The sequence below is a fragment of the Lathyrus oleraceus genome, chromosome 4 (genome assembly GCF_024323335.1).
Source record: "Lathyrus oleraceus cultivar Zhongwan6 chromosome 4, CAAS_Psat_ZW6_1.0, whole genome shotgun sequence".
Classification (NCBI taxonomy): domain Eukaryota; kingdom Viridiplantae; phylum Streptophyta; class Magnoliopsida; order Fabales; family Fabaceae; genus Lathyrus; species Lathyrus oleraceus.
In genome coordinates, this window is record NC_066582.1 from 490,641,129 (window position 1) to 490,713,217 (window position 72,089).

The 72,089-nt window shown below is 36.0% G+C and overlaps 1 protein-coding gene and 1 pseudogene across 1 annotated transcript; both read left to right on the forward strand.

Annotated features, from left to right (window-relative positions):
• Window positions 1-18,983: 18,983 nt before the first annotated feature.
• Window positions 18,984-21,184, forward strand: LOC127138158 (oligopeptide transporter 3-like; annotated as a pseudogene).
• Window positions 21,185-48,346: 27,162 nt separating this feature from the next.
• Window positions 48,347-53,923, forward strand: LOC127076555 (disease resistance protein RUN1). The gene is made up of 6 exons (XM_051018237.1): window positions 48,347-48,888; window positions 49,269-49,349; window positions 49,567-50,665; window positions 51,110-51,385; window positions 51,566-52,345; window positions 53,068-53,923. The coding sequence occupies exons 1-6, from the start codon at window positions 48,440-48,442 to the stop codon at window positions 53,776-53,778; spliced, it is 3,396 nt and encodes a 1,131-aa protein (XP_050874194.1). The 5' UTR covers window positions 48,347-48,439; the 3' UTR covers window positions 53,779-53,923.
• Window positions 53,924-72,089: the final 18,166 nt, after the last annotated feature.

Sequence of the window (72,089 nt, forward strand, 5' to 3'; positions counted from 1 at the left end):
TTATCTTAGGTAAACCAATGACAAGATCATACTTGTTGTTTTAATGTTCCATATGTATATCAGAAAATCTTTTATGTCATAGCCATGAGTCATTGTTGTTTACCATGAGAGATTTTACTTTCAAAGATAAATCATCTAAGAAAATCATAAAAATATGATTAAATCTTTTACCTTTGAGTTTTACCTCATGAGTGGCTTCATCTTGAATCAAGCATTCATCCTTGATGAACTTGATCTTGAAGTCTTTGTCACAAAGTTGTCTAATACTTAGAAGATTGTGTTTTAGTCCTTCAACATAAAGAACATCTTCAACGGATGTGAAAGGTGGTGCTCCAACTTTGTGTATGCCAAAAAAGTTTCCTTTGTTGTTGTCTCCATTAGTGACATATTCCTTGGTCTTAAGCAATAAATTTGAAAATTTGTTGATATCTTCTGTCATATGCTTAGAACAACCACTATTGAGATATCATATATTTGTAGTGGTTTTCAAGCATTCCTACAAAATAAATGAGGTTTTGTTAGTTACCCAAATTGCCTTGGGTCCTTCATAATTAGTTCCTTTCTTGACCCATACATAATGCCCACTTGCCACACTAAAATTCCTTATATAGTAAGCGTTAGGTGTGTGACCACTTATACCACAATAGAAACAAGTAGAAACAAAATTACTTATATATCTAGGAACATAAGATTTCTTCTTGACAAATCATTTTCTTTTAGGATAATAATTATCATTGTTTGCTTTGTTCATTTTTTCTTTATTGGGTTGATCATGGCCTTAGCAAAGATGTTTTTACTATAACTTGACTTATTAACTTTAGAATAACCAAGTTCACTTTTATCATTCAAATGTTTTTGCTTACTAAGGACATCATCCAATCCAATTTGTCCTTTCTCATATCTTTCAAGAACTCTTTTCAATTGGAAAATTTGGAAAGAAAGTGATTCACACTCTTTGCATACAAAATTATGTTTTTATTCATTTACAAATGCTTTCAATTTCAAAATCTTTTTCCATGGTGCAATCTTTTATTCAAGAGATAAAATTTGTTTCTTTTGATTAGAAACCACTTTATACCAAATTTTGTATTCATTTAGAAGTTCATCTATGGCACCTTGTGCACCATTATCATAAAAGGAAAAACCATTACTAACCTCTTAATCTTCATCATTAGAATGGTGTGAAGCCATAAAAGCAAGATTTGCACTTTCATCACTTTCCGAGTCGGATGATGAACTTATTTAATTATCTTCCCATGCAATGTAGGCTCTTTTAGATTTTCTCTCTTTTCTACTTTTGAAGTTGCCCTTCTTGGTGAGTTTTAGACAATCCGTCTTTATGTGTCATTGCTTTCCACGTTCATAGCAAGTGACAATTGGTGTTGAAGTGGAAGCATCCTTTTTCCTGAAAAATTTCTTTCTTTTTCCATAATTCAAGGATTTTTCATTATTACCAAAAAACTTACAGTCTTTTCACGGGTAGCATGACGTTTTCATCTTCTTTTAAGGCATTATCCTTTCGTTCTTCTTTTGTGTAAACTTTCAAAACAATGTCTTTGGATTTCTACTCTTGATTCTCATGCTTTTCAAGTCTTCCAAGTTCAAGTTCATGATCTTGAAGTTTTCTAAACAAGGATGCGGAAGTCATGGTAGAAAGACTTTTCTTTTTCGATACTTCCGTCACTTTTGGTTGTCATTCCCTGAATAAAGACCTAAACACTTTAAGATTAAGATCATCGTTAGTAAAAGTATTACCGAGAGCAATCAAGTGATTTGTCAAGTGTACAAATCTATTTTGTAACGCGATGATAGATTCTTCAGGCTGCATTTTGAACATCTCGTACTCTTGAATTAAAGTATTCAATCTAGATCTCTTCACTTCAATGGTTCCTTTATGAGTTTCTACCACTGTATCCCATATTTCCTTTACGGTTGCATATTGAGAAACATGAAAGAATTCATCCATGCTAAGTGTACTTTGAAGTATGTTGATTGCTTTCTTATTGTAAAAGACTTTTTTCTTATCATCTTCATCCCATGAACTCTTAATCTTCGGTGTTCCAACCCCATTGACAACACTTATAAGAACAAACATAGCATTTTCCACAACATCCCATATTTCTTCTCCTTGCGTTTCCAAATGAGCCTTCGTGCAAATTTTCCAAAAATCAAAGTATTCACCAGAAAATAGTGGAGGTTTATTGTTGTTGCCACCATCTTTGAAAACTGGATTTGCACTCGCGGAAGCTATTCTAGATCTCTAGGAACATGTTACCTATAACCTGCCCTAATGCCAATTGTAAGTAGTGATTGCACCTAAGAGGGAGGTGAATTAGGTACTTTGATCAATTTTCGGTTTATTGAAATTATGCTTTTAACTTTCTGAATTGGTGATGATTAGAAAGCAGTAAAGTGAAGAAAGATAAAGAACACGACAATGTATCATGGTTCCCCTCACAATCCAAGAGTACTTCAATCCCCTTACGCAATAAGAGATTTTACCATCTGTTTAGAATATTGTGCAAGCCTATCCTACCCATTATACAAAAGTTCATAAACAAATCAATAATGACAACCCCCTTATGATATCTACAAAGTGAAACAAGAGAACAACCCTCTCTCATTCACTCTCTTACTTCCAACAATCCTGGACAACAAGGTATTCCACAATAATCTGAATTTTTACAAGAGTTTGAAGTTTGATAACAATGCATATCAATTACTAGAATTAATCTTCTTTATCAAGTAGGAAATTCACAATATGTTATACAAGTGCTCAATGATTTATAGTGTTGAAAATTTCAGAAATGTAACGAAAATGTATGCAGTAAGTTTCAACAAAAGTTTGTATGGCAAGACACTTGATTTGAAAATGAAGAAGTAATGAGTATGAATTTCTATGAGAGAGATGAGAATTCAAAATTTGATATGAAGTTTATTTATGGTACCTACAAACATTTATGAATGTGTATGAATGTATGAAAAGATTTCATGCTTGAGGGATGCAAAGGTTAAAATCGGTTACACCACAAGTGGTGTAATTTTTTTTTTAAATTTAGCATGTGTAACCGGTTACCAGAAATGGTGTAACCGGTTACACCTGCCATTGGCAACCAAAGAACTTAAAATCATGTATGTTTAACTGGTTACTAGGAAAGGTGTAACTGGTTAGACCTGTTATGAAATAGAAAATTAGTTTAAAAAATGAGTTCAAATAAGTTTCAAAGTGGTTTAAAGTGAATGCTGCATATGTAAATGATTAACAATATTTTTCTTGAGCACTTAATAATTAACCTTAAGAATATTGATCAATCAAAAAGATCTAAAGCGGGTCTTCATAAGTTGAATAAAATTGGAAATGTGATGCTTTAGCTTTAACATGAGGCTTTTTCCATTCTTTTGCTACGAGCAATTTCTTCTAACTTGTCTTCATCAAAACTAATAGTTGAAGAAACTTATTTTCACATTCATATTGTCGTCGCAAAGTCTACAATTTGACAACTTTGTCTTTCTCACCTCCTTCATAGTATTTGAAAAGAATATATCATGCCTCATTCATTGATTTAGCATGAGGGGTCTTGTCAAAATTTACTGAATATACCGCCGATTGAAAGCAATATGTAGCCTTACAATCTTTCTTCTTCGCTTCCTTGTGTGCGACTCTATGAGTATCGGTTGTATTCTCAACAAGCTCAAGGATGCTATTAGTAACCAGTTCTTGGATTTCATGAAAACCAAATAGAGATTGCATTTGTTTTTTCCATCGGATCCAATTCTTACTGTCAAGAATTGGAAGAGAATTCAGAACTTCATTAGTATCATTCATCTATGCAATAATTTATTAACAATCCACAATCCCAGGAACACGATCGCTGACGTGTGATTCTCGAAAACACGATTAAGAACCTAACCGGAGCTCTAGATATCAATTTGTTAGTGCGTGAGGCACTTTTAGAGAGGAGAGAAAAGAGAGAATATGAAAATAAGGATTACATAATTTAAAGAATGATTGTGTTCAAACTGATTTGCATTGCAAATATTCTAGTTTTTTCTACCAATGGGATTTGAATTCGGTACCTAAACTTATTAAGTGAGATTCTTAACCATTGTACTAATGTTTCTTTTGTTTATAATATTTTCATATTAAATATATAATACATAGTAACTTATTTTTTTTACATTTATTTTTACTTTTCATTCTCTCAAAATTCTAGCTACCTCTACCAAAACACAACAAAAGAACATTAGTATCAATTAACTCAAATCCAAATACCGATATCTAGTTTCCTATAAGAAAAGATAATTAATAGAATAAATCAAAATATTATCAGTACATAAAATGATAAAAATTATATTTTGATAGAAAGAAAATCGAAGATAATCCAAAAGAAAACTTTCATGTCAGCATCTAAAGATATATTTAACAAAACATATATATTATACATAACAGAAAAGTGCTAGAGAAATTTCACTTTATCTTTTAATATATGAAAACTTAACAAAAAAAATAAAAATGCAAGCTTCAGAGTTGCAATATAGTGCATCATTGAATATTTATATAGGCACATACCAAAGTTATTTGATATCAATTAGCACTTAAATCAACAATTTGATTCACTTTACTTCGGGTATAAATATGTTTGTTTGTTTGAGCTGAAATCAATTTTACAAACAAGTTTTTGTTTTAATTACCAAGTATGAGAACTGTGTGCTTATGTAATAATTTTCATTTTGGCAAGGTTGTTAGAAAGTTGTACGCAGAAATCAATTTAATTAATTCACTTAATTATCATTAAGTACACCTCATAACTGTCAAGTTGCAATTACATAAATTCATAGAGTTGAACGATAAAAAAATAGAAATTAAATTAAATAAGCTATTATGTATTATATATTTAACATGTAAATATTATAAACACAAGGGAGAATAAAAAAAATTAATTTACAAGGGTGTAAACCAAATATCGCTTACATTGTAGGGATTGTCGTATATTTAACCCATATTTTTATTATAAATTTTATAAAATGTTTTGACATTTAATGTTAAAAGAACAAAGTTAATAGGACTAAACTAATCTTCGAGAAAAAAATAGTTTGGGTGTTTTTAAAAGAAGAATATGACATGTCGTTTTGTAATTATATAAGAAAAAAAGGGAAAAAAATAATTGGGTTACCCACTACCCGACTCAATCCAACCCATAAGTTAACGATTTTACCCAAGTCGATCCAATAATGTTATGAGTGGTTATTTTACTTCACCCAAACCAATATACTCTACGTCGTTTAAGTTTTGGTTAAACTCAATCCAAATTTACCCATATACACTCCTAATTAAGAGTAACATATCCAAATCTATTAAACCATTGATTCCTAACAAATTTCTTTTTAGTTCAAACATATACCTCACACGAGAAATTAAGAATTCTTTGTCGTTGGACATCTTTAGTCTACTTTAACATTTATCATTACATAATTTATTATTTCTTGGTTGCACTTCTCAAGATAAAATTTTCATGGAAACATATAAAAGAGATATTAAATTATTGAGAAATTATATTAATGTATGTCTTGTTAGAACAAGCAACCACAAGATTGGTGAAACAATGGTGAAATAATTTTTTATGTGGAGAGGGAAATAGGAGAATTGTAAGAGAGAGAGAGACAGAGAGATAGAGAATTGAGGGTGAGATACTATATTTTTATTAACCAGGGTGAAAGTGCATCCTAAACACTTATCTACATGTTACAAAATGATTGTAATGCTATTTGACCAAGTACAATAACAGAAAATACAAAAACTTTGGCTTGTAACCTGTTACCCCAAAATGTGTAACCGGTTACACCTGACACCTAAAATAAAATAAATTAGTTCAGTTTCAATGATAACCGATTACACCATTTCTGGTAACTGGTTACACCTTTAAAAAATCCAATTCTCTACTACTTTAAAGCATATCAGCATCAGCTGTAACCAGTTACCAACTTGTGGTAACCGGTTACAACACTTGAATTACTACATAAATTGCAACACACCGCCTTAATTTAAGTGTTGCAAGTCTACCATACACAAGTTCATCTTCAACCTCTTGAATACATTATTTTTGACCCATTTTGTTAGCAAATCAGCAACTTGGTCCTCACTTCTGCAATATCTTAATCGTAACCTTCCATCACCAACAAGTTCCCTCAAATAGTCACTACAACAAATACCATTTTTCATGACGAAGCTTTCACCTCGAACAATAGAAAACCGAAGTATAAAGTCAATGCGCGTTATTTTTTATTATTTAAAAAAACATATATTCCCTCAATTTTTCATAACATTGAGGTGAAAAACCAACTCAATGAAAACTTCGATTCCCAGATATTGCAGTTTATGATTTTATTTGTTTATAAGTGTAAACAAAATATATTCGATTTTCTATTTAAGCGAGACATAAAATAATACGATTTACTATAAAAGCACTCGTCAAACAGATTTTACCCTAATTCTTACTTATATGAAGCCGCCTCAAACTCGCAAGCATCATTCTTTTGGATGGATTGCAAGACAGAAAATATTTTCAATGTTCTTCTATCTTGAACAAAACATTTTTCCCTTGCAATCTATCTCACATAATGGTGTTGATATTGTCGTTTTTGTATTTTTGGAATAACCCTCAGTTAAAAAAGGGAGTTTAACCTTTGAAGAGTACTCATTTGATAAATTGCAAGTACAGAAAATCATTCTTGTTTTAAAAAAAGTTGTTTTAAAGGGTATTCAACAAAATTTGGATATTACCGAAGATTTGTTATAAATAATGTATTCTAATATTTTGTGTAAAAAATGTAATTTAAAAAATATATATATTCACATCAGTTTTATGATAAAACTGATGTGTTTAATTATCATATTTTACTATAAAAACAATCGTTAAACTGATTTTACCATAAGACTAGCTTATATGTAGCCGTCCTGAAGAGATATTCATCAAAACATCATTTTATCCTAGAGATCTGTTGGAAGCATTTTTTTGAATATTTGTTGGAAGAGATATTCACCACAGTCTATTTGATCATGAGTTGCTACTACAAATCTATGGGATGGATTACAAGTGAAGAAAACGAAAATTCTCATTGGAAAACAGATCTCTAACATCTTGCATGGGACCTAGGGCATGGAAAATAAAAATTCTCATTGGAAAACAGATTTTACAATGTAATTTTAATATTTTGTGTAAACAATGTAATTAAAAAAATCAGCTTATTCACATCGGTTTTCTTCGTGACCGAGGGGATAGTTAAATGTTTTTTTACTATATTCAACGCCTTTAACAAATCTTTGTCGTTCGTTTAATGTTTATCAATGCTCAAAATCTGCCACTAGTGATCCGCGTGAAACCTAAGGGACATTCATTATAAAAGCATGTTAAATATTGAAAATCTAACCTATATCAAACATGAAGCTCTTGAAACATAAAGACATTTGGAAAAGTTCTCTAAGATGGATTGCAATAGCAGAAAATCACTAGGGTTTAAGGTTTGTTTTCTTAAATATTTATTTGAGCACAAAATCATATATTTAATTATTGATTTTATTTATCTAACTCTTATTTTATTTTGCTTCAGAATCAAATGCGTGCAAGATCCATAGAGAATAATCTTGCATCCAACATTTAATTTTTCCCAAGATTCAATAATTCGAAGATATAAAATCTAGATCTTTAGTGAATTTGATTTTTATCCAGATTCCTAAGAAATTTGATTTTTATCTATATTTTTAGGGAGTTTGATTTTTATTTTAATATTTTGTGTAACCAATATAATATTTTAGACAAACAATATAACAATTAAAGAAAAAAGAAATAATCATATCCCTCAGTTTTCAAGACAAACCGAGATATAAGATACGCTAGTTTTGAAAATAAAAAAAGTGTTGTTGGTTGGGTTCGAACCCATGTGTATATAACGTTTCCCCTCAGTTTTTAAATCGCAGAGGTGATAAGTGACGACTTTTCATGACGCCCTTCATTACCTCGCTACTACAGCCGAGGTAAAATGCATTTCACGTTTGACGTTAAAAACACTTTTTGTAGTAGTGAGTGAAACCTCATCTCAATGTGTTTGCTCCTCCCATGTGCAATTAATTAGGTTCTTAAAAATGTTAATCACGAAAACATTATCAACTAAGAGTGTGACAATCTCACCCTCATTGTTGCTTAGCTCCTCCAATAGATTCATAAGTCATACGGCTTGACACGCACATAACAAAGCGGAAACCATCAATTTTTCTATTTCAAGATCTTAGAGCTTGCTTTAAACCATATAACGCTTTCTTCAACTTGTAGAACTTCAGCTCTTGGTCTTTCTCAACAAAATCAGGGGGGGTTGTCCTACATATACCTCCTATTCAAGTGATCCATTCAAAAACGCGGATTTGACATCCATTTGGTAAATAGGTCAATTATGGTTATTTGTGATACCAACGACAAGCCTAATGGTTTCAATCCTAGCAACTAGTGCAAATACCTCCTTAAAGTCTATACCTTATCTTTTCAAAAATTCATTAGCCATTAATCAAGCCTTATGTTTGATTATCTCACCTTTGAGATTTGCCTTCACTTTGAACACCCACTTCACACCAATTGTCTTCTTCCCTTTTGGTAGATCAACTAGCTCCCAAGTATTGTTTTTCTCAATGGATTCCAGCTCCTCTTTCATAGCGCAAATCCACTTTGGATCACTTAAAGCCTCTTTCACATTAACGGGTTCGGATTCGGCCATAAGTACAAAATGGATAAAATCACCATCATCATTGACCTCATTGTCACGAAACAGCTCATAATTTGTTTCTGAGGCAAACCCCTTTGCCTTGTTAACCTCTTGAAATTTCCTTCATTTCGGGCTTTGACGGCATGTTGTTATGTCCTTCTTGCTCTTGCTTCCCTTCATACTCATAATGGCGGCTTCCTCTTCACCCAATCGGTCATTTGTATCATTCAATCGGCTACAACCCAAATTTTTGGCATTCTTTGAGTTAGTGCAGCTACTCTCCCGCGGATGTTTGGTGCTACAATTTTCTTTTGTGATCATTACCAAGAGTGTATTTTCTTCATCAAACTCGTGTCTTGCAACCTTGGCTTCATCCACTTGAGATTCCTTCTTGTTCGCATTGCATTCTTTCGCAAAATGACCGAACCGCTGACATTTCTAGTATTTCTTCTTGCTCTTGTCAAACCTCTTTCTTTCACCTCTAAAGTTGCCATGACCATCATGTTTGTAGCTGATTTCACCTCTTTAACACATTGAATTCTTTTAATTTTGGGACTCTTTTCCACCAAAATTTTGAAAATTCCATTTGTTCTTCAAATGTCATTTTCCTTTCGCTCTCTTGTCCTTCTCATTAAACCAAGCTTGCAAAGCGATCTCCGCCTTTTCCTTATTGTTGTTCATCTCCTCCATCATTTGCTCATGATCCTTAAGAGAACTTTGCAACTCCTTTTTGCTCATCGTCGCAAGATCCTTTGACTCCTCAATCGCCACAACTATATTGTCGAATGTTGGTGTTAAAGAACGCAAGATCTTAGCAACAACATACTGCTCTGTAATGGTTTCTCCACATGTCTTCACTACATTCACCAACCGAGTGATTCTTGTTGCGAAATCATTAACTGTCCCTTTTTTCTCTATTTGAATCAATTCGATTTGTCGTTTGTGAGTTTGTAACCTCACCACCTTCGCTTTGTCAGTCCCTGCATAAGCTTTCTCTAAGATCTCTCAAGCTTGCTTCGACGAATCGCAATCACTAACTTTCTCAAAGTTGTCGCCATCAACACATTGATGAATCAAGAACAACGCTTTGTAATCCCTTTTCTTCTCTTCTTCTCTTCTTTATGTGTTGCTTGTTGCGCTTCAGTAGCATTTTGAAAAAGAGGAGTAACACCATTCTTGATCACCTCAAAAACATCTTGGTAGCCAACCAACACATTCATTTGCTTACACCACTTATCGTATTTATTTGCATCAAGAATGGATATATTTGCAGGGATTCTTTCATTGAAAATCGAATTTATGTTGCACACAAGGTGTTTGTGGATCTGAACCAGGCTCTTGATGCCAAATGTTAGAACAAGCAACCACAAGATTGGTGAAACAATGGTGGAGTAATTTTGGATGTGCAAAGTTAAAAAGAGAATTGAGAGAGAGAGAGAGAGAGAGAGAGAGAATTCAGGGTGAGATGTTATATTTGCATTTATCAGGGTGAGAGTGCACCCTAAACACTTATATACATGATACAAAATGATTGAAATGCAATTTAACCAAGTACAATAGCACAAAATAATAAAACTCGGACTTGTAACCGGTTAGCCACCTAACACTAAAAATAAAACAAATTAATTTAATTTCAGTGATAATCGATTATACAATTTCTAATAATTGGTTACATCTTCGAAAAATACAATTTTCTACTACTGTAAAACATACCAGCATTAGCTGTAATCGGTTACCGACTCGTGGTAACTGGATACAACACTTGAATTACTCTATAAAATCTAATATGATACAATGGAACCTAAGTGTTGATCAATAGCTGAACACTAAAATTATATTTCTAAAATAAATTTAATATGATACAATGGAACCTCAGTGTTGATCAATAGCTGAACACTAAAATTATATTTCTAAAATAAATTTTTTTGAACAAATTTCTATTTGGATATTATACAAAGGTTCTCGATACTAGTTTCACGTCGCTCTCATTAGACTATCATATGAAAAGAGATAGGAACCAACTGGGATGTACGTTAGTGTATTAGAATCATGCAGCCGCTGTTCATATTACAAGTGATAACCACGGTATAATTAATGGCTCAAAAGTCACCATCCTAAATTTCATTCGTTAACCCTTTAATTGATACTGTATCATTCACCTTAATTGATACTATTCATTTCTTTAATATTGTTTAATTAAGTACCTAGCTGTATAAATTGGAGTGGTTTGAAGCCAATTTCATTCCATGTATAATTGATACTATTCATATATTTTATGGTGTTTTTAGAGAATTTGAATTATTTAATTTAATATTATAAAATCATCTAAAATTGTATGTTTAATTATAATAATATGTATTTTATTATAATATTTTAAATAATATATTAAATTATTTGAGAAGTAAAATTTATAAAAAATTTATAGGATTGTTTCTATAAATTTTACTTCTCAAATAATTTAATATAATATTTAAAATATTATAATAAAATACATATTATTATAATTAATCATATAACTTCAGATGACTTTATAATATTAAATTAAAAAAATTCAAATTCTCTAAAAAAAACATAAAATATGTGAATTTAATGGTGATACACACTATAGGTTTATAACTATAATTATTCAATAAAAACTCGCTATCATTTTAAGTATGTCTATTTTATAAATGTTTTTTAAATTAATCACCTTATGCTATACTATAATTGGAAATTAGTATAAAACTAATTTATGTTGACAAGCATATTATTTTTTTTTCTAAATATATATTAGGATTAAACATTAAGATTTTCTGATTGTTTTGAAATTAAATATTATATATCAAATTTTTTTAAAATATTAATTTTTTTAGAGTATGATATAAATAAACATTCAAGCAATCTAAGTCAAAAATGAATCCATAAATCAAGCAGATGATGTTGAAAAAAATTATTACTCCCTCCATTTATATTTTTTTGGTTTTTTTTTTTTACCATTGTCATTTTTGTAAGAAAAATTGTATTCTTATTTATTTTCCATCTATAAAGTTTGATGTTATATTAATTACTTCTTTTACTCAATGTAATATTAATATTTTTGTTCAATAATACTCTTAAAATTTTATTGCAAAGAGACACATAAGTATAATGAGATATAATTATTAAGGGTAAAGTAGACTAAATATAAATAGTTCCATCAAAATAAAAGCATTGATTGTATTAGTAGGTGTGAAATAATAAAATGGTAATTAATATAAAATATAAAATATCACATAAAATTTTATTATACTAATTCAATATATACATTTTTTTAATTTATATATTTGTGTATTATTATAAAATAGTATTACGGTGAAATCTAGAGTATAAGAATAAAAGAGAGAAGAAGAGAATGTAGATTCAAATGTTATAATATAAGGAATTTATATGAATATAAAATACAGTATGTTTGAAACATTAAAGAAAAAGTTAATAAAACTGAATGGAAGGGAGTAATGAATATCACATACATTTTATTATAATGATTCAACATACGTTTTGCTATTTTTTAAATAATATCATGACATATTTAAATGGTGAAATCTAAAGGAATAAATATAAAATGCATGGTATCTATTTCTTAGATAAATAAGTGTTGTATGCATCAATCGTATTAAAATAGTATGATATTATAAACAATTCATGAATATTGTATGATCACAAAAATATTGTGATATTTTAGGTGCAACTAGATAATATGTAACACTTGGGTTTGATACAAGTTGGTTGAGTTGCAGGACGACAAAATAGATGTCGGGTCTGGTGGTAGTCAAATAGATTATCTGACCTATGAGTCTACGATATTCTGTAGTGTAGAGTCGTGATCGGGAGGAGAGGTGGTGCAATGAAGTTTTAATGACAGTTTATAAGGACCGGGAGAAGGTTTAGCAGTAAGCATACTTGTTTTCTTTAGTAAATCAAGAATATAGTGACATTGATTAACTAAAATACCAGATGGTGATCGTGTCACTTGAAGGCCGAGAAAATATCGAAGAGGTCCAAGATCTTTAATATAGAACTGGATTTGAAGAAGAAGAGATTTGCCATCTTGGATTTCTTGAAGGTTATTTCCTGCTAAGACTAAATCATCTAAATAGATTAATAAAGTTGTGAAACTATCATTGCAAGATTTTGTAAATAAAGAGTAATCAACATGAGAATGAATGTAACCAATAGAAATTAAGAATTCAGGCAATTCAGAATACCACTGTCAATTAGCCTATTTAAGTTCATAGAGACTTTTAAAAAGCTTACAAACCTTTGTAGAGGAAGTGAAAGGAGGAAGAATGAAGCCTTCAGGAATGGTCATGTAGACTTCCTTGTTGAGATCCCCATGAAGAAAGACATTATTGACATCTAGTTATCCTAGATGACAATTCTTGATTGAGGCTAAGGCAAAGAGAGTCCGAATTGTTGTTAACTTAGCAATTGGTGAGAAGGTGTCAAAATAATCAACACCTTTAAGTTAAGTGTATCCTTTGGCGACAAGCCTAACTTTATACCTGTCAATAGAACCGTCAGCAAGATATTTAAATTTATATACTCATTTACAACCTATTGGTATTTTATTGGTGGGAAGATCAATGATGGTCCAGGTGTTGGTTTGTTAAAGGGCTTTGAGTTCAAATTGCATGGCTTGTATCCAATAATCATACTTGCTATCTTGTGCAAAGGTGGTAGGTTTAGGTGTAGAAGAAACGGAGAGGCATAAATTTATATATGTGGTGTTGCATTTATCATAAGATATGACGGAGGAAAGGGGGAAAGGAGGTGTGGAAGAATTAAGGGAAGTTGGGGAATTATAGTGGAGAAGGTTGTAGTGGTAATTGTTAAGATAAGAGGGAGGTATTGTTTGCCTAGTGGAACGTCTAGGGTTGGGTGAAGGAGGGATATGAGTTGGTGTTGGTGTAAGTTCTAGAGGCCAATTCGACATGTTAACCATTGTAGTATACTTCGATTACAACATGTGAACAGACTTCGACGACATACTAAAATTCTGTCGAATTGTCGAATCAACAAGCTACCCTTCGATCATACTAGAGTTCGATCCGATATCTTACATCATGGATAAGTCAGGGATACTTTTGAAAAGAGCTTATCACTAAAGAATGTTATTTGTAGCAAGGAATCACGAAACTATCACAAATAAGTTTAAGCCATTGGATTATATACCATTAGAGTAAAAACATGACACGATTAAAATTAAAGGGTCCCATCCCACTTCACTGCATGTTGCGTGTGCAAAACAATCACGAGAATATACTTTGTTATACATATCATTATCCTTTCTTTAATTCTTTAAATGGTAGTATAAAAGTTTCCGAATGTCACAAGAAAATTATTCGCATAGAAGTGAACTATATTACCAGTTTTCATTCTATTAACTTCCTTGTATATCTTTCTATGTTATTTTTGGCACAATAAATTGCACAAAATGTCCATTTTCTTAGCATCATTAGACTTATATATATATATATATATATATATATATATATATATATATATATATATGTTCATAATACAGGTTGACAGCCAATTCTAGCAATTCTTTTCTTCCGGGTGACAATTATCCTTCTTGGTTAGCCTATACATGTTAAGGACCTTCGGTATTATTCCAAGTGCCTGAAGATAGTAACCGTGGAATGAAAGGAGTAACTTTATAAGTTCTGTATTCATCAACAAATGAGAACCTGGAAACTGAATATCTAACTAGTGCTTTGATCATTAATTACACAAAATTGATCACTATCTAAATTTACATGCGAGACACAATAATATTGTTTGATGATGAAGATTGGCAAGACAAGGTGGAGATATTTGTAGCTATTGGACATGGATTGGCCACTAAGGGGATAACTGTCTATCTAAATCACTTCTATGGAAGTTGAGCCATCAATAGTCAATACTTGAAGTGGAGCTGCAACCTTCACCTGAGGTGTAGTGTACTATATATTTTGTATCTATTGCCTTCAATTTTGTATCTACTATATATATTCATGAGATAACAACTTTGTGTATGACAAATTTATGGTTTGATTAGAGTTAGAAATTTGTTGTGTGTGATTTACTTCCATAAAATAAATGCAATATAAAAAACAATAGAATGATTGTTTATGAAGTTGTAAAATTACAGACAAGTAGATTATCTTAGAGGACTACAGAAAATCTTTAATATCATAGTATCAGTCACACTTCTTACTCTTATTCATAACCATAATAAAAGATAAACTTAGTACAAACTTCATAGCACAAAAATAAAATATATCTATACTATAGCAAAGACATATACCAAAGAAGAGGCATTGCCTTGTCCATAAAGAGTACATAAATATAACATTCAGACAATAAACAACATTATTTCAAATATATAGATATATATATCAATAACACACAAACTAGACATGACTATAATATCTCTTATCATCATGAAAGAAGATTACTTCCGGGCTTAAGGAGCATCATTGCTATTAGGTGCGACATTTGTGTCATCGGTACAAAACTTACCATACACACCCCAAAAGTAAGGAGTACTCAAGCACATGCTATACAAAATCATACAATCTACGCACTTTCCAAATTTTTTAGATTTGTAAATACCACTATCTTTCTTCATCCGATTAGTTCTTCCGACTTCCTCAGCACTATAACCATTCAGAAATATTGCCACAAGAAGAAGAAATAGAACAAGTGAAGTAGTGGTTTTGCTCATAGTGTACTTTTTTTAAAAGGCAAACTAAGAATATAAAGAAAAGAAAGATAGTACAACCAAAGAGAATGAGTATTTTCTGATTTCTTCTTATGGATATTGTTTTGCATGGAATGAAATTGGCTTCGAATGATTCTAATTTATAGAACTATTGTAGTGTTGTATTTAAATATAAATTATTTTATCTTTGTTTTATTTTAACCGTTAATTAATTTATATAATTATTTCGTTGAAAATAATTCTTTATCAACTTAAAATCACTCCAAATGTTATAAACTTGTGATTTGTTTTTATGATTGTAGTTTAAGAATGACTAGTTAATTAACTGAACAAAATTAACCGAATAAACAGTTCTATCAATTAAGGTAAATGATACAACATGCATGAGTGATTAACAAATGAAAACTTATGATGTCTTTATGTCATTAATTATAAATTTATCGTTGCCTATCCTATGAAGTTTGCATGCCTTCAACACACCACGTGTTTCATTCTTTTATCATATGACATGATAATTGAGATGACTGTGAAACTAGAATCAAGAAATTGAAATTCTTTCAAAAAAATCTACTATTCCCAACAATAACCTTTCACAATAACTTTTAAAACTTTAACTATGCACTTGTCATTATTTATCATATGGACAGAGATATGCACAGCTCCAATACACTGCAACCCACATGGTTTCTTTAATCATATGCCAATGTAATTGAGAGGGATGTGGAACTACTATGCTGAACATGCAAATAGAAATTTGTCAATTTTTTTATAAGATTGTCTGTAATTTATAATTTACTAGACATTTACATTGCACCTGATATCCGTCGGCAAGATCAAAGATCAAATTTATAGGATTGTTTCTATAAATTTTACTTCTCAAATAATTTAATATAATATTTAAAATATTATAATAAAATACATATTATTATAATTAATCATATAATTTCAGATGACTTTATAATATTAAATTAAAAAAATTCAAATTCTCTAAAAAAAACATAAAATATATGAATTTAATGGTGATACACACTATAGGTTTATAACTATAATTATTCAATAAAAACTCGCTATCATTTTAAGTATGTCTATTTTATAAATGTTTTTTAAATTAATCACCTTATGCTATACTATAATTGGAAATTAGTATAAAACTAATTTATGTTGACAAGCATATTATTTTTTTTCTAAATATATATTAGGATTAAACATTAAGATTTTCTGATTGTTTTGAAATTAAATATTATATATCAAATTTTTTTAAAATATTAATTTTTTTAGAGTATGATATAAATAAACATTCAAGCAATCTAAGTCAAAAATGAATCCATAAATCAAGGAGATGATGTTGAAAAAAATTATTACTCCCTCCATTTATATTTTTTTGGTTTTTTTTTTTTACCATTGTCATTTTTGTAAGAAAAATTGTATTCTTATTTATTTTCCATCTATAAAGTTTGATGTTATATTAATTACTTCTTTTACTCAATGTAATATTAATATTTTTGTTCAATAATACTCTTAAAATTTTATTGCAAAGAGACACATAAGTATAATGAGATATAATTATTAAGGGTAAAGTAGACTAAATATAAATAGTTCCATCAAAATAAAAGCATTGATTGTATTAGTAGGTGTGAAATAATAAAATGGTAATTAATATAAAATATAAAATATCACATAAAATTTTATTATACTAATTCAATATATACATTTTTTTAATTTATATATTTGTGTATTATTATAAAATAGTATTACGGTGAAATCTAGAGTATAAGAATAAAAGAGAGAAGAAGAGAATGTAGATTCAAATGTTATAATATAAGGAATTTATATGAATATAAAATACAGTATGTTTGAAACATTAAAGAAAAAGTTAATAAAACTAAATCGAAGGGAGTAATGAATATCACATACATTTTATTATAATGATTCAACATACGTTTTGCTATTTTTTAAATAATATCATGACATATTTAAATGGTGAAATCTAAAGGAATAAATATAAAATGCATGGTATCTATTTCTTAGATAAATAAGTGTTGTATGCATCAATCGTATTAAAATAGTATGATATTATAAACAATTCATGAATATTGTATGATCACAAAAATATTGTGATATTTTAGGTGCAACTAGATAATATGTAACACTTGGGTTTGATACAAGTTGGTTGAGTTGCAGGACGACAAAATAGATGTCGGGTCTGGTGGTAGTCAAATAGATTATCTGACCTATGAGTCTACGATATTCTGTAGTGTAGAGTCGTGATAGGGAGGAGAGGTGGTGCAATGAAGTTTTAATGACAGTTTATAAGGACCGGGAGAAGGTTTAGTAGTAAGCATACTTGTTTTCTTTAGTAAATCAAGAATATAGTGACATTGATTAACTAAAATACCAGATGGTGATCGTGTCACTTGAAGGCCGAGAAAATATCGAAGAGGTCCAAGATCTTTAATATAGAACTGGATTTGAAGAAGAAGAGATTTGCCATCTTGGATTTCTTGAAGGTTATTTCCTGCTAAGACTAAATCATCTAAATAGATTAATAAAGTTGTGAAACTATCATTGCAAGATTTTGTAAATAAAGAGTAATCAACATGAGAATGAATGTAACCAATAGAAATTAAGAATTCAGGCAATTCAGAATACCACTGTCAATTAGCCTATTTAAGTCCATAGAGACTTTTAAAAAGCTTACAAACCTTTGTAGAGGAAGTGAAAGGAGGAAGAATGAAGCCTTCAGGAATGGTCATGTAGACTTCCTTGTTGAGATCCCCATGAAGAAAGACATTATTGACATCTAGTTGTCCTAGATGACAATTCTTGATTGAGGCTAAGGCAAAGAGAGTCTGAATTGTTGTTAACTTAGCAATTGGTGAGAAGGTGTCAAAATAATCAACACCTTTAAGTTAAGTGTATCCTTTGGCGACAAGCCTAGCTTTATACCTGTCAATAGAACCGTCAGCAAGATATTTAAATTTATATACTCATTTACAACCTATTGGTATTTTATTGGTGGGAAGCACTACGCCAAAAAGGTTTTTTAACAGCGCATCTTAGACAGCGCTTTTAAAAGAAAGCGCTGTCTAAGGTTAAAATAAAAATAAAACACGGAAAATGTTCTAAAAAAATAATGAAAGCGCTGTCTAGGGGGGGGTCTTAGACAGCGCTTTTAGAAAGCGCTGTCTAAGACCCCCCTTAGACAGCGCTTTTAGAAAGCGCTTTTAAATATAGACCTTAGTCAGCGCTTTTGAGAAAGCGCTGTTTAAAGTCTTTCAATTAAAAAAAAAATTAAAACCAAAAGCGTTGTCTAAGGTGGGGGTTTAGAAAGCGCTTTTGGAAAGCGCTGTCTAAGGCATATCTTAGAAAGCGCTTTCCACAAAAGCGCTGTCTAAGGTCTAATTAAAATTAAATTTCAGACTTCTATTTTCGTTCTCAGTTCTTTTTGTTTTCCCTCCTGCGATTAAACCCCTCCAGCGAACCCTAACAGCGAACTCGGCCTCTCACTATCTCAGCCATTCTCATGCAAATCGCTGTTCTCCCAATCGGAAAGTTCATGGCCGCAACTCTTCCGACGAAGGAGTACAGTTTTGTTGGATGGCGTTTTACTCTAAATCCTGGACCGTTTAACATGAAGGAGCATGTTATCATCGCTATCTTCGCTAACTGTGGTGTTTCCTCCTCCGGCGGTGGTGGTGATGTGTACTCCATTGGTGCCATTACTATTATGAAAGCTTATTATAAAGAATCTCTCAGTTTTCTTCTCGCTCTCCTCATCGTCATAAGCGCACAGGTTATTATTACGATTATCTTATCATGAAAAAAGTGTAGAAGATGAGTTGAATATATATCTTTCCATGGTTAAAATATTCTGTGATAAATTTGCTTTATATAGTTGTAAATTGAGTTTGCAGTTAATAGGGTTTGGATGGGCTGGGATTCTGAGGAGGTATCTGGTGAACCCAATTGAAATGTGGTGGCCAGCAAACCTCGCACAAGTCTCTCTCTTTAGGTTCATTCTTTTACCCTTACTTCTATATTAAGTCACACTGACATGTTGACACGGATACCTTAAGATGAAAACTTGCTCGTTTGTTACTACTATTTTATACTCTAGTACTAGTTTTGATTACATCATAAACCTTATGCTACAGGGCTCTCCATGAAAAAAATGAAAAATCAAAAGGACTTACAAGGATGCAGTTTTTCCTCATTGCAATGGCTATAAGCTTCCTGTATTATGCATTCCCTGGATATCTTTTCACAGTATTAACATTCTTCTCATGGGTTTGCTAGGTGTGGCCGAATAACGTAACAGCACATCAAGTTGGATCAGGTTACCGAGGACTTGGAGTCGGCGCCTTCACATTTGATTGGGCTGGGATTTCAGCTTATCGTGGCAGCCCTCTTGTTGCACCATGGACTTCCATTGTTAATATGGGAGTTGGATTTATCATGTTTGTCTATATAATTCTACCTATATGTTACTGGAAGTTTAACACTTTCGATGCTAGAAAGTTTCCTATATTCTCTAATCAGTTGTTCACTCACGATGGACAAAAGTATGACACTACTAAGATTTTAAATGAAGAATATGATCTTAACATAGATGCATACAACAAATATAACAAGTTATACCTCAGTCCTCTCTACGCATTATCTATTGGAGCAGGTTTCGCTAGGTTTACGTCAACCCTCACTCATGTAGCATTGTTTAAGGGCAGGTAGGCTGTTCTCAAAGCCTGTATAATAGATTTATTTCTTATCGACTTATCGTGACCCTCACTGACATAGTTTCATGTTCGCTCGCAGAAAAATATTGAGACAAAGCAGAACAGCGATGAGTAATGTAAAATTGGATGTGCATGGTAGACTCATGAAGGCTTATAATACAGTACCAGAATGGTGGTTCCTCATTGTATTATTTGGGAGCATGGCACTATCCATAATAATGTCTTTGGTATGGAAAGTGGATGTGCAACTTCCATGGTGGGGTATGCTCTTGGCTTTCGCCTTAGCTTCTGTTGTAACCCTCCCATTGGTGTCATCCAAGCAACTACCAACCAGGTATTTCTTCCATCTCTAGTATAGTACTTTTCTTTTCTATCGAATCTCGATTTTAACATACTATTTTGATGCATGGAGGAGTTTATGATTTTAACATGAGTGTGGTTGGTTACCTTGCAGCAACTTGGATATGACATTATAGCACAGTTCATGATTGGGTATGTCCTTCCTGGAACACCAATTGCAAATTTGCTCTTTAAGATTTATGGGAGAATCACCACCGCCCATGCGCTATCTTTCTTGTCAGATATCAAACTCGGGCACTACATGAAAATTCCTCCTCGATGCATGTATATAGCACAGGTCTTTTTCATCTCAAAATCTCCTAGTTTAAGCTTTTTTTTTTTCTTCTTATCAATCATTATTTATGTAGTTATTTACTTTGAAATGCCTAAATAGCTGGTGGGAACTCTAGTTGCTGAAGTGATGAATGTTTCAGTGGCTTGGTGGATGTTGGATAGCATTAAGGACATTTGCATGGATGATAATGCTCACCATTGGCTACTTGCCCTACTGCACCAGGAATTGTGGTGGATGGTTGTCCTGTATTCTAATAGAGAAGCCTCCTGGACTAAACTTTCTCTTTTGTATCTGTTTTTGTCTTCTGGGGTGGGAAACAAATTAGGCTTGGAGTATAGGTGAAAGGACTACCTAATAACCAATTGCTTAGCAATTATTGTGTATATGCTTCTTGCTTGACCATGTGAATTATTCCAATTTTGTCTAAGGAATTAAAAAAATTCAAAAAAATATTATTTTTATTTTTATTGTTTGTTATTTTCTTTTTAATTTTGTCTATGTTATTTTACTATGCATAGTCGGTCCCACGTTCGAATAAAATGAGAGAGTTGTGTTAGGCAGACGACACTAACGTAAATTTTTCTCGAATTTCTATGACATGGATCAACTACAAAATAATGTGAATGTTAGGTCGTTGTTCATAAGCAACGCATTGTACCGGTCGAGTACAATGTCAAAAGAGCAAGAGTTAATGCATCGTTGCCTGGATGTAGCAAAAAATTGGGAGGGTCTTAGAAAGCGCTTTTGGCCAAAGCGCTGTCTAAGGGGGTGGGGCTTAGACAGCGCTTTTCAAAAGCGCTGTCTAAGGTATACCTAAAAAATTTAAAATAAGAGGGTCTTATAAAGCGCTTTTGGCCAAAGCGCTGTCTAAGGGGGGGGGGCTTAGACAGCGCTTTTAAGATTTAAAAAAGCGCTGTCTAAACCTTTAGCAGCGGAGGTTTAGACAGCGCTTTAAAGCGCTGTCTAAGGCTAAAAAAAGCGCTGTCTAAGGTCTTGTTTGTTGTAGTGAAGATCAATGATGGTCCAGGTGTTGGTTTGTTAAAGGGCTTTGAGTTCAAATTGCATGGCTTATATCCAACAATCATGCTTGCTATCTTGTGCAAAGGTGGTAGGTTTAGTTGTAGAAGAAACAGAGAGGCATAAATTTATATATGTGATGTTGCATTTATCATAAGATATGACGGAGGAATGGGGGAAATGAGGTGTGGAAGAATTAAGGGAAGTTGGGGAATTAGAGTGGAGAAGGTTGTAGTGGTAATTGTTAAGATAAGAGGGAGGTATTGTTTGCCTAGTGGAACGTCTAGGGTTGGGTGAAGGAGGGATATGAGTTGGTGTTGGTGAAAGCCCTAGAGGCCAATACTTTTGCTACTTGTATCGAATTATTTATTAATAATAAAATATTTTTTCTTTATTATGTTTGTTTAATAAAATCCCTAGAATAGCTAGTCCGTTTAATGTATCAAGTGTGACTTGATCATGAGATCCCATTAAACATAAAGACAATATTCTTAAAGTATCTGTAGTCGAGCTTTGTTGTGAAGTGGGATAACATTAAATCATTAAGACTATTATGTATATAGACTGATGATCACATCTCATGGATCATGGATAAGGATTTATCAAGTCTTAAACATAGGTATGAATATTAAGAGTAATATTTATATTGGATTGATCCACTATGATAATACTACATAAAATGTTATGCAAAGTGTCATAAGTTATTCTCATGGTGATAGTGGTGTATACCACCTTTCGACCTGAAACCACAATGAATCCTAGATGTAGAGTCAAGTGCTTTATTGTTGATCAAACACTGGTCGTAACTGGATGACCATAAAGATAGTTGATGGGTACTCCATGTAGCACCTCAAATTTGCACCTATCATTGTACATACATTTTCATATTAGGTCATAGCATATCATGGTCCATTGCATAGCATTGCATTGCCTTTTTGCCTCAAGTGCAAGCCAATTCAGAAATTAGGTCAAACTGATCAGGAGATCAGTCAACCAAGCAAGCAAGTGCATTTCTCAAGGAGCCAAGGCCCTAGGGTTTGTCCAACAAGATCACATGACTTGGGGGTCCATTTGAAGTGTTCAAGTCAAGGGTTGAAGGCTTGGAGATCATCAGTTCATACACAGACAGTCAAAAGTCAAAGAAAGTCAACTGTCAGTCAAAGCAGTGGATGGTGGCCATTCTTGTGGAATTTGGGCACCATGATCAATAATCAAGAGTTCATACAACTTGGGACATCATTTGAAGTCAAGTTCTCAAGGAATTAGGGTTTGGAAGTCATCAGTCAATGAGCAGACAGTCAGAAACCCTAAAAGTCAACTGTTGGTCAACTGTCCATCTAATCAGTGATTTGATGAATGGAAATGGTTTGAGAGAGTTTATTCATGTCCAAATAGTCCTCATATATCATGTCAAACACCATCATGGAAGAATTTGAAGCCAAATCAAAAATTTCCAAAAATGGAAACTGGACCTGTAACTGAAACTTACCAAAAATGGAAAGTCTTGATCCTCAAACTTACATCATGATACAAGCTCCAAATGAATTTTTTCCCAACATGAAAGTTGAAGATCTTGTTCTCCCATTTCCAAAAAGTCCAAGAACTCTCAATTCCCATGTGTGGTTGACAAGTTATGATCGAATCGATTTCAGAAAATCTTGAACTTCAAAGGGCCATATCTCCCAAACCGTTTGGCCAATTTTGGTGGGGTTTTTTCCTACAAGTCACATTTGATCCCCTCTTTCCAAAAATATAAATTTCATGAGCCAAAACCTCACCAATCAAAATGGCATTTTTTGACCTATCTCATTTAAATGCAAGTTTGACCAATGTTTGACTTTTTGATATAAACATTTTTCTAACATTTGGCCAATTGGAATAGCTCAGAAATATCATTTAGAGTGTGTTTGCAAGCTCAAATTATGCAATACATGAGGCCATTGCTTGATTGCTTGAATTGTAAGAAAAGTACAATTTCACCATACTTGTCCATACCATCCACCATGCCTTGCCTTGTACTTCATCAAGACAGAAAGTTAGAAGGCCATTTTGCTGTCAATTGGACATGTTGCAGCCAAAAAAAAACAGCAAAACAAGGGCCATTCACTACTTGCTTGAATTTTGGAACAAAAAGGACAAATGCAACCATATCCTCCATGCTTCCATGCCATACTTTGTACCATGACAGCAGACTTTTCACCATCATTTTTCTGTCATGGACACACACATAGGACAGTAGCAGCGTACCACTCACTCTCTCAAAATCTCACCTTGCTGTGGCATTTCTAATTGGCTGTCAAAAGAATTTCCAAAAGAACATAAAACTAGCCATGCTTGGTACTGCTCATAGCAGACCCAGGCCATAATTTTCTGTCACTGGTGGCAGCAATTGCAGCATGAAAAAAAAACCATTTTGGCCAAGGCAATCTCATTATGCATCCTCATTCAAAAAAGCTCACCTTACTTGGCATTTCAAAAAACAGTCAACAAAAACACCCTAAAGACAAAACCTTGCATTGCTTTTCCATGATCCAAATACCATTTTGAAACTAGCATCCTCTAACCACACAAGCCCTCTCTCACTTGGCATTTTCCTCCTCAAAATTTGCAAGATCCTGTTTCAAATGAAAGCAACTTTCCAACAGCAGAAGAGATGATTCTCTCATTTGGCATTTGGAGGAATTGCAAAATTCTGTCTTGAACAATAAGCTACTTCTAATAGCAGTTTTGTTCATCAACTCGTCATCATTACCAAACCTTACAAACACAAACCAACATAACCAGTTGAACAGAACTAATTCATTCATGCTCACTCATCCAAAGGAACTGCAATGACCTTGCTTGCTTGGCATTTATCAATTTCATGTCAGACACAAAAGACCTAGCCTGGCCCTGCTCAACACAACATCTCCTCACCATTTTCTGACCCCAAACTAGCAGCATCAAACACAATCAAACACATTGCAGGAAAAAAAGCACTGATCCAAAAACTGCATTTTGGCCTTGCTTTGCATTTTCCACTTTTCTGCCCAGGCTTCCAAGGTAACCTAACCCTGGCCCTGCTTTAAAACAAGAACATCAAAAAACTGCATTTCCTGTCATAAGAAAAACAGTAGCAGCAAACCTCTAACCAACCTCACATTTCTCAAGTTTCACTTTTGATGCATTTGACCAAAAGCTGCCAAAACTTCAAAAAAGAAATTAAAACCCTGCTAACAGCCAACAGCAGAAGGACCAAACCCTATCACAAAGCAACATCCAATAGCATATCATTTCCTCATTTTTCTGTCACCTCTACCTAGCAGCAGCCAAGATTGCACACAAAATACTTCACTCTTGCATTTTCAAAACCTGTTCCAAAAGAAACTCCAGAAAACTAAGCCTTGCATTTTATTTGGTCCATCCATTCATCACATGAGATCAGTAGGGACAGCCACACCATACCAAAAACCATTGTGCACTCATTCACTCAAAAATCATACCTTGGCTCTTTTTCATTTTTCAGTCCAAAAACTCCAAACCCTGCCTTGCCAACCATAACAGTTTGGTTCATCTCAACTTTTCATCATTGCCAACCAACTAGCCAACATAACACCAAAAAACACGCAAGAATTCCCAAACTCACCATTGCAGAAAAACTCACTTTCTACTTCAAAATCCAAATCTTCAAAATCATCATTTCCCCCAAGTTCCTTGTAAACTATCCATTCAAACACCTTCCATATAACATATAGAAGCTACTGTAGACAGAAAATCGCATCTGTAATCACTAAATCATCATATCCAAATCTCACATTTTCACGCTTGCAACTTGAGTTGGCCAGAACAGTTGAGGAGGTTTCAAGGCAAACTCTCAATGGCATTACATTCCTGGAGCATCAAAGGTGCTAAAGGGATCATTTAGCACCATTAAAAGTGCTTGAAATAGAATCTCCATCTTCACCTACAAGCAAAATCAGTTCAGTGGCCATCTGCATTTCCAGCTTGGTTCAAGTTCAAGTAAGGTGTCAAACAGCTTGCCTTGGACTCTTTGAAGCTATTTGGATACCTGTCAAGCATTGAAAGCATCTCCAACATCACATTCAACATTGCCCTGTTCAGGTTAGCAATTTGCCTTCGAAATGCTCGATAGAAGGATTTTCATGTCTTAATGTGTGAATGAGAAATGCTATATTCAACCCCCTGAACATGATTGAATGCCTATTTTCATCCAATTTTGCTTGTGTGTGATTTTGAGTTTTGCTGCTAGGGGGTTAGGGTTTCTGTGTTCATCATGATGTATCTTTATGCACAGTGCACCATTTTGAATTTCATGACCATGGTTGTGTTAAGCACATGAAATAGATGAATTTGGTTTTTGTTTCATTTGATTTCGTGCACTGTAGAGGAAGATACATGTTGTTGAAGTTTGAAAAGTATGTTTATGTTTGGGGAAGAAGATGGAGCCAGGGCGCGCGAAGTTTTAAGTTTAAAAATTGTGCTTGATTTATTTTGATTGGAAGCGAAATTGTGTCACCAATTGACACATAGCCCAGTGGTGGGCGCGCTGAGTTGAATTACCAGGGGGAGGGGTTCGAATCCCACCTCCCCCCATTTGAGTTTCTTGCCTTTTAAAAAATGCTTTTTTTTATGTTTCCTTTTAAACTTCCATTTTGATTTTCATTTTTGATTTTTGTTTTACTTAACATGAAATAAATATGTGAACATGAAAAATGACAAAAAATATGAGTGTTTGACTTTGTTGACTTTTTAGGCCATTTTGTGAATTTATCCCGATTTTTTGAGTTCTACCGATTAAATGTCATCTTGTGCGTTTCATGTGGTTATTTTGATCTTTCAGACCTAGGATTTTTGTGTGAAATCAATTTAGGGTAGGAACATGTCCCCTTAGACACTTAGGGTAATTTTTCACACAATGCTCGATTTAATTTTGACAAAGTCCCGATTAAATGTTTTTGACCTCCTAAACTTATCCAAATGAGATGAAATTTGACATGCTTACCATGCTGTGGGTTGTGATTGGTCTTGATTTATTGGTGATTTTTTGGAAATGTTTAGGATTGCTTTTGATTCAAGTCTTGCTGTTGACTTCTATGAGCTTCTGTTTGCCATACCTTGACCTGATTTGTCCATGAAATGATGATAGTGATTGATATGGATGTGAACCCAATTGGTTGTATTTCTTGAATGTTTAAACTTGACTTTGATTGGATATCCCTTGCTGTCTTGACTTTCTCATTCACTTTTGACCCTAGGCTTGCCCTAGTGGTCCTGTTACTCACCTTTGAGTTTGTGATTTCAGGTGGAACACCAAATGGCCATTGAGACCAATTCTTTCGATTGAGCTTGCTTGATTATCATTGACTAACTTGTGTGTTTTGTAGGTGTCTTGGCTCACATGCCTTAAGCCTTGTGCCTTGCACATCCATGTGCCTCTAATTGACTGTTGGTGTCTGTTTCTGTTTGTTTTGTTTGAAGTTGCATACTAACATCTGCTTGACTGTTTCAGGCGCTTTAGTTGCTTAGTTCCTTGTGAACTTTTTGCTTTGCTTTGCTTGTATAAGCAATTTGCATTGAGGTATGTCTCTTTGTCTTCATGTAGTCTGGAAGACCTGGCCTGTTACTTGGCCAGGCAACTGTCTGAAGTCCTCCTTAAGAGGCAATGTTTGTGATTGTTTACTTTTGTCCTTGCATAGAGTCAAAGTCCTCCTAAGTGAAGAGGCAATTGGTGGAAGGTAGGGATATGCAATCTATCCCCCACTATTCAGTGTGTCTTCTGTTTTGCTCACGCCACTGTGTTGATGCATTACAGATAAAAACCCAAGATCTTGTACAATTGTACAGTTGAGTCAGTTTTAAATGTGTAGAAGGGTTCCCACTTTCTGAACCCACACATTCTTGTCTTAAGCTCTCCCAGGCCAGGGATAAGAGCTGTGAGGTCTCATCCTCACTCCATCCTTTCATCTGCTTCACCTTAGCCCCTCAATGGCAAGGTTAAGAGCAACATTCACCCAGTTCCAGAGGTTTGTTTGTTGAGGTTGATATGACCCCTCGACTAAAACCTAGCCTTGTTTGAGCCACTTGCTTGTATATAGTGTGCTATCTGTGCTTGTAGGATTGTTTGACTTGCTTCCTGTGCAAGTTAGGATTGTTTGACTTGCTTCCTGTGCAAGTTAGGATTGTTTGACTTGCTTCCTGTGCAAGTTAAGTGTGTGTGTGGCTTGCTTCCTGTGTGAGCCATGCTTAGGATAGGTTGGCCCTTGTGCCATTTAGCTAGAAACCTTAACTTAGGGTTGATTTTGCATGACAACATCTAGGCTCGAGTCGTAGTCTCCCTAGAGTTGTGTCTCCCTCTGTTATCTGGTTAGGCTAGTCCTTTACCCCTCTGTAGGGGAACTACATCGCCCTGATCTTCATACCAGATGAAGTATGTAGGCAGGAGATTGAGCTGATCTCTCCGGCGCCCTTTTTCTTTTTGTGTGTGTTGTTTGACAGTTGCTAGGCTCGAGTGCCTGACTCCTTAGCAATTGGTTGTCTGTTTGTTTGAGTGTGTGCTTGACAGTTATAGGCTGAGTCCCCGACTCCCTATTAACTTGTTGTGTCGTTGTGTGCTTGGAAGCTGATGTAAGTCCATCGAGTGGCATTTGGGTTCCAGTGTGGGGGTGTTTTGGTTCGGATGCTAATGTAAGTCCAGTGATTGGCATTTGGGCTCCATGTTTGCCTTCTTGTGTGCGTTTTGGTTCGGATGCTGACATAAGTCCAGTGATTGGCAGTCGGGCTCCACGTTTGCCTTTGTTTTGTTTGTTTGTGTGCGTGTCAGCCGAGCTACGAATGCTCTGATTCTTCTCTCGTCCGAGAAGATACGTATGCATAGGATGCGACATCCTAGCGAGCATGTGTCGTTTCCCCAGTCCGAACTACTTCGACTCTGATGTCTATGCCTGATAGACTAAGTAGGCCCAGGATGCGACATCCTGCCGAGTCAGTTTCAGTCAGTTTCTTGTGTCTCTTTCAGCCAGTGTGTGTGAGTATTTGAGCAGTGTTTAGCAACCAATTTATCCTTCCTTTTGTGCGTGGATCCCGTAGAGTACTACGGATGCGTAGGGGTGCTAATACCTTCCCTTCGCATAACCGACTCCCGAACCCATTCTCTTTGGTCGCGAGACCATGTTCTTTCCTAGGTTTACTCTGAGCGTTTCCTTTCCCTCTTTTGGGATAAATAACGCACGGTGGCGGCTCTGTTGTTTCTTTCTTTTCCCGCCGGTTTTTCGCGTGATGCGACAGCTGGCGACTCTGCTGGGGATCATAGAGAAGTTGACCTGTGCTGGTCCATCTTCCCTGAGCGAGTCTCTCCTAGCGCTCTCTAGGTTAGGGTTTTGGTTGCTTTGTGCTGTTATTTATTGCATTCATTGTATATATGTGCATTTATTGTTTGCATTTATGGTTTGCATTAATGTTTGCATTCATTCATATTCATTTGCTGGCTGTGCTGTGTTTCTCTGTTTGGGGTGGGAGTTACTCGAGGTAAAAGGCCCAATACCCAGGCTATGAGTGAAATCTAGGAAACCTAGGAATAAAGTGATTCATGGGAAGCGGGTGGTGTACGCAACTTAGCGGAACATTGATATCACGAGCAGTTCAGACCCTGGTGGGATATTATCGGTGCATACATCGGGTGTGCACAGGATGATATTCTGCGAAAGGTTATTTATGTTGCGTTTCTTTTCGACCTTACCCTGGCCTAGATGACACCCGTGAGTGGGGAAGGGTTTGATCATTTTAACAGGTACAGTTGGTGACTCCTGGTACTGATGGTGACTACGAGTTATATTTCTGGACGCCGGAGGTTTGACCCTGGTATTGATCAGAGGGTTCCGTTTATTTCGGATCCCTGGGCTGAATTTGAGGGTACTCGCTCAGATGGTGACTCAGTTCTCCAGACATGGGTTCAGATGCCAGCTCCTCAGATGACTTTGGGGTTTCAGATGGTTCCTCAGATGCCAGTTCCTGCCAGTCTTGGCTCCATCATTTGCATCATAGCATATTTATTTTCAAAAAAATAGTAATGCATGAAAAAAGTTAACTCGCATACGCATATCCTTTTCAGGATCATTCATGATAAAATAGCATCCGCATCCGCATCATGCATGTCATGCACATGCTTGCATTACAGACATGTGTGGAGAGACTTCTCACTTCGGTTCTTGACTGAGAAAGGATTGCTGACCGCCGACCGCATCGTTACTCAACCAGACTCAATCATCAGAGGATTATGGATCAGGTTCAGACAGAGTTGGCTGAGATGAGGGCAAACATGGCCCAGTTCATGACAATGATGCAAGGAGTTGTTCAGGGGCAAGAGGAGCTGCGTGCCTTAGCCCAGAGACTGGAAGCCATGATCCCACCAGTTCACCGTGCTTCACCAGTGGGTGTACCCGTTCATGAGAATGTTGCTGTCACTATTCTCGTCAATGATCATGCTGTGGGCGATGAATTGAGGGGGATCAGAATCAGTGAACAGCCTCTTGCTGCAAAGACTGTTAATGTCAGAGCAACCCGCGCTCCGGTTCGCCATACTGGCTCTTCAAGTTCTTCCGGTTCTAAGAAGACATACTCTGGGGCACCCAAAAGGGGAGAGATTGAAACAAATGCTGTGCACCGTCGGAGGAGTGCAAACAGAGGACAGTATCGTCAGGCTGCTGTGACTATTCCAGCAACTCAACCTCAACAGCAACAGAGAAGACCAGCTCAACAATATCAGCATCAACAACATCGTCCTCAGCAGCAGGCTTCCCAGCAAGCCAATACAAGTAATGAGAGGAAGAAGATCATTTTTGATCCAATCCCCATGTCCTACGCCGAGCTGTATCCCTCGTTGATAGAGCGGAACTTGATTACTCCCAGAGACCCGCCACCCATACCCGTCAACCCTCGGTGGTGGTATAGGCCTGAACGACATTGTGTGTATCATTCGGGTGCTCTTGGTCATGATGTGGATAGTTGTTTCCAGCTGAAGATGAAGGTTCAAGACCTCGTGAAGTCAGGTATTCCGAACTGTGGAGACTTGGGTCCCCGTGATAATCAAGCTTGAAGATAACAAGTCCTGGGCTGGCGCCGACTTTGTCTTCAGAAGGGTTGTTCAGAAAACAGAAGCTGCTGATGCAAAGGATACTGACAGTTGTCATCCCTGGTGGGATCTATCACAATTGGGTCACTGTGGGCTTTCCTACAGTTGTTCATAAGTCTTTGTAACAATCACTTTGTTTAAAAACCCTTCTCCCATGCCAAAAGGAGAAGTGATGACATTGTTGGCAACATTTTGTGCAATGATATTTTCATTCAAATAATTCATGTTAAACATTTGTTTTTCCAATTGTTTTCCCTTTTCGCTTTTTGCATGAAATTGGTGATCACAAAAAACCTTTAAAAACAAGAATAAAAGCAATCTTTTCATCTGCATAACGATTGCCTTGTTTGTTTTTCAAAAAGCTTTTCATCTCTAAATCTTTATGCAGGTTGTTTCTCAAACCCATTGAACATAATGATCGGACGTCATCTCCCAATTTTGAATTCCCTGTATTCGAAGCGGAAGAAGATGATGTTGAAAGGAATTCCTGACGAGATTTCCCGACTTCTTGAGCAAGAAAAGAAGGTCACTCAGCTGCATCTCGAGAATCAGCAGAACAGCCAACTGGGGCATTATCAAAAAAAAAAAAAAAAAAAAAAAAAAAAAAAAAGAAAAAAAGAAAGAGGAGGGTGCAAAACCAAATCAAAAGAAATCCAAATCAAAAGAAAAAGAAACAAAGAAAGGAACAAAAAAATAGCACCCTCGAAGTCCCAAGTTGACTGATGCTGAATTCGATCGGAAAGAAGAGATCAACTGCCATGTGTCATGGTCAGTCATATCAGCAGAGAGTGAAGAAAGCATTCAACAAGAAGGTCAAGCCTCGTGTGTTCCGAGAAGGTGATCTTGTGCTCAAGAAAGTCTTGTCTTTCGTGCCCGATTCCAGGGGCAAGTGAACCCCAAGCTATGAAAGTCCATGTGTTGTCAAGAGAGCCTTTTCAGGCAGTGCTTTAACACTCACATCAATGGATGAAGAAGTTCACTCGTCCTGTGAATCCAGATGCAGTCAAGAAATACTTCGCCTAAAAAAAAAAAAAAATCAAAAGCTCGCTAAGTCAAACACCCCAAAGGGCGGCTTAGGCAAAAAGGAGCGTCTCGGTGGATTGAAAACCCGAAAGGGCGATCCAGGCAAAAATTAGAGACATTGAAAAAAAGAATTTGCATCTCGCTAGATTGAACACCTCACACTGGGGCAATCTAGGCAAAAATTAGGGATTTGGCAAGTAACTGCATCTTGACAAGACTGTGCTGTACATCTGTCATCCGTCAGGAATTCTCGATTCATCGTCGACTGAAGCTTTGAATACATCGAAAATTCAGAATGGTAGAGGAAAGGTCATTATGTTCAATGTAGCCCTCTCCAATATATATCACCGATTTCAAACTTGCACAGATCTATGGAGTCTCGCCCTTTGCAGACTACCATTCCATCACATCAATTTGAGCTTTTCATCCAATTATTTGCACTCTTATTTGTTTCAACTCAACAAGCGTTTTGCATGTTTTAATTGATAAAGTATCATTGTTTTCAAAATACACAAATTTTTCAAAAAAATTGTTCTTAAACAAAGTGAACATTCACGATGATGGAAGGATACTTAGGAGATCCGCAGTGCTCTCCCGGGGGTGGTATGATCACCAACAGGTAAGACAATTGTTCGTATCTCGAGCGTGACTGTATCTTTGTCCTACAGAACCTCGTATGGTCTTTCCTCAGTGAAGTTGCCCGATGCAGTGTTGTTTGAAGTTGTTCATCTTCATGTTCCCGGCAGTACAGATTCTTCCTCCAAATCCCTGTTAGCTCTATTGTGGGGCATCCCCAGTAGAGTGCTGTTTGAGCCCTATCGTGGGGCATCCCCAGCAAGTTTGCTGTTTCGGACATTATTGTGGGGCAGCTTCCCTAGCAGAGTGTTTACCGAAGACTTCAACTTTCGCCTCTCCAGCAGAGCAGTCTTCATCTCTCCCCAGCATGGGTGCTTTTCTTGGAAGATTCAGTATTTTGCAAATTGACATCCCAGTCCTCCATCATGTCCCTCAGATAGATTCCCCAACGGAGTTATTGGCGTGAAAAGCTTTCTCAATGCCTATCTATCTTCATCAGAGATCTGATTGCTTCTCGGTATCTCTGATTTTCAGCACAAGTTGTTGTGGCGCATCCGCCTGTATGTTGAACTTTGTTCTCCGGTTGCGACTGACGATCCCTCCGGAAGCCTCTTGTGGCTCTTCCTCCCATGCAGAATGAGGACTTTGGTTTTCTCTCCGGATGGTTGATTCCCGGACCGTTGGTTGGAGCATGTCTGTTTGTCAGCATTCATCATACGTTTTAGGTAGAATGCATACATGCATAATCATAGCATTTGGATACTCATGTTGCAGCTGTCGCCGGGTATCTGTTGATTGTTGCCTCCTGCTATTTGGTGATACAGATCTCTCCAGTAGATTTTCCTAGCAGATATGGGTGTGTCTGATCTCTCCATGTAGAGTCTACCCCTTAAGCAGAAAGTGTCAATCTTTTCCTGCCATTTCCCCACTGAGATACATCCTCGTGGATGACGGTTGTTTCCGTTCCCTCCCTACACGGGATGGGTTTCCCTATTGAGTTCTTTCCTCATTAGGATGAGTCCTGTTTCAGTCTGCCTTTTTGGATCGACCCTAAACTGGCTTCCTGTTGGCTATCTCCTGTGTTTCCCTGGGGCATAAATGAATAGTCGCTCACTAACTGGCATTCATTCATCTTATCCTCAGCGAGATTTGTGGGCATCTACCTACAAACCGGTAGTTGTAAGTCCTATCGTCGTGGTTTTCTACCTAGAAGCCGGTAGTTGTAAAATCCCACTTTCACCCCCTAGCAGAGGTAACCTTTTGTGGTTCATTCTGTTTGTTGGCCTCTACCTACGAACCGGTAGCTGTAAGTCCTCTCTTTATGGTCTTCTACCCCCTACCTGGTAGTTGTAAATCCTTTTTCTCACTCTGTCTCTCAGTAGATTCGTTTGTTGGCCTCTACCTACGAACTGGTAGTTGTAAGTCCTATCTTTGTGGTTTTCTACCTACTAGTTGGTGGTTGTAAAATCCCACTCTCATCCCCTTGATTGGAGTTAACCCTTTGTGCTCATCCTATCGATGACTGGTTACTTTTCCGTGGTTTTCTGCCTACAAACCGGTAGATGTAATCCCCTCTTTGTGGTATTAATGGTCTTGTCCCCTCTGGATACTTGCCTTGATCAAGCAGTATTGTCCCCATTGGGTCTTCCCCTTCCTTTTGGATACTTGCTCCGAGTTAGCAGCTTTATCCCCTGTTGATTGGTCATCTTTTGCATACCTAGTCTGGTACCCAGATGCCTGTCTTTTCGGTCGATTATGCATTTAACAACCTACAACCCGGTTATGGATAGTCTTCCATGCGAGTGTATTATCTACGTTTTGACGGCTATAGATAATATGTACTTATGATTTCCCAGTATTCAGACCGAAGGAGTTTCCGACGATCAGGTCGATGTACTCATGGCACAAGGCCAATTTTCCGGTATTCAGACCGAAGGAGTTTCCGACGATCAGGTCGATGTACTCATGGCACAAGGCCAATTTTCCGGTATTCAGACCGAAGGAGTTTCCGACGATCAGGTCGATGTACTCATGGCACAAGGCCAATTTTCCGGTATTCAGACCGAAGAAGTATTCTCCTCTCCGTTGGTGTCGATAAACGTCGAGTTTTTCCCGATCATCCGTTGATGATTTGGTTGTGTCCTCCTTCCCAAGTGAAGTATTCTCCTCTCCGTTGGTGTCGATAAACGTCGAGTTTTTCCCGATCATCCGTTGATGATTTGGTTGTGTTCACCTTCCCAAGTGAAGTATCCTCCTCTCCGTTGGTGTCGATAAACGTCGAGTTTTTCCCGATCATCCGTTGATGATTTGGTTGTGTCCTCCTTCCCAAGTGAAGTATCCTCCTCTCCGTTGGTGTCGATAAACGTCGAGTTTTTCCCGATCATCCGTTGATGATTTGGTTGTGTTCACTCTCCCCAGTAGAGTTTCCTCCTCTCCGTTGGTGTCGATAAACGTCGAGTTTTTCCTATTCGTCCTATGACGTCTAGTTGTACCTGTCCCCACGTGGATTTACCTCTCCGTTGGTCTTGGTAAACGTTGAGTTTTTCCTATTCGTCCTTTGACGTCTAGTTGTACCTGTCCCCACGTGGATTTACCTCTCCGTTGGTCTTGGTAAACGTTGAGTTTTTCCCATTTCGTCCGTTGACGTATGGTTGTATCCCTTCCGGTCATTCATTAATGTCTGGTTACCTCTCCGTTGGTCTTGGTAAACGTCGAGTTTTTCCTAGTTGTCCGTCGGCATCTAGTTGTGATTTCTATTCCCATTCGTCATCGTTGTGATGTCTGGATGTGGCCGTACCTTTTGAAAACAAAACCAAAATATATACCCAGTAATAAAAATCAAATCCCAGTGGACGTTTCCATTGGTGGATCCCTGTTGTGCAAATTCTACGGTTCTTGGTATTCAATCCCTGTTTACCCTGAAAGTCTGACAGCCGTTGCTCTCATCCATTCGGGTTCCCAGCTGATTGAATAGGGGCAGCTGTAGCACCTCAAATTTGCACCTATCATTGTACATACATTTTCATATTAGGTCATAGCATATCATGGTCCATTGCATAGCATTGCATTGCCTTTTTGCCTCAAGTGCAAGCCAATTCAGAAATTAGGTCAAACTGATCAGGAGATCAGTCAACCAAGCAAGCAAGTGCATTTCTCAAGGAGCCAAGGCCCTAGGGTTTGTCCAACAAGATCACATGACTTGGGGGTCCATTTGAAGTGTTCAAGTCAAGGGTTGAAGGCTTGGAGATCATCAGTTCATACACAGACAGTCAAAAGTCAAAGAAAGTCAACTGTCAGTCAAAGCAGTGGATGGTGGCCATTCTTGTGGAATTTGGGCACCATGATCAATAATCAAGAGTTCATACAACTTGGGACATCATTTGAAGTCAAGTTCTCAAGGAATTAGGGTTTGGAAGTCATCAGTCAATGAGCAGACAGTCAGAAACCCTAAAAGTCAACTGTTGGTCAACTGTCCATCTAATCAGTGATTTGATGAATGGAAATGGTTTGAGAGAGTTTATTCATGTCCAAATAGTCCTCATATATCATGTCAAACACCATCATGGAAGAATTTGAAGCCAAATCAAAAATTTCCAAAAATGGAAACTGGACCTGTAACTGAAACTTACCAAAAATGGAAAGTCTTGATCCTCAAACTTACATCATGATACAAGCTCCAAATGAATTTTTGCCCAACATGAAAGTTGAAGATCTTGTTCTCCCATTTCCAAAAAGTCCAAGAACTCTCAATTCCCATGTGTGGTTGACAAGTTATGATCGAATCGATTTCAGAAAATCTTGAACTTCAAAGGGCCATATCTCCCAAACCGTTTGGCCAATTTTGGTGGGGTTTTTTCCTACAAGTCACATTTGATCCCCTCTTTCCAAAAATATAAATTTCATGAGCCAAAACCTCACCAATCAAAATGGCATTTTTTTACCTATCTCATTTAAATGCAAGTTTGACCAATGTTTGACTTTTTGATATAAACATTTTTCTAACATTTGGCCAATTGGAATAGCTCAGAAATATCATTTAGAGTGTGTTTGCAAGCTCAAATTATGCAATACATGAGGCCATTGCTTGATTGCTTGAATTGTAAGAAAAGTACAATTTCACCATACTTGTCCATACCATCCACCATGCCTTGCCTTGTACTTCATCAAGACAGAAAGTTAGAAGGCCATTTTGCTGTCAATTGGACATGTTGCAGCCAAAAAAAATAGCAAAACAAGGGCCATTCACTACTTGCTTGAATTTTGGAACAAAAAGGACAAATGCAACCATATCCTCCATGCTTCCATGCCATACTTTGTACCATGACAGCAGACTTTTCACCATCATTTTTCTGTCATGGACACACACATAGGACAGTAGCAGCGTACCACTCACTCTCTCAAAATCTCACCTTGCTGTGGCATTTCTAATTGGCTGTCAAAAGAATTTCCAAAAGAACATAAAACTAGCCATGCTTGGTACTGCTCATAGCAGACCCAGGCCATAATTTTCTGTCACTGGTGGCAGCAATTGCAGCATGAAAAAAAAAACCATTTTGGCCAAGGCAATCTCATTATGCATCCTCATTCAAAAAAGCTCACCTTACTTGGCATTTCAAAAAACAGTCAACAAAAACACCCTAAAGACAAAACCTTGCATTGCTTTTCCATGATCCAAATACCATTTTGAAACTAGCATCCTCTAACCACACAAGCCCTCTCTCACTTGGCATTTTCCTCCTCAAAATTTGCAAGATCCTGTTTCAAATGAAAGCAACTTTCCAACAGCAGAAGAGATGATTCTCTCATTTGGCATTTGGAGGAATTGCAAAATTCTGTCTTGAACAATAAGCTACTTCTAATAGCAGTTTTGTTCATCAACTCGTCATCATTACCAAACCTTACAAACACAAACCAACATAACAAGTTGAACAGAACTAATTCATTCATGCTCACTCATCCAAAGGAACTGCAATGACCTTGCTTGCTTGGCATTTATCAATTTCCTGTCAGACACAAAAGACCTAGCCTGGCCCTGCTCAACACAACATCTCCTCACCATTTTCTGACCCCAAACTAGCAGCATCAAACACAATCAAACACATTGCAGGAAAAAAGCACTGATCCAAAAACTGCATTTTGGCCTTGCTTTGCATTTTCCACTTTTCTGCCCAGGCTTCCAAGGTAACCTAACCCTGGCCCTGCTTTAAAACAAGAACATCAAAAAACTGCATTTCCTGTCATAAGAAAAACAGTAGCAGCAACCTCTAACCAACCTCACATTTCTCAAGTTTCACTTTTGATGCATTTGACCAAAAGCTGCCAAAACTTCAAAAAAGAAATTAAAACCCTGCTAACAGCCAACAGCAGAAGGACCAAACCCTGTCACAAAGCAACATCCAATAGCATATCATTTCCTCATTTTTCTGTCACCTCTACCTAGCAGCAGCCAAGATTGCACACAAAATACTTCACTCTTGCATTTTCAAAACCTGTTCCAAAAGAAACTCCAGAAAACTAAGCCTTGCATTTTTATTTGGTCCATCCATTCATCACATGAGATCAGTAGGGACAGCCACACCATACCAAAAACCATTGTGCACTCATTCACTCAAAAATCATACCTTGGCTCTTTTTCATTTTTCAGTCCAAAAACTCCAAACCCTGCCTTGCCAACCATAGCAGTTTGGTTCATCTCAACTTTTCATCATTGCCAACCAACTAGCCAACATAACACCAAAAAACACGCAAGAATTCCCAAACTCACCATTGCAGAAAAACTCACTTTCTACTTCAAAATCCAAATCTTCAAAATCATCATTTCCCCCAAGTTCCTTGTAAACTATCCATTCAAACACCTTCCATATAACATATAGAAGCTACTGTAGACAGAAAATCGCATCTGTAATCACTAAATCATCATATCCAAATCTCACATTTTCACGCTTGCAACTTGAGTTGGCCAGAACAGTTGAGGAGGTTTCAAGGCAAACTCTCAATGGCATTACATTCCTGGAGCATCAAAGGTGCTAAAGGGATCATTTAGCACCATTAAAAGTGCTTGAAATAGAATCTCCATCTTCACCTACAAGCAAAATCAGTTCAGTGGCCATCTGCATTTCCAGCTTGGTTCAAGTTCAAGTAAGGTGTCAAACAGCTTGCCTTGGACTCTTTGAAGCTATTTGGATACCTGTCAAGCATTGAAAGCATCTCCAGCATCACATTCAACATTGCCCTGTTCAGGTTAGCAATTTGCCTTCGAAATGCTCGATAGAAGGATTTTCATGTCTTAATGTGTGAATGAGAAATGCTATATTCAACCCCCTGAACATGATTGAATGCCTATTTTCATCCAATTTTGCTTGTGTGTGATTTTGAGTTTTGCTGCTAGGGGGTTAGGGTTTCTGTGTTCATCATGATGTATCTTTATGCACAGTGCACCATTTTGAATTTCATGACCATGGTTGTGTTAAGCACATGAAATAGATGAATTTTGGTTTTTGTTTCATTTGATTTCGTGCACTGTAGAGGAAGATACATGTTGTTGAAGTTTGAAAAATATGTTTATGTTTGGGGAAGAAGATGGAGCCAGGGCGCGCGAAGTTTTAAGTTTAAAAATTGTGCTTGATTTATTTTGATTGGAAGCGAAATTGTGTCACCAATTGACACATAGCCCAGTGGTGGGCGCGCTGAGTTGAATTACCAGGGGGAGGGGTTCGAATCCCACCTCCCCCCATTTGAGTTTCTTGCCTTTTTAAAAAATGCTTTTTTTTATGTTTCCTTTTAAACTTCCATTTTGATTTTCATTTTTGATTTTTGTTTTACTTAACATGAAATAAATATGTGAACATGAAAAATGACAAAAAATATGAGTGTTTGACTTTGTTGACTTTTTAGGCCATTTTGTGAATTTATCCCGATTTTTTGAGTTCTACCGATTAAATGTCATCTTGTGCGTTTCATGTGGTTATTTTGATCTTTCAGACCTAGGATTTTTGTGTGAAATCAATTTAGGGTAGGAACATGTCCCCTTAGACACTTAGGGTAATTTTTCACACAATGCTCGATTTAATTTTGACAAAGTCCCGATTAAATGTTTTTGACCTCCTAAACTTATCCAAATGAGATGAAATTTGACATGCTTACCATGCTGTGGGTTGTGATTGGTCTTGATTTATTTGGTGATTTTTTTGGAAATGTTTAGGATTGCTTTTGATTCAAGTCTTGCTGTTGACTTCTATGAGCTTCTGTTTGCCATACCTTGACCTGATTTGTCCATGAAATGATGATAGTGATTGATATGGATGTGAACCCAATTGGTTGTATTTCTTGAATGTTTAAACTTGACTTTGATTGGATATCCCTTGCTGTCTTGACTTTCTCATTCACTTTTGACCCTAGGCTTGCCCTAGTGGTCCTGTTACTCACCTTTGAGTTTGTGATTTCAGGTGGAACACCAAATGGCCATTGAGACCAATTCTTTCGATTGAGCTTGCTTGATTATCATTGACTAACTTGTGTGTTTTGTAGGTGTCTTGGCTCACATGCCTTAAGCCTTGTGCCTTGCACATCCATGTGCCTCTAATTGACTGTTGGTGTCTGTTTCTGTTTGTTTTGTTTGAAGTTGCATACTAACATCTGCTTGACTGTTTCAGGCGCTTTAGTTGCTTAGTTCCTTGTGAACTTTTTGCTTTGCTTTGCTTGTATAAGCAATTTGCATTGAGGTATGTCTCTTTGTCTTCATGTAGTCTGGAAGACCTGGCCTGTTACTTGGCCAGGCAACTGTCTGAAGTCCTCCTTAAGAGGCAATGTTTGTGATTGTTTACTTTTGTCCTTGCATAGAGTCAAAGTCCTCCTAAGTGAAGAGGCAATTGGTGGAAGGTAGGGATATGCAATCTATCCCCCACTATTCAGTGTGTCTTCTGTTTTGCTCACGCCACTGTGTTGATGCATTACAGATAAAAACCCAAGATCTTGTACAATTGTACAGTTGAGTCAGTTTTAAATGTGTAGAAGGGTTCCCACTTTCTGAACCCACACATTCTTGTCTTAAGCTCTCCCAGGCCAGGGATAAGAGCTGTGAGGTCTCATCCTCACTCCATCCTTTCATCTGCTTCACCTTAGCCCCTCAATGGCAAGGTTAAGAGCAACATTCACCCAGTTCCAGAGGTTTGTTTGTTGAGGTTGATATGACCCCTCGACTAAAACCTAGCCTTGTTTGAGCCACTTGCTTGTATATAGTGTGTGCTATCTGTGCTTGTAGGATTGTTTGACTTGCTTCCTGTGCAAGTTAGGATTGTTTGACTTGCTTCCTGTGCAAGTTAGGATTGTTTGACTTGCTTCCTGTGCAAGTTAAGTGTGTGTGTGGCTTGCTTCCTGTGTGAGCCATGCTTAGGATAGGTTGGCCCTTGTGCCATTTAGCTAGAAACCTTAACTTAGGGTTGATTTTGCATGACAACATCTAGGCTCGAGTCGTAGTCTCCCTAGAGTTGTGTCTCCCTCTGTTATCTGGTTAGGCTAGTCCTTTACCCCTCTGTAGGGGAACTACATCGCCCTGATCTTCATACCAGATGAAGTATGTAGGCAGGAGATTGAGCTGATCTCTGCGGGCGCCCTTTTTCTTTTTGTGTGTGTTGTTTGACAGTTGCTAGGCTCGAGTGCCTGACTCCTTAGCAATTGGTTGTCTGTTTGTTTGAGTGTGTGCTTGACAGTTATAGGCTGAGTCCCCGACTCCCTATTAACTTGTTGTGTCGTTGTGTGCTTGGAAGCCGATGTAAGTCCATCGAGTGGCATTTGGGTTCCAGTGTGGGTGTGTTTTGGTTCGGATGCTAATGTAAGTCCAGTGATTGGCATTTGGGCTCCATGTTTGCCTTCTTGTGTGCGTTTTGGTTCGGATGCTGACATAAGTCCAGTGATTGGCAGTCGGGCTCCACGTTTGCCTTTGTTTTGTTTGTTTGTGTGCGTGTCAGCCGAGCTACGAATGCTCTGATTCTTCTCTCGTCCGAGAAGATACGTATGCATAGGATGCGACATCCTAGCGAGCATGTGTCGTTTCCCCAGTCCGAACTACTTCGACTCTGATGTCTATGCCTGATAGACTAAGTAGGCCCAGGATGCGACATCCTGCCGAGTCAGTTTCAGTCAGTTTCTTGTGTCTCTTTCAGCCAGTGTGTGTGAGTATTTGAGCAGTGTTTAGCAACCAATTTATCCTTCCTTTTGTGCGTGGATCCCGTAGAGTACTACGGATGCGTAGGGGTGCTAATACCTTCCCTTCGCATAACCGACTCCCGAACCCATTCTCTTTGGTCGCGAGACCATGTTCTTTCCTAGGTTTACTCTGAGCGTTTCCTTTCCCTCTTTTGGGATAAATAACGCACGGTGGCGGCTCTGTTGTTTCTTTCTTTTCCCGCCGGTTTTTCGCGTGATGCGACACTCCACAAAGCATGTTGAGGGACATGAGTGACCTAGATGGAATTTGCCCATCCTATGTAATAGGATAAATGTCTAAGGGTCAAATATTGAACTGGACAAGGATGACACTGTCTATGCCTTATGTCCAATATAGACATAAGGGCAAAAAGGGTAATTGTACACACAAGTATTATCACAAAAAGGATTTGTCATATCACATGATATTTTCGTGTCTTGGATAGTTATGATGTGTTGCTAGATATCGCTCACTGTTTATTATGTTAAATACGTGATTTAATATAATTGTCAATGTCTCGAAAACCTACAGGGTCACACACAAAATGACAGATTGATGAGAGAAAGAGTAAATAAGGAACATCGTAAGGTATGATGCACTTAAGTGAATTGTAGAACATCGTAAGGTACGGTGCACTTAAGTAGAATACGAAATGTGGTAAGGTATCACGCACTTAAGTGATTTTCGGTATACCATAAGATATGGGCCACATACACTTAAGTGGGCTTTTTAGCTTGCAGCCCACATAAGTGATTCTATAAATAGAACCCTTGTGCAGAAGCATTCGACTTGATGAAATTTCATTTCTCTCTCTCTCACACACACTCAAAGTCTTCATTCGTAGCAGCTACCACTGAGACTGAAGGAATTTAATTGTATGGACTGAGTAGAGGCGTTGTCACTATTCAACGCTCGTGATCACTCCTTAGATCTGCATCAAAGGTTTCAATCTCCACAAGAGGTAACAGTTTCTATCACTGATCATGCCCATTCATAAGGATCACTAAAGGAAACAATTTTAATTTACGCTGCATTTTGGATCGCAATTTTCCTTCACTATTTGCAGGCTATTTTTGCACCGACACCACTTAACTCATCCCCATTCATGATGGCTCACATGCATGTGGTGCAAATAGTTAGGAAGTGCTCCATTGATTTTGGAGGAATAATTACCTCCATTGCTCCTGTTTTAGGGCTCGACACAGAGCTTGCTAGCCCTGTTCCCTTGGTATCCAGGCTTGTAGAAGTATGAGACTTGTTAGAGCTAAGCCTGATAGAAAGTTTTTGCTGATGGTACATAACATGGCCATAGACAACATAGTTTTACCATTCCCACAGTGCACCGACGTGCGTAGTGAGGCTAATTGGGTTTATGATTTACATGCTAAGCCTCAGGACGAGGCGGAGCCCAATGACATTCGTGAGATTATCGCTGATGATGATGCTATCGACGACGAGTATGACCGACGAGAGAGAGACTCTTATGTCCATGTCTCGCCTCCACACCACTCCTCACATATTCCTATTTCACCTACACACACTTGTTGGTACCTCCTCCGAACTTCAATCCCGTGAGGAGTATGATTATGTTGGTCTCTGGACTTCCCTGGATTACATTCTCTGCCAGCTGCAACGATGTTACGATGCAAATGTCGAGTGTGATCAGCTGCTCAGAGACATACAGAGGCAACAGACTGATATGGTGACCCATATCCAGCAGATTAATTACAGAGAATTGACCAAACTGAACAAGGGGGACATGATCGAACATATTGCGGGATTACGTGCAGAGGTGGATGGATTACATGGGTATGTGCAACATTTTGGAGTTCCACATCCTCAGAATGTACGAGGTAGACATGATGGCCGAGGTCGAGGTCGAGGTCGTTATTGAGCTGGGACACAGGTTCTTTCTCTCCTTCTTCACCTTATATGGAAACATTGAGGACAGTGTTAGGTTTAAGTGTGGGAGGGGATCTTTACCGTTTTTATCACTATTTTTAACGCTTTCTAGTTAGATTTATCATTTTATGTTTCATGCATTTTGTTAGGATTTTATCAATGTATGTGCCTGACGAGTCTTTATGTGTAGTTTTGTGTTGTTTATTGATTTTTTCCACTTTCTTGAGCCATACCAAAAATTTAAAAAAAACTTGGGAGGCTCGGGTAGATCTGAAAGTATATAGGTTGTGAGGGAAGAAGAGATTAGGACGAGGGGACTTGGGAAAATCTGACAAAATCGGTATTGCCCCAACACCTCAAGCATCCCAATTATGCATATTAGTTTAAATCTCCATTGAATTCTAGTCTTAATTCCATACTTGTTGAAAATCCTCATAGTAGTTTCTCTATCCAGTCAGGCCCCATCTATAGTCACTAAGTAGGTAGGTCAACGAATAATAAGTGAATGATCCCTTAGGCAGAAAAAAATGAATAAAAAGAAGAAAACCGCACTTTACTAAGTTAGGTGACCCTCACCCGATCACTTAATCCAAAGAAATGTGGTTGATTTCTTCAAAAAAAAAAGAGAAAATATATGCATTTTTGCAAAAGAAAAGAAAATTGGAAAATATGGAGATGTTTGGGATCATAATCACTAACAGACCACCTACCATGTTGTATGAGAAATAAAGGGTCTCAATGTGACTGTCACGAATTAAAAAGGATTACAAACAAGTAGAAAATTAGACTTTTATTCAAAGGTATAATTGGAATTAGTTTGAATAGGAGAGAGGCTTGTGTCCATGAGAGTGGTTTGTGTTGTTGCAATGCCCTTGGTGGTGATTAGTACCTATCAAGTCGTTCCTAGCCGAACTGATCCTCATCAGCCACATATGAGTAGTTTCTACCCCTTGCTACCCTTTATGTCTTTGAGTTGATGCATCTCATTGAAAATATGTTATCTATTTTGCTTGAGGACAAACAATGGTTCAAGTGTGGGAGAGTTTGATAACACTAAAACACACTACATATTTGACTCGACTCGCACATGTTTTATTGTCATTTTATCTTTAGTTTTAGTATTATGCTAGTGTTTTGGCTGTGCTTCAGGTACCTAGTCAAGTGAAAGTCATTACAAGAAGAAACGAGACGAAACATACGAAAAACGAGAAAAGAAACATGTTTTGCATACATGGCGCTCTGCATGGAATTCAACATGGCGTTCACCACGGAGGTGGCCATGACATTGATGAAACATCCCACGTCCCAACAAATGCCAAGACCAAGTCTGCACGTTTTAAGCCAGTGGCGTTCGCCACAGAGGGTATGGCATTCACCACACCCTGCAAATCCGGATATGCGCAGGCAGTTGAGGAATTTCAGCCACTCCTCCCTACTTTCTCTCACACGAATTTAGCTGTTTGGCCTGATTTTTATAGGTTATTAGAGCACTACATATTCATGTTAGGACTCATATTTTAGACATCCAAGCTTAGTGCAGCATAAGCCATATAATTCATCATTTGGAAGCTCTAACTCTTTACACCTAGGGGTTATTGCACTTGTTCTTGGATTAAGTTTGGAGCATTTATTTTGTAGCAGTTAATCTTGTCGGCATTATTTTTGCATTCAAGTTTTCCGTTGATTTATTTCTGTACCAGATTCAAGTCTTCATTGGAGCATGCTTTTATAATTAAGCAATTTTTATTATATCATTTTGTTCCTTTATATGCAATTTTATTTGTCTTACTTTGCAAAATCTATCTATTTCAAGCTTTCTTTTCTGCATTGAGTCATTATATTTTTATTAATCGCAAGTTCCTGTCTTACTTTAATTTACAAGTTTAATTTACCTATTGCATGTTTTAATCTTAATTGTTATGACTAATATGTTTACTTCCAAGTTTCAACTGCATGTTTCTTTGTTTACCATGAATGTATCTGGCTAAACTAATAGTGATGGAATGTCAGGACCGTTGATTCAACGACACTCTATATGTTACCCCTTTAGAAATACTCTTGGAACTGTTTTGGTTTTATTTCAATTTTTTGTCATAAATTTTGATTTGGCCACTACGAAAGTAGGACCGTAAATACACCAGGTAAGATTGAAAGTCGTTTGTTACTAAATATTAAATTGTTAAGTTTTTAATTAATAAATAACGCGAGAGCACTTTATTGATTGATTAGGAAGGTTCGATATTTCTAGAAAGTGATTTTAAAACTATTTTCGGATGCGTTTATAGGTTTAGGATCTGGTTGACAGAGTGAAAGTCGGGAACCCTTTAAAGTCAAGTTTTCCAACCACAACCTTTTTTTAACTAAGTAAAAGAATATAATTTCCAAGAAAAGGTTTTTCTTCTTTTACGCAAATGCACCGGGTATGCGAGAGCGAACAATATAAAATAGTGGATAAAATCTGGTCCCGAATACGCGAGAGCAACGATTTCTTTTTAATTAATTCTTTTTCAAGGAAGAAAATATGAGTAATAAGAGTCTCATTGGTCAATTAGAGTCACATTCCAATATTACATATCTGAATTCATTCAAGTTTATTATTTTATTTTGCTTATTCAAATATTTGTTCAAATCACCTTAGATAAACACCGTAGTAATAGAAAACGATAGATTGACGGTTATGTCTCTATGGGTTCTAAAACCTTTTCTATTACTCTAATAGACTCCGTACACTTGCGGATACTAACCGTCTGGGTTCAAACTTGTGGATGAAAGAGCTTTCGCTTAAGGGGGGATATAATGAATGGACTCACACTTGACAGGGAGATTGTTGAGAAATAAGTGTGAGTTCTCAGTCCCACATTGCTTAGAAATATGGAGTGGATCACTTTATAAGTAAGAGGACTCATACACATATCACCTTAAGGTTTTGGGTGAGTATGTGGTCTCTCTCTCTCTCTCTCTCTCTCTCTCTCTCTCTCTCTCTCTCTCTCTCTCTTTTTTGGATAATCTTTTACCTTTAGGTGAGTGTTTGACCCAATGTGAATGTTTTCCCCTCATGATGTCCATTAGTGGTATTAGAGACCTAGTTCGACTTTATGGGGGAACGAGAGTTGGATCCGATATTGGATTCTATTATAGGATGTGGGGGACTCGTACATGTGGGGGAGAATGTTGGGTGTAAGTGTGAGTGGTTAAAGTCTCACATTGCCTATGAATGGATGTAATGTTGGATTTATAAGAGAGATAACCCATTTACCTAACATCTTAAGATTTTGGGTTAAGATGTGGCGTCTCCCTCTCTTGTGGTTTTGGAGCATTAGTCTCATTGGTGCTCCCGACTCTCTTGAACTCCCCAACAGACATTTGAACGTAGTCAAACATATACTTCGTTATCTAAAGGGAAAATGGACATGCGTTTGTTTTATTCCAAAGTATCCAAATTATAATTAACAGATTATGCAAAAATAAGTTACTTGTCAAATTCTCATAATAGTATATCACACATATTATTTGTTTACTTATGGTGGTACAACTATTTCATGGAGATCTGTGAAACAAATTATAGCAGCAACTTCAATTAATTATGAAGAAACTTTTAACACTACATGAGACAAGTCGATAATACGTTTGATTGAGATCCAAAATTCAACACACACAAAATATTTGTGGTTTGACTTCTGGAAAAAGAAATACAACAATCATATATGAAGATAATACTGCATGCATTACTCAACTGAAAGATGGTGGTTACATTAAAGGAGATTGAACAAAACACATTTCTCCAAAGTTCTTTTTCACTCATGATCTTCAGGAAAGTGGCGATATAAGCTCCGATAAATTTATTCATGTGATAACCTTGTAGACCTTTTCACAAAGTCACTCACTAGTGGAACTTTTAACCAACCGGTGCAAAAGATTGGTCTTCATTGTCAAAGAAATAATCATTTAGCTAGGGGGAGAAATGCATTTTTTTAAAAGGATATTGTACTCTTTTTTCTTCACTAGATTTTATTCTCACCTCATTTTTTCTAATATGGTTTTAACGAGGCATATCCTGAATAAACATCAAAGGGGAACTATTATGAATGATGAATAATTGTCTTCCTATAATTTACTTTCTTATTTGTAATAAGTTTGTATTGGTTAGTAACATGATAGTTCCCTCACAAAGAATGTTGTACTCTTTTTCCTTCACTAGAATTTTTTCACTAGGTTGTTACTAGTAAGATTTTAACGAAACATATTTTTGATGAACATCAAGGGGGAGTGTTATAAAAGAAATGATTATGGATGTTCATCAATTATGAGATTTCATATTGATTTTTTATTTATAATATATGCCCTATAAATAAGACATGTATTGTATTTGAAGGACTCACTTAGAATAAGAATAATATAATAAACTTTTTGATTTTACTCCAGTTTTGATCCATTAATAATTTTAAAAGATTGATCCAATCGAATTTATCTCCGATTTTCAATCAAATTGGTTGAACTGGCCGATTCAATCCAATTTTAAAAATAAATTGGTCTAAACATTTTAAGTATCCGAAATAACGGCAAAAATAAAAAGTGAAAAACTACTTTTGTGAAAAGGTACTATCAACTAAATTAACAAAGTAACTAAACTAGCCAAGTAGTTAGTCAAAATAGCTCGACCCATTTATGTAAACAATTTTCAACTGTCTTGAACGTTGACTCTAAATGCTTGATTGATTCCTTCATTTTCTCATCTCATAACAAATCCATGTTTCGTCCTCGTCGTCCTCCTCCTTCGTTTTCTTCATCATCATCCAGACCCCAATGGATCTACGACGTGTTCATCAATTTCAGAGGAGAAGATACTCGCAGCAGTTTCGTTTCTCATCTCTATGCTGCACTCTCAAACGCTGGAATCAACACTTTTCTTGACGATGAGAATCTTCAAAAGGGAAAGAAACTTGGACCAGAGTTACTGCGAGCAATAGACGGTTCTCAGATATTCATCGTTGTTTTCTCGGAAAACTACGTTCACTCTAGTTGGTGTCTTGATGAACTCCAACAAATCATGAAATTTCACACAGATAAGGATCGAGTTATTATGCCTGTATTTTACGGTATTACCCCTTCGTATCTACGCAAATATGCTAAGCAAACTTTTGGAGAAGCTCTCACTAGAAGTAGCGACAGAAATAAGTTTGATATTAGTGATTACAGGTAAATTGTTTATTCTGTTTTGGTTACTCATATTGCAAGTATGCATATAAGAGTATTTGAACTCGATATACTTGGTTTCATGAATTGGTTGCTATCAATAGAATTGATTATATCTTTCAAAATTGATTCTACTTGAAATTTGGATTTATAGCTTTTGAGTCTAAACTATTATTTACACCCAAGAGAGATATAAACCACAAGTTATAAGTTTAAAATGTGGCCTTGCCAAGAGCCATAAGTTATAAACTCAAAAAATGCCTATGCCAACTAGAACTAAGGGTGCTAAGTTGATTTGATTGCAAATTGAGTCAAATGTTAGTTAATGATTTGATGTACATTTTTGTCTTTTGAAATATTTTTTGTTGTAATAATCAATGCAGTGATGATGTGAAGGAAAATCTACAAAAGAAAGCACTCATCGGTGCTTCGAATTTGTCTGGCTGGGACATGAGTAATTACAGGTAATGTTTTCTTCTTTTACATAACTTGATTTCTAATAGATTACTTGCAACTTGGAAGTGCACATTCAGAGTATTAGAACTTGATTATGGGTGTTAGTTCACTTGATTGGAAATTGAGTCAAATACCAGTTCATGATTAGCAGTACTATGTTATAAGCTTCTAATCTTTCATTATTTATGACCATTTTTGTCTTTTGAAAAATATTTATTATTGCAGTAATGAAAGCAATGTTGTGAAGACAATTGTTGGCGAAGTTTTGAAAAAACTAGACAAAAAATGCTTAACTATACCAGATTTTCCAGTTGGACTAGAATCCCGCGCGGAACAGTTGATTCGGTTTTTAAGACAGAATACAAGAGGAGTTTGTTTAGTAGGGATTTGGGGAATGGGGGGGATTGGCAAAAGCAGCATTGCTAAAGTCATCTACAATAACCTTTGTTATGAATTTGAAGATCGAAGCTTCCTATCTAATATTAGAGAACGTTGGGAGAAAGATAGGGGTCCAAATGATTTACAAGAACAACTTCTTTCGGATATCCTAACAAGAAAGATAGAGGTGCAAAGTGTTGAGTGGGGAAAAGCTATGATCAATGAACGACTCTGCACAAAACAGGCACTTGTTGTACTTGACGATGTTAGTACGCGTGAGCAATTAAATGCACTATGCGGAAATCGAAATGGGATTGGTCCCGGAAGTATAATAATCATCACAACAAGAGATGCGCGTCTGCTTGATATCCTTGGAGTTGACTTTATTTATAAAGTGGAGGAATTGAATAAGTATGAGTCCCTTGAGCTTTTTAGTTGGCATGCGTTTAAGGAGGCGAGTCCAACTAAAGAATTCCTTCCCCTCTCAGGAGGTGTAGTTTCCTATTGTGGTGGACTGCCACTAGCTCTTGAAGTCCTTGGATCTTATTTGTTCAAGAGGAGAAAAGAAGACTGGCGGAGTGTATTATCAAAGCTAAAAAAGATACCAAATGATCAAATACATGAGAAACTAAAAATAAGCTTCGATGGCTTAGAGGATCGAATGGAAAAGGATATATTTCTTGATGTATGTTGTTTCTTTATTGGTAAAGATAAAGCTTACGTTACAGAGATACTAAATGGTTGTGGACTTCATGCTGATATTGGAATAACAGTGCTGATAGAAAGAAGCCTCATAAAAGTTGAAAAGAATAGTAAGCTTGGAATGCATGCCTTGATACGAGACATGGGAAGAGAAATTGTTCGTGAAAGTTCACCCGAGGAGCCTAAGAAGCATAGTCGATTGTGGTGTCATGAGGATGTAGTTGATGTATTAACCGACCATACCGTAAGAATTTTTTTACACTGCATTTTGATTTTTTTAATCATCTTTCGCTATGGTTTTAAATGTTTTTTACTTTTCCCATCAATTGGCTGAAAATATTGGGATTCACTATTTCACAAGTTTTAAAGATGCAATATAAAACATAATTTATCTGTGGTGTCTCTTCTCCTATATACAACTTAGGCTTAGGTGTTCCTATCTATTTCTTTGTACCTTAGGTTTTTTGTCCATGTTAAAAATCTAATATAAATTTCCATTCAAGTGTCTTCTTGTAGCATCGCAAGTTTTCGGAGAAGTTCGTTAGTGAGAATCATGTCATTTTATACATGATTGTATTTGTTACTTCGTGTAACAACTCAAGTTGTACTTATTTCTTTTTGGTTACCAAACAACAAATTAAGGTTTCCATTTTATTTTATTTTTCTATGATCTTTCTTTGTGTCACAGGGAACAAAAGCCATTGAAGGATTGGTTATGAAGTTGCAAGGGACCAGTAGTGATTGCTTTGATACTATTGCTTTTGAGAAAATGAAGAGATTGAGATTGTTGCAACTTGATAATGTACAATTCAGCGGAGATTATGAGTTTTTTCCAAAGAACCTGAAATGGCTTTCTTGGCAAGGATTTCCTTTAAAATACACGCCAGAAAACTTTTATCAGAAAAATCTAGTTGTTATGGACTTAAAGCACAGTAATCTTACACAAGTTTGGAAGAAGCCTCAGGTACATATATCTCTAGATATTTTCCTTTTATAATCATGGTTAATGGAAATAGTTATTTTTTCCACTGTTTCATTTTGCATCTTATCCTCTAATTTTTATTTAGAACATTTATTTTCTTGTTGTAGTTGACAGAGGGACTGAAGATCTAATTTTTCTATTAAATAAGTATTTTTCTTGCAGTTGTTGCAGAAGCTAAAAATTATCAATCTCAGTCATTCCAAGTACTTAAAAAGCACCCCTGACTTTTCAAACTTACCGAACCTAGAAAAACTCGTTATGAAGGATTGTCAAAGTTTGTCCGAGGTGCACTCTTCCGTTGGAAATCTCAAGAATCTTCATCTGATAAATTTGAAGGATTGTACAAGCCTTAGCAATCTCCCAAGAGAGATATATCAATCGAAATCGTTGAAAACTCTCATTCTCTCTGGCTGTTCAAAGATTGACAAGTTGGAAGAAGACATGGGGCAAATGGAATCCTTGACAACCCTGATTGCCAAAGATACATCTGTAGAAAAAGTTCCCTATTCAATACTAAGATTAAAAAATATTGTATATATATCCCTATGTGGATATGAAGGATTATCGCGGGATGTTTTTCCATCTATCATTAGCTCTTGGATGTCACCAACAACGAATTCCTTATCACGCATTCCTCCTTTGGGTGGCATGTCAAGGTCTCTTGTTTCCCTGAACATAGAGACTAGTAATTTGGATTTGGTCTATCAGACAGAAATACTTGGCAGCTGTTCAAACCTAAGAAGTGTTTCGGTACAATGTGACTCAGAGATTCAACTGAAACAAGAATTCAGATGCCTTCTTGATGATCTATATGGTGCAGGTCTTACTGAATTCAGAACATCACCTGCATCACAAATTAACGATCTTTCCTTAAGATCTCTTTTGATTAGAATTGGAAGTTGCCACATTGTCATGGATACTCTTGAGAAGAGCTTATCACAGGTTCCTTCTCAATCCTTCCACCTTTACTGGTCCATTATATTATTTTTTCTTCTTTTTCTACTTATCATTGCTCTTTAACTTTATCTATATTACATTTATTACATTTTTTTAGCTTATTCATACAGATAACACATTCTTAACTTTAGAAGGATAGTTGAATAACTATTAAAGTTATACACGAGTTTAGTCCTTCAAATATAGAAGGAGAAAAAGGAACAAAATAGTGAAGTTATATTTATTGTTGATGTAAATGATATAATGCAAATCACTAGCTCAACAATTGTTTTTTTTTAAAAAGTATTTTAAGTATATAACTACAATCTAACAAGAATCAGGTGACTAGATAATTTTTGTACCTATATTGAGTTTGAAAAGTGTTCATATATGTTGTTTTTTACTCTCAACATAAGTAAGAATCCATAACAGTATGGTAAATGTTGCTACAATGTTACCCTTTGTTAGAAAAGTAAGCTTCTAGATGTTTCATAGGTTAGCTCATAAGCCTTTGGTATTCTTGAAGAAGTGATTTACTTTCTAGAATCAACTGAATGTGAAAAGATGAGTTGTAGGAAAGTGGAAAGGAACTATATGAAAGCAACTATATTGTTTGTTTTCATTCTCTCAATTTCCTTGTATATATTTTTCTGTATAGTACACTATTTTGACACAATGAATGGAAGAAAATGTCCATAATACATAAATAACATATGTTCATGATACAGAGATTGGCAACCAATTGTAGTGATTCATTCCTTCCGGGTGACAATTATCCTTCTTGGTTGGCCTATAGAGGTGAAGGACCTTCAGTACACTTTCAAGTTCCCGAGGATGCTGATTGTGGGATGAAGGGAATAACTCTATGCGTTCTTTATTCGTCAACACCAGAAAACCTGGCAACTGAATGTTTCACTAGTGTCTTGATTATTAATTACACAAAATTCACTATCCATATTTACAAAGGAGACACAGTAATCTCATTTAATGATGAAGATTGGCAAAGTGTGGTATCAAATTTAGGAGCTGGTGACAATGTGGAGATTTTTGTAGCTATTGGACAAGGATGGATTGTTAGAGAGACTGCTGTCTATCTAATATATGACCAGTCAAATGGTATGGAAACTGAGTCATCTAGTGAAGCAAAAATTGAGCCGTTACATGAAGTGGAAGTGCAACCATTATCTAATGGGAAGAGAGAGCCATCATCACCTGATGTGAAGACAGAGCCATCATCACCTGATGTGAAGACAGAGCCATCATCACCTGATGTGAAGACAGAACCATCAGCTGAAGAGGAAGTACAGCCACCACCTGATGTGAAAATGGAACCATCGCGTGTGGTAAACGATGAACTGTTACCGAAGAAAAATAGAAAGTATTTTACAAGACTTATAAAGAGAGTGGGAAATTTTTTATTATGCTTGAATCAGAATTGAGATATCACCAATTTATTACTGTGCAAGCCTATTGTTCTAATATGGAACTCTCTTGAGATCTCAACATTTCAATCATATGAATGTGCCTCTTTGGTGAACAACTCGGTATATTAATTCTTAACTAGTTCTAGTCATTTGTTTAAGAGTCTTAGTTATAAAATGTATTTGCTTAAGACACAAGGGTTCTTAAATTCAAATATTGAAAGATTAAACTTCCATTGAACCAATGAATCATAAATCATTCTAAAATGGATCAAATGATATAAATCATTAAGCAGAGAGTTATAATATAGAATGATGGCCTTGTTTTTTATAACAAAATATACAAGAGAGAATCTTTTAGAAAAAGAAAAATAGAGAAATAAATTACGTAAAGATGTTGGTAGTTGAATATTTAATAGCTGACATAAGATACTTTTAGAAAATTGTTTAAAAAAAAGGCTATGACTTTCATTTTTTGGATGATCAATTACAAAATACCAATTACCTATTTATAGGTTCAAGGTGGTGAATGTTTCTACATTATTTTAGTTCTTTTTAGATGATTCAGGATAGATTAGTACCATGATAGTTCTAGATTCTTCTAGCATTTCCATATACATTATAGTTCTATGTTCTTCTACCATTTTCATATAAATTATAGTTCTAGGTTCTTCTACCATTTTTATACACAATTAGCGTTCAGACGGTCACTCCCATGTCCGTCTGCCCGCTTTTTTTAATGTGCATAGCAGAGAAAAATAAATGTCTATTTTTTTTTATGAGGTTTCTATTGTACGTCGCACTAAAAGTCTATTTTTTTTTATGAGGTTTCTATTGTACGTCGCATTAAAAATAATATTATTACACTTTGAAAATGATAAACAAAGATATTCAAAATTATATTGAAGCATACAAAGTACTATTGATACTGTGTAGTCAATGACGTTCTTTAAGAGGAATGTCGAACATGAAATCTTTATTCGAAATATTTTTTTTTCCTGCAATTTTTTTCCGTGATAAAGAAAAAATGCAAGACTCTCGAATTAGAATTTTTTTAGAGAAAAAGATAGTAAAATTAATAGTAAGTAGTGTAATATAGTTTTTTTACCTTATAAAGATTCGAATCAATTCTTCATATATCCCTTTGTCAATGCGCTCTTGAGATTTAAAAAATTACAAATACATGACAAAATATCGTATCATCAAAGAAATACATTCAAAATATTTTACTCGTTTGAATAGAATATGGTTTATTGTGACACAAATAAATGTATACCTGGAGAATGGAGATACTTTGTTTTAGTCTAGATTTGGTAGAACAACACATATGACTTGTTTCTGAATTACCTGAATTTCTAGTAAAAAAAGAAAACAATGGACTCTCTCTCTCTCTCTCTCCCTCCCTCCCTCCTCTCTCTCTCTCTCTCTCTCTCCCTCCCTCCCTCCCTCCCTCCTCTCTCTCTCTCTCTCTCAAATCAAATTCATCTAAATTTTCAATTTTTTATTTTATAAATAATTTTCAATATTCAAAAATTTGAAATTTATGGAATCTGTCTTATAACAACGGTTAAAAAATGTATACTTAAATAGTCTGTTGGTCCCGGTAAGTTAGCGAGTTTTTGGTTTTGATCTCCGTAATTTATTTATTGTTGTCTTAGTCCCTATATCTCATTTTTTATATTGGTTTTCCTGCAGATTTTAGTTTTAGGGACTAAAAGCAACATAAAAGTGAGATATATGGACTCAGACCAAAAATAAATAAATTACATGGACTAAAATCAAAACTTCGCTAACTTACCGGGACCAAAAGAATATTTAAGCCAAAAATATAAATTCACAAAATTCTAGTATCCGCTTAAAATTAAGTTAAAATTTTCAAAATTTCCGAAATTAAAAAGATTAGTCAAACAAAGAAGAGAGAAGAAGAAGTGTAGAGAAAAAAGAAATAGAGATGGTGGTTGCATGATTTTGAGTTTTGAATTTTGATAACAATAAGAGACAAAGAATTGAGTGTTACTATATGTGTTCTGTTAAACATTCTAATGCATAAACAATTAACTTTTTCAAATATAATTACAATATGTATCAAGTGTATGATTAGAATAAAAATAGGTCAGTCTAAAAATTAATGGTTTATAGTTTTCGTTGATGTTCATATGATGCAATATAAACCAAAAGAAAGAGAACTTACATTGTCAAAGTTGTTGATTTTACATTTTTAATATAATATCTTCAGTGATTTAAGTGATATAAACAAATTGTAGTGAAAGAAAAATATTTAGGAATTAACTAAAAGGGAGAGAGAAAAAGAAATAATTAATTTGTTAAGTAAAAGAAAGTAAGAATTATTTTAAGTTGAAAGATAATGAAGTTACTAACCACTTAATTTTGTAACTAATGTAAGGTATCAAATACACAAAAAATTTAATTATATCTTGTTATTTATTTAAAAAGAAACTAAAGGATATTTTTGGATCAAAATAAAGTCACTTCAAAAGATAAGGAAGCTACTAACCACTTAATTTTATAACTGATATAAGTTACCAAATACACAATTTTTTAATTACATTGTGTTATTTATTTTTTAAAAAAAACTAAAGAGTATTTTTGGATCAAAATTAAGCCACTCCAAAATCATATATTCCCTTTATATATAGGTATAGATATTTATTTTTAAAAAAAACTAAAGGGTATTTTTGGATCAAAATTAAACCACTCCAAAATCATGTATTCCCTTTATATATAGGTATAGATATATTTAAGAATGTTCCAGAAATTTGTAGGAATTTCAACACTTCTCTTTGATATTGAATTTTTGTGACTCCAAGTTTAGCTCTTAGTTCTTCAAATCTAGGTCTCGGCAACGCCTTTGTGAATATGTCTGCGATTTGATCTTTTGTCCCGCGTAGTCGAGTTTGATGTCTTTAGTTGCTTCAGTTTATCTGATAACGTGATATTTGATTGTTATGTGTTTTGTTTTGCTGTGATGCACTGGATTTTTCGCCATTGCACTTGCTGATTTGTTATCGTAGTTGATTTTAGTAAATCCATCTTGTTTTTCTCTCATGTCTTTAAGTATCCTGTGAAGCCATATAGCTTGACTCGTTGCTTTACCGGTTATCACATACTCTGCTTCTATTGTTGATTGTGCAACCGCAACTTGCTTCTTTGACGCCCAAGAGAAAATTCCTAATCCTAGTGAGAGAGCATAGTCAGATGTGCTCTTCATGTTTTCTACCGAACCTTCCCAATCACTATCGGTGTAGCCAAGTAATCTTGAGTTGATTTTGGTAGTGTACCATATACCAAACTCTTTTGTTCCTTTTAGATACCTCAAAATTCATTTTTCTGCTCCAAAGTGTATTTAACTTGGGATTTGCATGAATCTTTATAGAAGACTTGTAGCATACATTATGTATGACCGTTTGTACCTGCCAAATATAGAAAGCTTCCAATTAAACGTTTGTATCTGAATGCATCAACTTCAGGGTTTGTTACCAGCTATTGAGGAGTTACTTGGTAATGTTGACCAAAGTTTTTGTGTCAGGCATTTATATAGCAACTTCAGGAAGGAGTTCCCTGGCCTAAAACTGAAGGAATTGATGTAGAGGGCTGCAACTGCAAGTCATATGAATGCTTGGGAGAAAATAATGCTTGAAATCAAGGGAGTCAATGAAGAGTCAAGCCACCAAGATTCTGGAGCAAATCAAGGTTCAGGACAAGTACTAGTTATGATACTTTGGTGAATAATATGTTTGAGGCATTCAATTCTGTCTTTGTAGCTTCTAGAGCCAAGTCAATTGTGACAATGCTTGAAGAAATTAGAGTGTATATAATGCAAAGATGATAATCAAATAGATAAAAGATTGGCAAATATGAAGACACAATACTACCTAACATCAAAAAGAGGATGGAAAGAGAATCACAGAAAACAAACCATTTGATTGTGAGGTAATGATTAATTTGTTGTCATTTGACTCTGTTAAATGCCTATGCTGAATGTTGAATATTACAAACGTGTATGTGAATATGACTACGAGGTTAGGCATATATCATTAAATGGAGAAAAATATGTTGTCAATCTTTCCAAGAAAGAATGCTCATGTAGAATGTGGATGCTGACAGGGTTGCCATGCTTTCATGCAATGTCATGCATGAAGAATCAACATTTACAAATTGATGATTTTTCACCTGATTGTTATAAGAAGGATCTCTATGAAGCTTGTTATTCACCAATTATTTATCGAATTAATGGGGAAGCTTTGTGGACTAAATCTGATATTGTTGATCTCCAGTCACCACCAATAAAGAGACAACCTGGAAGGCCTAAGAAAAAGAGGAATAGAGAAGCTGGAGAAATGGTGAGGGATGAGACACACTTGAAAAGGGAAAACCATGGAATCAAGTGTAGTTGTTGCCACAAGGAAGGTCACAACAAGGCCACTAATAAACAGCCACAACCAGTGGTACCTCCAACTCAGGTAGCAGAAGGAGCCTCAACTCAGGAACCACAGACAATAATTTCAAGTCAACCACCACAACCAACAGTTTAAACTCAACCACCACAATCAACAGTTTCAAGTCAGCCACCAACCAAAAAGAAAAAAAAAATTCAAAAGGGTGGGAAGCCTGTTTCAAGTCAACCTTGATGTTTGTTGTGATGTTTGTTATGCCTTATAATGACTTTTTGTAATGTTATTTTAGTTCCTTATAATGACTTATTGACACTGACTTATAATGCCTTTTTGCAATGTCATTTTAGTGCCTTATAATGGCTTATTCACAATGGCTTATAATGGCTTGTTGTAATGCTATATTTGTGCCTTATAATGACTTATTGACAATGACTTTTAATGTTATTTATATTCCTTATAATGGCTTAATGATAATGACTTATAATGTCTTTTTGTATCACTTTTTGGAATGTTATAAATATGCATTATAATAGGTTATATTTTGTTCCAGCTTTTATATCAGTTATGTGTCAGTGTTAAAATATATGATGTACAAACACAACACTTTGTTAAAACAGACACTAACATTCTTCATTAAATAAACAGAATATTACATTCATATTGTGAAAACAAAACACTAAATTACCCTAATCCTAATTGAAATACTTTGTTACAAACACAAAGTTCAACCCTAAGCTCAACATCCCAACTACAATGGACATTTTCAACCATCCTTTAGTGTGGATAACCTCATTCTTCAATTTGCTAACTTTCTTCTTTTGTCTTTCAAGTTTCAAATCCCTTTCATTAACAAATTCATCTCCTAACCACTTGAAGAAATTACACCCCTTGTCATGTGATTTATGTAATTTTTACAACCCCAAATTTTTTTCTCATAGTTGACACTGTTCACATCAGTAACAGTACGAAAAACACTATTATCTTGGCAAAAACACTCAATTATCTTGTTTCTACGAAGCACGAATCCAGATGTACCAAAGTCTGTGATTGAGACATTGCTTTCATTCTTAGACATTGGAACATTGGTGGAAGATGGAGGAATAGGAATGCACAATGAAAGATGGAAGATGGATGTATGAAGATACGAATACACGATGGAAGATGGAAGATAGATGTATGAACAGTGAAAAATGAAGGAGAAAGATGAAGATGGGAAAAACACGAACCCTAAATGGTTTATAATACAACAGCTGAGTCTTAACTTATGTCACCTCAACCATACTTAACGTTTTCTCACCCCTAACTAACCGAAATGGCCAAATACGTTAACGGAAGAGAAGTTAAGGTATCAATACATAACGTTTTTTAGTTAGGAAACCAACATGAAACTTCACTTAAAGTTAAGGACCTAAGAATTATTTATGCCATATATATACATATATGGTCGGTCTGGACCAGAAGAACAAGACCCATAGTCCATGGGCTAAAAAAACCAGGGGCTCAAAATTGGGAGAATAGTTAAAAAATTATAATAAATAATATTTAATAAAGATATTGTTTGCTAAAAAAAACAGTTAGTTGTAGCAATAACCTAGTAGTAACAGGTGCGGTCTTGCAACACTGTGGTGTGTTTAAGTCCTATTTAGGCTGGTTTTATATATTTTTATTTTACTAAAAAAGCAACTTTTCAGTATGTATCCCACAGACCTTTTTAATTTTTTAAAAATAAAATTTGAATAATATATATAAATAATATTTAATTTATATTTTAAAAAATTCATCATATAATAAATTCATTTATTATTAAATTTATATGATAAAATATAATACATTATTATTTGTATCTAATTCAATTTCTTTATATTTTATTTTATAGAAAAATATATTATTAAATTTTATTTTATAATAATAAATTAAAACATAAGAAATTTAATATAATTTTGTATTAAGATAATGTAATTAAATAGATAATAAATTACATTATTAAAATTAATACTTTTTTAACAATTTAATTAGAATTAATCTAATTTGCATCGATACCAATATAAAATTCACGATTTTTTTTTAAAATAACCATGTTTTTCAAATTAAATACGAAAATAATCAAGTTTTCAGAAAAATTTCCAAAATAACCATGTTTGGGAGAGGATGCGCCGGGGGAGTTGGCGCACCCCTTAAAATTTTAGAGGAGGCGCCAGAGGTATTGGCGCCAATGCAATTGGCGTCTGCTTGGGCCTCCTAAAGGAGGCGCCAAGGGGAGTGGCGCCTTAGTGTTCCTCCTAAGGGAGGCGCCAATAGGCATGGCGCCTTAGTCTCCTCCTAAGGGATTAGGCTCCCTCCTAAGGGAGGCGCCAATAGGCATGGCGCCTTAGTGTGTGCGTGTGAAAGGTGCCACTTTTTGTGGCGCCTCTGTTGTGTGTGTCATGTGGCTGCCAATTCAACTGGCGCCTATGTGTATTGTCCATTTATCTTTCACCTTTATAAATACCATCACCTTGCATACAATTATTTTCACTCAAATTCATCTCCTAGTCTAGTCCAAACATCAATTTTAATTTTCTTTGTTTTAACAATGTCTACATACATTCAGAAACGAAATGCTGATGTAATATTTTCTGCCGTTGCGGCTCCGATACAGGTTCGACTTTGGAACACAGATACGTTTGAACGTCTTAATCGGACGTTGTATAGTTGGTTAGAGGGAGAAATTGGAGAGGGTGAACGGATTAGAAAAATACAATGGCTTGTGTCCACGTTCAACCAAAATGGAGAAGTGCGTGAATGGGTGGATATTAAGACCGACTAAGACGCTCGTAGGATGATGCAGTACATGTTCAAAATTGTTTTGATGGTTGTAATCGCATAGTTTTTGTATTCTAGTTGTTTTAATTGTTTGTGTTATTTTTTATGAACAACTGTCTTTTCGTCACAGACCTCTACTATGAAGTAAAATTAATTTTCCATATATTGCAACAGAGGTACTTTGAAATAAATTTAAGTTTCCATATATAGCAATAGAGGTACATATGAATTTATCTGGTTGTGCTCGTTCCAACACTAGGACAGTTATTACGATTGTGACCTGGTTGACGGCATGAACTACATAGTCTAACCATTTTGTTCGTCGTATCCATTTCGGTTCGAATTCGGGTGCTGTTAGGGCGACCCTTTTTCTTCCTTCGCATAACTTCATTGTGCCAGACGATGTCCCCTTAATATTGTGGCCAATAATCCTCTTTTGCCACTACTGAAAAACTAATTTTATAAACATTTGAAAGGCTGACGACTTTGTAAAGTTCAGATAACAAGTAGGATGGATCTCTTCGAACCTTTGAGCACGCCGCTATGACATGGGAGCAGGGGGTACGGAAGGCTTGGAACCTTCCGCAGTCGCACCAACCTCTATCTAATTCAACTCTGTACTGTCCCATTGGCATGCCCTCATTGTGATCCATGGACTCGGCAATACTAAACCAACCTTTTGTTCGGTCAAATTCCGTAACCACGTGTGTGTTTGCTTTGGAAGCTTCATGTCTGATGAATTTCATTGAAGCATCACTGAACAACTGTCAAGATTGCAACATGGAACTCCATTTTGAGTGTCTGGTTTCAAACAACGCCCCTAGCCTGAAATATGTAGCTTGCACCAAAGCAGTTATTGGTAGGTTACGAATTCCTTTGAAGACAGAGTTCATTGATTCCACAAGATTTATTGTCATGTGGCCCCAACGTTGTCCGCCGTCGTATGCCCTAGTCCACTTCTCCAACGGAATACTATCGATCCACCGAACTGCATCTTCGTTCGACAATCTTATTTCCTCGCTGTAGTGTTTGAAGAAGGTTCTGTCAATGCGTAACCTGCATTGACAACCTTCTTACGCAACGTCTTATCTTTGATTTCTCGCATGAAATTCTGAGCAATATGTCTAATACAAAACACATGCGTTGAATGAGGATTTTGCCAGCCATTGTCAATGTTATTATATGCACTGATGATTGAGGGGTGTCTATCAGAGATCAAACACAAGTTAGGTTGAGGTGCTACGTGCAATCGGAGATTTCTTAGGAAAAAACTCCATCCCTTAGCAGTCTCCCCTTCAACTAAGGCAAAGGCGATCGGAAAAATATTGTTGTTCCCATCTTGTGCCACTGCCATTAGTAACATTCCTTTGTATTTTCCATACAACCATGTACCATCAATTTGTATAATTGGTTTACAGAAAGAAAAACCTGTGATACACGGTTCATACGCCCAAAATAGACGGTGAAATATTCTATTTCCAACAGCACACGTACCATCTGGTGTATATGCGGGCAATGTATCCATCTTGAAAATTGTACCGGGAGCATAGTGTTTTAGAGCGAACATGTATTTTGGAAGTTGTTTGTAAGATTCCTCCCAATTGCCAAACACTTTTTCAACAGCTTTTGTTCTAGCTATCCATGCCTTCCTATATGATGGTGTGTAGTTGTACTCTGCCCTAATATGCGAGATTATTGTACTCACCTTTAAAGACGGATTATCGCCAATGACAGACAATATTTCATTGCATATATTAGTTGAGAGCTTAATTTATGATGATCCTGCATTGGGTTGGTCAGGATGCATGTGTGATCTGGACCCATTGATCCAATCTCCACAGACTCCTTCCTCTTCCTGTACGAAGCTGACAACTTAAAAAGGCAGTGCTCATTCGGACAATAAACTTTATACCTCAATGTGTCAGTTCTGTCAACTCTGAAATCTGCTGATAGTTCCATGTGGAATTTTTTGATAGCTTTTACACATTCCTCTTTTGTGCGAAATGTGTCTCCTTGTTTCAGAGATCCTTGCATTTGCACGTAAGGATTGTACCATACATCTCCCGAAGGTTCATCTGAACCCAAATTTAACCTTGTCATGTGTTGGGGTGGGCAATATACATGACCTGCTGGTATTGACTCCTCTTCCTCTTCAGCGTTCACCATCGAATCAACGATGATCTCAGGTTCCTCTTCTTCATCGTCTGGAACATTCACCTCAGCTTGTTCGTCATCAGTCTCACAAAACACTTGTGACTGATCAATGTACTGGGACTCCTGTTGTTGATGTGGTAATATATACAACTCTATATCGTTGTAACCGGATTGTTCGTGACTGCCAAACATATGTTGAACATCATCATCATCTCGAATCTTCTTCTGATAAAATTTTACCTGGTTTTCTGAAAAACAAACTGGATTTTTATAGATGATCTGACCGACATTATTGCACTGCAACTTCTTTTCTATTCTTTGTTTTAGGTGTGAAAAATTTGATCGCCGATTTATTGTAAAACGAGTCACCTGTGTGTCTCGAAAACAAAAACCGAACAACTGATGATCAAATATTTCACCGTCAACATGTGCACTGATCATATATTGTTGTGTGGAAGACATTGTGTTGAATGGAATTGAAACTGAATGATTTGTAAATCTTGTTCAACCGCACAACATAAATAGTTGGCCAATGCATTAATGAATTCATAATTGTCTGTACAGACTTGACTATACTTGCACGCAGAGAAAAGAGTGAAAAGTATACATGCAATTGAAGGAATCTAGCACACAGAGGAAAGACTGAAAAGAATACACAGAGGGAAGACTGAAAAGAATACTCAATACCCAGGGAATAAAAGAATCTTTGGGTTCTTTGTGCCCTAATGTTCCCTAAGATTAAACATAAAGTAAACATAGGCGCCCATTCCCTTGGCACCATAAAGTAACATAGGCGCCAAAGGGTTGGGCGCCTCTTCACAAAATTTAACATAGGCGCCACTAGGAATGGCGCCCTTTCCAAATGCCTTACACTAAGGCGCCAAGAGGAAAGGCACCTCTTCCTTGCATGTGAAAAGTCACATGTAGGCGCCAAAGGTAATGGCTCCTCTTCCTCTTGCATGTGATTTCTTCACATGCGCCTAGTAGATTCCTTCCATGCTACTTTTGTCATTCACTTGTCTTTTGTCATTCACTTGTCTCTTCTTGCCACCACATGCAACCAATCACACTCTTTATGGTTTCTAAACCTACTCACTTATTCATCTATAAATAGTCTACCATATTAACAATATCAAATCATCTTCATCACACTCTTTCCTTCTACCACATTTCTTTCATCTAACAAACTTAAGCTTTGCAAAATCGAATCATGTCTTTGTTAACTATGGGCGATGAACACAGAGGCACAATCGAGAATATCTCGGCATTTGTATGTTATCTCTCTCTTTTAGTTACTATTTCTGGATTACTTGTAATACATATGTTCTTTGTGTTATACCTTTTAAATCTCTTTCTTTTTAGTTTCTATTTCTGGATTACATCTAATACATATTTCTTGAGAATGTATTTCTTCTTCTAATTGTATTTTCGTTTTTTTTTGTTATTAGGATCCGAAGCGGTTTAGATGCCGTGTACATGAATATGTACCCCACGATCCTTTAATAGAACCATATATTAGAGGATGTGGATTTGGAAATCTACTAAACATTGTTTTGTACTCGGTGGACTACAAGTTCATCCTGGCTTTGTTGGAGAGGTGGAGACCCGAGACCCACACATTTCACCTTCCGATTGGTGAGTGTACCGTCACACTTGAGGACGTGTACATGTTGTTGGGTCTTCGTATAGATGGAAAGGCAGTGAATGGGAAAGTTAACCAAGACAACAATATATGCAATGAATTACTAGGTGCCCCTTTGTTAGACGACGAAACTGAGGGAGACACATCCAGTCAAGCAAGGGGGCAAGGTATAAATTTAAAATACCTTAAACAATATTATGCCAGTATAGTACTGTCCGAAGATTCAACCGAGTATGAGAAAATAATAAAAGCTCGGTGTTATATTATGATTTTATTTGGTAACTTTTTGTTTCCAGAAAGTACAGGTAATTCTGTGAATATAATGTATTTACCTTTATTACGCAACATCAATAAGGTAAACACTTATAGTTGGGGTTCAGCTGTGTTGGCCCATCTATATAGTGCAATGTGTAGAACTGCAAAAAAGAATACCTGTACTTTTTTTTCATGTGCTTATTTGCTTCAAGCTTGGGGGTGGTCTAGGATGTCGTCGTTCGCCCCAGAAAATGAGCGTCCATTCGTGTTCCCCTTTGCAACCAAGTAAGTCTAGCACTTTACCATTCACCATTTAGTTAATTATATCTATTATTTAAATTAACAGTAAATAATATTTTTCACTTCTTTTTATTATCTTAGGTGGTCAGTAAGGGGAATGAACTACAATAGGTGTCCGACACACGCTATTGTAATCTATCGAAATCTATTGGATCACATTGGACATGATGATGTAATACTCCTACCAAACTATAGTTAATCTAAAAATACTTCTCAAATTATTTTCCATCTAACGATTTTGTATTTTTTCCAGTTTGTTTGGAGGCCATATCTGGGTCTGGATCATGATGTGAACCATGACGATGCTGCAGTTTGGACAGCGAAGACACCGATTATCCGATTCACTACAGTTGAAATGCACCAAAGTGACCGGGTCAAACTGAAGTTTGGAATGCTACAACATATTCCAGAATCTCCCACGTGTTTGGGGAATTGACATCAAAAAAGGGCTGATGCACAGTGGGATTATTCTGACTGGAGAGACTTTGCAAAAGACATGTGTCGTCAATGGAGGAATCGACGACAACACATCCTGAACGAACCAGTCATCCAAGGTGCAAGACCGACTCAACAATATATGGCATGGTTTAGGTCTGTAACAACTCAGCAATTCGTATCTGAGCCGCGGTATTTGATGGATCCGCGCCAACTTGCTTCGTCATCGTATGTCCCACATCAATTCACCACCCAACACCAATGTGAACCCACCCAAACCCAACAACCAACCACACAACATCAACCGACCACATACACAAAACAACCACACACCCAACATCGCAACCCGTTCATGCCAACCACCCAACAACGAACCATCCAACGTCGCAATCCATTCATACCACCCACCTAAACACAAAACCAAGAACCAAATTCCGCAACCACAACCGTCTATAGCACAGATGATTCATATGGGTCACGTCATCGTAGCCCCTCACCATTTAACACTCAACCACTGTTTAACTATAGTATGCCCCAAGAACCATTGCTTCGTTTTCAAAACGACTCAATGGCCCAATTTGGGCAACTATACCGTCCCCAATTCACCCAACCCCAACGTCCTAACTACGATGACATGGGCACCGAACTCCATTACGGAAGCGCCGTTGGCCACAACCCCTCCGGATATTGGGAGCAAATGATGACACATCTGTCAAATACCGCCGGAACTTCTGCCGGACCTTCCAACCAGCCATCGCTCAATCAGGTCAGCACCCAAAGACCACAAACACCTCAAGAAGATCGTGGGAGACCTCGGAGACAACCTAACGCACCGGGATGTGGAACCGGGGGACGTTATAATCGGGCGGGTCATTAGGGTTTTAATCTTTCTAATGTAATCAATTATTATATATTTAATGAAGTTATTTTATTTTTATTTTTATTTATTATGTATTAAATAATAAATTTTAAATATTAAAAACAAAAAATATTATAAAAAAATATAATTAAAAAAAACTAAAATAGAAAAAAAAAATAACAGGGGACTAAGGCGCCATGCCTATTGGCGCCTCCCTTAGGAGGAGACTAAGGCACCATGCCTATTGGCGCATCCCTTAGGAGGAACACTAGGGCGCCACTCCCCTTGGCGCCTCCTTTAGGAGGCCCAAGCAGACGCCAATTGCATTGGCTCCTCCTTTAGGAGGCCCAATGCATTGGCGCCAATATCTCTGGCGCCTCCTCTAAAATTTTAAGGGGTGCGCCAACTCCCCCGACGCATCCTCTCCCAAACATGGTTATTTTGGAAATTTTTCTGAAAACTTGATTATTTTCGTATTTAATTTAAAAAATAATTATTTAAAAAAAAAATTCACAACTTCAACCTTAATATAATTTCACATTTTCACGTGTTTATCTCTTTTTTTACTTTTTCACTGTGGAAATTTTGTTTTCCATGCGCCAGCCATTAAACCGCCACCGCACCGTGTCGCCGCCACTTCCAAATGACAACCACAGCCACAATCCTTTCCTTTGAGTCTTAGATAGGGACCTTCTTTTCTCTTTAAAATAAAAGAAAAAATAAAACTAAAAAAAAGTTCAAGATTTATTTGTCTAGGACCTCTAAATCAAATAAATGAGAAAGACAAACATTCTAATTATCTTACACTCATATCTTTTATCAGAATAGCTTGGAATTGAAGAAACCTGCAATGTGCTCCTCTTAGAGACCACTTCGCAGCACCACCAAACCCATCAATAGAGACCACTTCGCAGCACCAACAACATCACATGGACCACAATGAAAAGTACCCATATTTACTTATAGTCATGTATACTCTTGGGAAGAGATTATCACATGTTCCTTTTCTATCCCTTCATATTTACTTATATTTATTATTAATTAAGAATATATGGAGTTATTTTCTTTAATTTTTTAAATGGTAGTATAAAATTTTCCGAATGTGACAAGAAGTTTATTCACATAGAAGTGAACTGTATTCCCTGTTTTCATTCTATTAACTTCGTTGTATATTTTCAAATGTTATTTTTGATACAATAAGTGGCACAAAATGTCCATTTACAAGCAAAGTTCATTATCCAAATTTACAAGCACGACACAATAATATTGTTTGATGATGAAGATTGGCAAGACGTGGTATCAAATTTAAGATTGAATATTGAACCAATACTTGAAGTGGAAGTGCAACCATCACCTGATGTCAAAATGGAGCAATTACCAAATCCAAATGAAAATGGTTATGCTTGAACCAAAATTTAGATCTCCAACAAGTTTTGGTTGGCATGCATGCCTTTGTCCTATTTTGGGATTCCCTTCAATTTAAAACTGAATATAGTTAAGACACATTTTCACATATCATGTCTTCTGTATTCTCTCATTCAACGAGTTCCATACTCACTCTTGTGAGTCTCATGACTGTTTAACTAGACAATGTGTGGTATTATAAAACGGTTAGGACAATATTTGGTGGAAATGATAACAACCTTCTCTATGGCAAAGTTTATGGTTTGGTTAAAATGAGAAACTTGTGTGAATTACTTTCGTAAAATAAATGCCATATAAGGATTGATTATGAAGTTGTAAATTAAGGAGAAATAGAATTTGCTAGAAAAACTAAAGAAGATCCTAAATCTAAGTCTCTCAATGTACTTGACAAACACTCCTTACTTTTATTTATAAGCATAATAACATAGCAACATAATACAAACTTCATAGCACAAAAATAAAGAGTACATAGCTATAACATGTTGATACAAAATCTCACTCAGACAATAGATAACATTATTTCAAATACTACATAAATATGCATATCAATAACACACAAGCTAGGCATGGATACAATATACTTTATCATCATGGAAGAAGATCACTTTCAAGCTTAGGAGTGTCACTACTATTAGGTGTGACTTTTGTGTCATCCGTACAAAACTTACCATACACGGGCCAAAAGTAAGGAGAACTCAAACACATGCTATACAAAATCATACAATCTACACACTTTCCAAATTTTTGAGATTTGTAAATATCATTCTCTTTCTTCGGTTGATTTGTTCTTCCTACTTCCTCAGCACTATAACCATTCAGAAATATTATCACAAGAAGAAGAAATAGAACAAGTGAAGCAGTGGTATCTCTCATAGTGTATATATAAATGAGTATTTTCTGTTTTTTCTTATTGATATTGTTTTGTATGGAATGAAATTTGCTTCAAACCATTCTAATTTATAGAGCAGTTGTAGTGCAGGATTGGGCTGTATTTAAATATAAATTATTAAAGTTAAATGAATATATAATATCAATTAAGGTAGATGATACAAAATGCATGTGTGCTTAACCAATGAAAATTTAGGAGGATGACTTTTGTGTCATTACTTATGCACTTGTCATTACTTATAATATGAATAGAGAAATGCATGTCTCCAATACATTGCGAAGACATCAACGTGTTTCTTTCTTTTTCTTTTATCATATGATAGTAATTGAGATGTATGACCAGAGAAATGCATGTCTCTAATACACTGCGAAGACATCAACGTGTTTGTTTCTTTTGTCATAGGATAGTAATTGAGATATGATAGTAATTGAGAGGGATGTGGAACTAATATCGAGAACCTTTATGTAACATGCAAATAAAAAATTTGTCAAATTTTCTTTTATGATTGATTGTAATTTATAATTTACAACACATCTACATTGCAGGTTCCCATGATCAATTTATAGGATTGTTTCTATAAATTTATACTTTTATTAGAATAATTTAATATATATTTAAATAAATATTATAATAAAATATATAGTATTATAATCAAACATATATTTCATATGTTAAGAGTTTGAATTTAGAGAAGCATAAAATAATTTAATTATCATATGTGTTGAATTGTAATTTCTTGTGTCGAAGCAGGTTATTCGACAGAATAAGAAAGTGTCGAATCACCTAAGTGTATTGAGTTGTGTTAGTGTGTCGAAGTGTCGAAACATGTTGTTTCACACATGATTTCAACTTAGGTCTATTTTAGTAGTGTTAACTATTTTGAGCTTTTATAGTTTTGGGCTTTGACTTGAGGTTCAAGTTAACCTAAATCTATAAATATAGGAAGCAACCCTTATTCTTGTAGTGAAGTGAATAAGAGTATTCATAACATTTGCAATTCACAATATTTTGCAGTTGCAAAGTGAATAAGAAGTTTTTCACAGTTTGTGGGTAGAGAGAACCTCTGCAGAATTTAATTCTTCTTCTCCTTCATCGTTCTTTACTTTCTTTCTTTCTCCATTGTTCTTCTCTTTTCATTGTTATTGTATGGGTGATAACAATCTTGTTCATCAAGATTGATTGAAATTCTCCTTAGGTTATGGTGGATTTTCAACATCTAGTATCAAGAACTCCGGTTAAACGATTCGTGAGAATAAAATCACCATGGCAATGAATCATTCAAATGGGCATTTTCCAGCAAATCTTCTGATTCTCAAGAATAACAATTATGAGAATTGGTGCAAGCATATAAAGGTTGTGTTCTGTTATTAAGATCTTTGGGATCTTGTGAAGGAGGGAGTAGCAACGCTTGCAGAAGACGCGACATATCAAGAAAATGTTGCACATAAAGAATTGAAGAAAAAAGATTATAAAGATCTTTTTATAATCCATCAATGTCTTGATGCAGATAACTTTGAAAAGGTTACTGATGCAGAGTCAGTGAAAGAAACATGGGAAATTTTGGAGAAATCGTTTGGAGGCGCAAAGAAGGTGAAAGATGTGAGGTTACAAACTCACAAAAGAACGTATGAATTGCTTCAGATGGAACATAATGAAATCATAACTGATTTCTTCACCAAGGTTACGAAACTGGTGAATCAAATCAAGGTATGTAGAGAAATATTGACATCAAAAAATTTTGTTGGAAAGATCTTGAGGTCGTTGGCTCCAAAGTTCGACCACGTCGTAGTAGCCATAGAAGAGTCGAAGGATTTGTCAAAACTATCAAAGGAAGAGCTTCAAGAGACGCTTGAATCTCATGAACAAAGAATGACTAAAAGAGCTGCAGGAAAGTCAAAGAGTGATATGGCTTTGCAGGCTCAATCAGCAAAAGAAAGGAAAGGTAAAGGAAGCTGGAATGGAAACAAAGGCAGAGGAAGCTACAACAATTCGACTGGTCGAAATTAGCAAGAAGGAAACTGGTCGAATCAGAGAAAACCCTGGAACCAAGGCAACCAAAGAGGTGGTGTTGCAGGTAGAGGAAGAGGTGGTGGTCAAAAGCCAGACAAGAGTCACATTCAGTGTTACAATTGTCAGAAGTATGGTCACTATTCTAGTGATTGTCTAGAAAAGCAGAAGAATCAAGAAACTTATGCAAAGCTGGCGAAACATGAAGAAGAAGAAACGTTACTGATGGTTACAACAAGAGATGAAGAAAGATTCAAAGACCAGTGGTACTTGGACTCAAGATGCTCATCCCACATGTCTTGAAGGAAAGATTGGTTTGTAAACATAAAGCCCTCAATGAAGAAAATGATGAAATTTGCAAATGACAACACTCTAACAGCTGAAGGTGTTGGTGATGTTCTGATTATGAGGAAAGATGGCAAGAGGTCAGTAATTTCAAATGTGTTGTACATACCAGGCATGAAAAGAAATTTGCTCAGCATAGGGCAGTTAGTCGAAAAGAACTATAGAGTGTAAATCAAAGACAAGATGATGAGAGTTCTCGATTCAAATGGAAGGTTGATCTTGAAGGCTCCAATGTCTTAGAATAGAACCTTCAAGATTGAAATAAATATGATGGAGCATAAGTGTCTTGCAACAGCAGCCAACAGAGATAAATGGATATGGCATTATAGACTTGACCATATTAATTTCAAAGACATCAAAGATTTGAAGATAAGAAATATGGTTTTAGGATTACCAGAAATCGACATTCCAAATGAAGTGTGTGAAGAATGCGTGCAGGCGAAGCAGCATAAGAACAACTTCAGTAAGGATTCATGAAGCAAATCGAAGGCAATTCTTGAAGTCATATACTCTAATGTATGTGGTCCTCTCCAGGGGATTCGAGTGGAGGTAACAAATACTTTGTTACATTCATAGATGATTTCAGTCGAAAACAATGGTCTTATCTGATCAAGAAGAAAAGTGAAGTGATCGAGGTATTTTCCAAGTTCAAATATATGGTCGAAAGACAGAGCGGCCGAAAGATCAAGATTTTGAGGACTGATGATGGTGGAGAATATGTGTTGAAAGACTTCGACGCGTTATGTGTGAAAGAAAGCGTTGTGCATAAGGTGGTGCCACCCTACACTCCACAGCAGAATG

Coding starts and splice junctions, on each gene's coding strand:
- LOC127076555 (XM_051018237.1), top strand. CDS start 48,440: ATGTTTCGTCCTCGTCGTCCTCCTCCTTCGTTTTCTTCATCATCATCC. Junction 48,889..49,268: donor TTTGATATTAGTGATTACAG/GTAAATTGTTTA, acceptor TAATCAATGCAG/TGATGATGTGAAGGAAAATC. Junction 51,386..51,565: donor AAGTTTGGAAGAAGCCTCAG/GTACATATATCT, acceptor TTTTTCTTGCAG/TTGTTGCAGAAGCTAAAAAT.